Genomic DNA, 72,089 nt, shown 5'->3' on the forward strand with positions numbered 1-72,089 from the left:
CAATAGTGGTAGACTCTTTAGCCCAAGTGCTACATATGTCTTCAGTTTTATATTTCCCATAACTTTTCGGCAGTGCTATCTATCCTGGGATGCCTCAGCATGAAATCGTTAAATAATTATTTATCACAAATTCATCAGTATAAAACCTTGAAGAGTTAAACTGATATACGAGCTGTACACGAGCTGTGACTTACACAAGTAGGGATGTACATTACATCCAGCCTAAATATATATGAAGACCATATATAGGGACACAGAAAGTCCAACACTACAAGACACACCTCAACTAGGACTATATATATGACAGACAGACAGTGTCATGGCGGCTGATACCGAGAGGCTGTTACAACGGGGCTGATACATCGAGGCTACGACAACTGGACGACGCTCACAATTGAAACTCTTGTGCTCTCGCATCTCGGACGACAAATGGAGAAGATACAACAGGTGTGCCTCTACATATGAAGAGGCACGGGAAAGGATGGAAACCTCCCGGCCATTACAGAACATATCCTCACTGATACACTGACTGACATGGACACGTGACTGATAACCTGCGCAAGTATCTTGTATCCTGGATTCTGCAACCTGGAAGACGCCAATAAAGGAGACTTTTTATAAGTATCATCGAGTCCTTCTGGTGTCCACCGAGTGACGTATTGTGGGAATAATCACTTTGACACCAAGTATAGTTATTTGTATCAAATTACATTTAACAATACACAGAACAATAGACAATATCTATTATTAGACTTTACAAATGTAAAAAACAGACCTTGTTTTAAGCACGTCCTTATGTATGCCCATTATAAAGATCTGATGCTTGTGTTAGCTGAGACACAAAGGTGACACATACAGGCATCCCCTACTTAAGGACACCCGACTTACAGACGACCCCTAGTTAAAGACGGATCCATCTTTCCACGGTGACCTCAGGTGAAGTTTCAAAGAAATTTTAAACTCCAATTGTCACTGGGGCAAAAAAAAAAAAATTTGTCTGCATCTACAGTTGTAAAATATACAGTTTCGACTTACATACAAATTCAATTTAAGTACAAACCCAAGGAACCTATTTTGTATGTAACCCGGGGAATGCCTGTATATCATATATTAAATATCACAATAGCAACAACAAGGTAAACAGCAATTCAGAGACACATGAAAAATTATATAAACACACTGAATAATATCATGCTTTAAATGACAAAATTAATGCTGGAGTGTTAAAGGGCATCTACCACCAGGATGAAGGATTGTAAACCGAGCACACTGAAATACTGGTGTGTGCCCCCTCTGGCAGATTCTACTCTTGATTTAGCTTCTTATGCCCTTGTTCTTACAAAAATAGGCTTTCAAAATTATGCAAATGAGCCCAAGGGCTCAGGACTCCGTGGCTGTTAATTGAGTCTGGAGCCCCTCAGGCTCATTTGCATAATTTGTAAAGCCTTTTTTTTGTAAAAACCAGGGCATAAGAAGCTAAATGAAAAGATGATCCTCCCAACAGGGGACATACCAGTATGTCAGTGTGCTTGGTTTACAGTCATTCATCCTGGTGTAGAGTTCCTTTAAAAATGGCAAATTTGATAGCAAATATATTTTAGTAGCAAATGTCTGCTGGTAGCTGGTAAAAAGTCACAACTGTTACATATATGACGTAGTAAAATAAATGTCTCTGTTCTATCTGTATGAAATACTTGTCCTTGGTTGGTTTTTTGATATTTTTTTTTTTTTTAAATGACGTGATGTTTGGCTAAAACATATTCCAGATTTGTAACAAATTCGGCTTTAACACTGTGTGAGGACTTCTGATGGTTAACAAGATCTGGTTTATGAGCATAGCATTTCCCGCAATCTGAACACGAAAATGGCCTCTCCCCTGTGTGACTTCTCTGATGTCGTCCAAGATGTGTTTTCTGGGTAAAACTTTTCCCACATATCGAACATGAAAATGGCTTCTCCCCTGTGTGAATTCTGCGATGTCTGGCAAGATCTGCAATGGCTACAAAACTTTTCCCACATTCAGAACAGGAAAATGGCTTCTCCCCCGTGTGAGTTCTCTGATGTCTAACCAGATTTGAGATAAGTGTAAAACATTTTCCACAATCGGGACATGAAAACGGCTTCTCCCCTGTGTGAACTGTTTGATGACTAAGAAGATGATTTTTTCGAGTAAAACATTTGCCACATTCTGAGCATGTAAATATCTTCTCCCCTGTGTGGCTTCTCTGATGCATGGGGAGATCTGCTTGAACACAAAATTTTTTCCCGCATTCTGAATCTGACATAATGTTCTCAGCCGTTCCTGATGATTCTTTAGATAAGACCCATTTAATAGGATGAGGCGATGGATTGTTCCTGTGAAGGGCTGAGGATTCATCTGGGATGTTGTCATGTTCTTCTAATGTATCTTGTGAGTTATAAGGATCCTCTGCTTTGAAATCTGATACCAGGTGTCCCTCTGACCATTCGGTACAATAACCTGGAAAAAAAATGAAAAGAACATTGGTTGTGATTAGGAATCTTTCCTGCTTACCATAAGGTTCTGTATTATTACTGATGTAACATCTCAGTCTCCAGGGCCGGTTCTAGACAAATTGGGGCCCTGGGTAAAACTAAAAGTGGGGCCCCAAAATAAAACAATTTTATGACAAGTCAGTAAGTGGCTCCCTTTAGTATGGCAAAACAAACTGTGATATGGAAGGCGATGATAGGGAGATGATAGGCAGCACAGTGCTTCCGTGGTTAGCACTACAGCCTTGCAGCGCTGGTCATCATCGGCAAAGAGTTTATATGTTTGTGTGGTTTTCCTCTGGGTCCTCCGGTTTCCTCCCACACTCCAAAAAATTACTGGTTGCTTGAATAGATTGTGAGCCCCATGGGGACAGGGACTGATTTAACAAGCGCTGTGTAATCTGTGTGCGCTATATAAAGAATTATTAATTATTTTGATGGAAGATAAATATGAAAGATGATAGAGATTTCTAGATGCAGAACTATAAAGTAGATGATATGTACAGGAGATGGATATGAGAGATAAATACACTAGAACAGAAATAGAAGATTGATTGATAAATGGAGAAAAAGTGAGATATATAAATGTTCAGATTATGGGAGATATAGACAGGAGAGAGATGATAAGCATCTTCACCCGGGAACAGTCAGGTATTTCTGGATATTATGTCGCGTTATTGACCAAAGCAATTTTTACAATTTTGGCATTTAAAAATAAAATCGAAATAACAGCAAAAAAAAATTAAATTAACCCAACAAACCACATATTTTCTGCCCCATTTTCAAAATTGCATTAAAGCGTTTAGACATAGACGCCTTCATGCAATTTTGATTCAAACATTTTATAAAAAAAAAATAGTTAAAATTGGACTTTGATGGCAAAAAATGTTCTCCAAACATAAAATATTTACCTTCACATCTCCTAAATGTAATAGAGTTCACAATATCACTAAAACTGTAATAACTAGATATCTGCTTTTCAACTAGAAATTCCATTATCAGTGAGGTGCAGCGGCTCCTGTGTGCAGCAAATTCTCCCTGCAGCCTGATGCCTAAGAATCTGGAGGGAGGGGGGGGGGACTTCAGAGGGCTGTATCTTTGGCTTTGTGAAACATAGAACCTCACTTCTTTTTTCCTATGTAAGAAGAGAGTCTCCTCTTTTATATGAATCCAAATTTGTGTTTCTAAGAGTCAGGAAAACGGAGCTATTAACTGTTAATCTGTCGGGAGTGATTTTTATATATAAAAATGGCACCTGATGTTCTCCCTTTAAACCTGAATATCTCTGGATCCCTGGCACCTAGGAACACAATTCAAGATTCATTTGAAAGAAGAGATTCTCCCCTTTCATGGGGCCCTGGGTAATTGCCCACTTTGCCTACCCATAGCGCTGGACCTGTCAGTCTCCTCCTCCGAGGCCCTGGTGAGCAGTATTCCTGACCCTCATAGCTCTCACCTTCCAGCTTTTCTTAGTCTATGTCTCCATGTTCTGTATTGTGTTATCACTCGTCTCTGCTTTATCTAGTGGTTACTACTTACCTGGGCAGTTACCTGTAGGAATCTCCTCCTTACATCGCTCATCGCCCCTCACATATGTCTCTGGGGCAGGAATATTCTTCACATCTTCATCCTGATACACAAACTGAGGAACAAATATTGTAAGAAGTCACCAGACGATGGAGAAGTCACAGAGGAGGATTCAGACAATAAGAAAAGATCAGTAATTTATAACTACAGGAGAAGTTATCTGAGACACATAGCTACAGGTCTCCACCATAAATCCAACATATTGAGAACATAAAGGATGACATAAAAATCTCATTGACATCAATATAAATTTTAAGTGATACGTTAAAACTCTGTTAAACCTCAGTTCTTTACTTTTTCGAAGGAGGGAAGGAAAGGAAAGAAGGAACAGTAGTGTGAAATGAGACGAACAAAGAATTAGTGTTTCAGAAAAAGCAAATGGTAAAGCTGGAGTCCAGCACATAGAGACTATATATGGCCAGGGGATTTTACAAGAAGACAATTTAAAAAATATAATAAACCTCCACAGATCAGAGAAGTCTTCTCTCCATCTACCTGATGATCCTGTGGGACATATTTCTCCTCTGAACAATCCTGTGGTAGGAGAAGAGGACTGGGACATCTCTCCGGTGATGTTCTCTTACTGGATCTACCTGTAGGAAACATCCAGAGACTGAATTCCTTCTTTCCATACAGATAATGAAAGGACGTGTGGATTTAGTCCTGTCTATTACCTGCTGATGTGAGGGGCTGGTGGTCCTCCATCATGACGTCCTTGTACACATCTTTGTGTCCTTCTAAATACTCCCACTCCTCCATGGAGAAATAGACAGCCACATCCTGACACCTTATAGGAACCTGACACACACAATGATCCCGTCATCACCCAGATCCCTTCATAGCGTTACTGTATAATGTCCCAGCATTCCCAGCAGTGTCACCTCTCCAGTCAGCAGCTCCATCATCTTGTGGGTGACTTCTAGGATCTTCTGCTCATTGATGTCATCATGTATCAGGGGGTGAGGTGGAGGAGCCGGGATTGGGCTCAGGGTTCTCCCCCGTCCTTCATACACAGGGGCCTGACAGCGCCCACTAGAGGTCTTCCTCACTACTGTGTAATCCTGGTTATGGAGAGACACATTGATAAATCTCCCTCCATACATTTCCAGAATCTCTCACCTCTCCAGTCCTATCATCTGTTATTCCCATAGATAATGATGTCATGTGACCTCATCACAATCTCTCACCTCTCCAGTAATATAGAAGAGAATCTCTAGGGTGAGCTGGAAGATTCTCTCCATCCTCGTGTCTCTCTCCATCGTCTGATCCTGAAGAGAACAAAGATAAAGTAAAAACATATAAATTATCATGTAAAAATACAATTGCTGAAATCAATAAGAAAACACTGAGGAGATCCTGATGATCAGTGATGGATTTTGGATCTTCTATGGATTACATTGTGAGTTTCTTTATGACGGAGATGAAATCAGTGTAACATCCTGACATCTAGTAGAGATCTTCATGAATTAGTGTTAGGGTCCAATTCAGACAACTGGAAACCATGACCCATACATGACATTTCCCGGCACTACTGCGGCTCCTCTGAGATGAAGTTACAGTATGATAGTGATTATGAAACTGGGAGTCCCCTCTCCTCACATGACGCTGTGTATGGACCTGCAGTGGTTCTGGTACTGACAGCGTTATATATTATTATCCTGGTGCCAGGTTATTACAGATGTGGATGCGCTGGGATTGTAGGTTCCTGAGATAAATATGAATTTCCACATTTGTGATAACCCAGCGGTTCCTATGTCCTGTCACCTGGAGATTTCTCCTCTCCCACCAATAATAGAGGCGCTGGTGATGCCCGGATGATGGAGTCACACTGTAGGAGAGAACTTCATCCATCTAGGGCTCAGCCAAAGGATTCCCAAATCCATCACTAAGGATCAGACTTCTGTAGGGATTTGCTATTGCCGCTAAGAAATAGTGTGATCAGCCTGTGGCCCCTGCTGCATTACCTCAGAAACCCCAGAGATACAGGTAGGGGATGTTTAGTAAATAGAGTCTGCAGGAGACCATGAGGCTGGAGAAGGAGACAGAGATAGATGTCTGCAGGAGGACATGAGGCTGGAGAAGGAGACAGAGAGAGATGTCTGCAAGAGAACATGAGGCTGGAGAAGGAGACAGAGAGAGATGTCTGCAGGAGGACATGAGGCTGGAGAAGGAGACAGAGAGAGATGTCTACAGGAGGCCATGAGGCTGGAGAAGGAGACAGAGAGAGATGTCTACAGGAGACCATGAGGCTGGAGAAGAAGACAGAGAGAGATGTCTGCAGGAGGCCATGAGGCTGGAGAAGGACACAGAGAGAGATGTCTACAGGAGGACATGAGGCTGGAGAAGGAGACAGAGAGAGATGTCAGCAGGAGACCATGAGGCTGGAGAAGGAGACAGAGAGAGATGTCTGCAGGAGGACATGAGGCTGGAGAAGGGGACAGAGAGAGATGTCTGCAGGAGGCCATGAGGCTGGAGAAGGAGACAGAGAGAGATGTCTGCAGGAGGCCATGAGGCTGGAGAAGGACACAGAGAGAGATGTCTACAGGGGGACATGAGGCTGGAGAAGGAGACAGAGAGAGATGTCAGCAGGAGACCATGAGGCTGGAGAAGAAGACAGTGAGAGATGTCTGCAGGAGGACATGAGGCTGGAGAAGGATACAGAGAGAGATGTCTACAGGAGGACATGAGGCTGGAGAAGGAGACAGAGAGAGATGTCAGCAGGAGACCATGAGGCTGGAGAAGAAGACAGTGAGAGATGTCTGCAGGAGGACATGCGGCTGGAGAAGGAGACAGAGAGAGATGTCTGCAGGAGGCCATGAGGCTGGAGAAGGAGACAGAGAGAGATGTCTGCAGGAGGACATGAGGCTGGAGAAGAAGACAGAGAGAGAGATGTCTGCAGGAGGACATGAGGCTGGAGAAGGAGACGCAGAGAGAGATGTCTGCAGGAGGACATGAGGCTGGAGAAGAAGACAGAGAGAGAGAGATGTCTGCAGGAGGCCATGAGGCTGGAGAAGGAGACACAGAGAGAGATGTCTGCAGGAGGACTCCTGTAATACAGAGGCTATATCCTGGGGGGAGGTGCTGACTCCTGTAATACAGAGGCTCTATCCTGGGGGAAGGCGCTGACTCCTGTAATACAGAGGCTCTATCCGAGGGGAGGTGCTGACTCCTGTAATACAGAGGCTCTATCCCGGGGGGAGGCGCTGACTCCTGTAATACAGAGGCTCTATCCCGGGGGAAGGCGCTGACTCCTGTAATACAGAGGCTCTATCCCGGGGGAAGGCGTTGACTCCTGTAATACAGAGGCTCTATCCCGGGGGAAGGCGCTGACTCTTGTAATACAGAGGCTCTATCCCGGGGGGAGGTACTGACTCCTGTAATACAGAGGCTCTATCCCGGGGGGAGGCACTGACTCCTGTAATACAGAGGCTCTATCCCGGGGGAAGGCGCTGACTCCTGTAATACAGAGGCTCTATCCCGGGGGGAGGCACTGACTCCTGTAATACAGAGGCTCTATCCCGGGGGGAGGTGCTGACTCCTGTAATACAGAGGCTCTATCCCGGGGGGAGGCGCTGACTCCTGTAATACAGAGGCTCTATCCCGGGGGAAGGCGCTGACTCCTGTAATACAGAGGCTCTATCCCGGGGGAAGGCGCTGACTCCTGTAATACAGAGGCTCTATCCCGGGGGAAGGCGCTGACTCCTGTAATACAGAGGCTCTTTCCCGGGGGAAGGCGCTGACTCCTGTAATACAGAGGCTCTATCCCGGGGGGAGGCGTGAAACCCCAAGCTAGAGACATGGAAATGATAAATGTCCCCGGTGACTTCACACCTACCTCCACCTGCAGAGCTCCAGATATATATGTGCAAGGAAGAGGACCTGTGATGATGTCATGACCATGTGATTAGTCACATGAGTGGGAGGAGTCAGTCTCCAGGAAGTGTTGCTAGCGTCAGACCATCCCTGCTTCTCATGTGAGGAGAAGTTGTGACCAGCGCTGAGACTACTGTGGAAGGAAGCCTTGTGTGGTGCAATTACGGACCCAGTGCCCCCACGCGACCTCCTGTGTGACACAACACTCGCTCACTGGGACTCGTAAATCAGAGCCCTGTCGGCCTATAGAATTCCCACCAACTTCTTGTTAGATATAAGTCTGGTCCGGAGCAGGATAATAGACCAGACCAGAAAGCAGCCCAGGTAGCATCTAACATTAGACCAAGAACATGTCGTGTGGATTTGTTGATCGAGATAAAATGGCATCAGAGGTTAATGTCACTGTAAAGAGAACCCGTCAGGCAAATTAATCCCCGAAACTACTATATATTTCCATAAACTGCCATTAGAAAGCATTGCCTCTATCCCTTCATTGTCCCTCTACATGCCTGTAAACCTAAATTTTCGGCACTAGGAGCTGCTTTCTAGAGTAAGCAGCTCCTAGTGCTTGATCAAACGCCGCAGTGTTAGAAGGATAGCGTTACCGGAAACCTCCCATAACACTATCTAACACTGCGGTGGGGTACAGTGTAATCATCGGACAGCTCGCAAAGCTGTCCGATGTATTCATGAGGGGGTAGTCCGAGGCGCTGCCTCTTCCCCGGAGCGCCCCGCTCGCTCCATAGGCCGGCAGTTCCCCGGACCGGCCCTAGCAACGCCCTAACCCCGCCCCTCATTAATACGTCGGACAGCTTTGCTAGCTGTCTGACTATTACACTGTACCCCACCACATTGTTAGATAGCGTTTCTGGAAACCTCCGGTAACGCTATCACTCTAACACTGCGGCGTTTGTTCAAGCACTAGGAGCTGCTTACTTTAGTAAGCAGCTCCTATTGCCGATAAATTGGGTGACAGGTCCTCTTTAAAGGACACCTGTCATCAGGTCTCTGCCACTAGTCCTGTCACTACTACCTGTTGGAGCAGCTCACATGGATCCATCACAACCTTTATCTAATCAATTCATACATTAATCATTGCAAAATCATCTTTTCTTTATTATGTAAATGAGGATGGTCACATGGTCAGAGGCAGTGATGTCACCCCTGTTCCCCCTTCCCTCTCCTCCCCCTGCTCATGTCTGTGTGTAATGTATAGTAAAGCATTGCTAGTGTGTGTTCTGCATCTGCTGACATGCTGCATCCTCCTAATACACAGAGACACAGACATCAGCTACACAAGTACCTGACATGTTCTGCTATAACATGGCTGCATCCTGGAGCTGTTGTATCTCTTCTATACAAACACACAGACTGGAGGGGTGTGGCCACCAGCACCAGGAAGCACATCATTATACAGCCTCACATCATTATACAGGCTGTCAGTCAAGCACTGGGGGTGTGGCTGTGCCTCCCACTCATGAATAAGCTGGACTGCTTGACTATGCGAATGACTCATTGGACATTTCACAGGTCATTTGCATACAGCTTTAGGACCTCATTGCTTGGGTTTACAGGCATGTAGAGGGACAATGAAGGGATAGAGGCAATGCTCTCTAATGGCAGTTAATGAAAATATATTTAGTTTAGGAGGGTTATTTTGCCTGACGGGTTCTCTTTAAGCAGTAAGGTCCTAAAGCTTTATGCAAATGACCTGTGAGATGACCAAGAGTCATTATCATATTTAAAGAGGACCTGTCACCCAAATTTTTGGCAGGTCCTCTTTAAGCTGTCCAGTGGAAGGCACAGCCACACCCCCGGGTGCTTGACTGGCAGCCTGTATAATGGTGTAATGGCTCCTCCATGTGCTTCCTGCTGCGGGCGCCCCCTGCAGCCTGTGGCTGTATGAGATACTCCTATACACATGACTGACAGCCTGTATAATGATGTGAGATATAATGGTATAATGTCTCCTCCATGTGCTTCGTGGTGCTGGCGCCCCCTGCAGCCTGTGTGTGTATGAGATACTCCTATACACAAGACTGGCAGCCTGTATAATGATGTGAAGTATAATAGTGAAATGGCTCCTCCATGTGCTTCCTGGTGCTGGCGGCCCCTGCTGCCTGTGTGTGTATGAGAAACTCCTATACACATGAGTGGCAGCCTGTATAATGATGTGAGGTATAATGGTGTAATGGCTCCTCCATGTGCTTCCTGGTGCTGGCACCCCCTGCTGCCTGTGTGTGTATAGGAGAGATACAACAGATCCAGGCAGCCATGTTATAGCAGAACATGTCAGGTACTTATGTAGGTGATGTTGGTGTCTCTCACATGTGTAAATAGCAGTGTCACGGCCGCAATCCTTGGTACGCCTCCGTGTTCCCTGTGTTCCTCCAGCGTTTCCAGACGCCTCCGTGTTTCCTGTCTCCAACATTCCCAGATGCTCCTGGTGGCTGCCGTGTTCCCAGCGTTTCCTGACGCCTCCAAACCACCAGCTCTTCTCCAAGGACCTCTCCGTTCCTGCCTGGGTCCTGTGCCATCTTCTGCCTGCTTGCCTGCCAGAGGGTCCACTGGTCCACAGACTCCTCCCTCCAGACTCTTCCCATAGAGACTTCTATTTCTGTTGCCTGTGGACCATTACATCAAGATCCAGCCATGGATCCGGGACTCCGCCAAGGATTCTTATCAGTTGCTGGCTGTTTTTTCTGGATCGCCCAGCAGTCCCGCCTGCTTACTTTCCGGGACGAACAACTAGGCAGAGTTGCCTCCATGCTTCAATATCAGCTAAAACCCCAGCAACTTCGAGGTCGGCTTTCACGTCTGCTTTGCTTGGCTCCGGCTTTTCCAGAAGCCACTCCAGAGTCTCCGGCTTTCGCAGAAGCCACTCCAGAGTCTCCGGCTTTCGCAGAAGCCACTCCAGAGTCTCCGGCTTTCGCAGAAGCCACTCCAGAGTCTCCGGCTTTCGCAGAAGCCACTCCAGAGTCTCCGGCTTTCGCAGAAGCCACTCCAGAGTCTCCGGCTTTCGCAGAAGCCACTCCAGAGTCTCCGGCTTTCGCAGAAGCCACTCCAGAGTCTCCGGCTTTCGCAGAAGCCACTCCAGAGTCTCCGGCTTTCGCAGAAGCCACTCCAGAGTCTCCGGCTTTCGCAGAAGCCACTCCAGAGTCTCCGGCTTTCGCAGAAGCCACTCCAGAGTCTCCGGCTTTTCCAAAAGCCACTCCAGAGTCTCCGGCTTGTCCAAAAGCCACACCAGAGTCTTCGGCTTTTCCAAAAGCCACTCCAGAGTCTCCGGCTTTCCCAAAAGCCACTCCAGAGTCTCCGGCTTTTCCAAAAGCCACTCCAGAGTCTCCGGCTTGTCCAAAAGCCACACCAGAGTCTCCGGCTTTTCCAAAAGCCACTCCAGAGTCTCCGGCTTTCCCAAAAGCCACTCCAGAGTCTCCGGCTTTCCAGAGCCGCTCCAGCCTCCAGCGTACCCAGAAGCCTCTCCAGAGAGTCTCCAGCTTTTCCAAAAGCCTCTCCAGTCTCCAGCTTCCCAGAGCCATTCCAGTCTCCCTGCCTGCCAAGTGCCTGCCATTCCAGGTTCCATGGCTGTCGGTCCCTGTCTTCCTTCAGTGGTATCCTGTCACCTTGAAGAATTGGAGGAGACGGAAGACGAAGAGGGGCCCTAGAGGGGGGTACTCTCACGGCCCCACCTGCGATCCTCAGTACGGATCGCGGGTACACCTGTGCCCTTCCATGTGGCGCGGCACCCCGTCCCGAACTTACCTCTCCAGCGCTCCTGCTTCCCGATTAGGCCGCATCCTCGCTTCTGCTGCCTGCACATGCCGCGCGCTCCCGCGACCTCTCTCCCAGCGTCCTCCTGATTGGCGCTGGATAATCCGGCTCAGCCCTTATAATCCGGCACCTCCTTTCACTCTCCGCCGGATCTTCAGCATTCTTCATGGAACTACCAAGGTTTCCACACCTCGCTTCCCACGGCGGTTCCTGTTGAAGTGATTGCCCATCAGCGTTTCCGGACGCTCCTGTCCTCATGCGTTTCTGTGTTTCCCGTACGTCTTCCAGCGTTTGCAGACGCCTCCGTGTTCACAAGAACATTTGTTGGAGAATGAGGGTGTGGATGTTGGACCATCAGAAAAGACCTATGATGACGATGAAACACAACTGCTAGTGGTTGTGGCTTTCTGTGATGTGCCGCTGGAAAATGAGAATGGAAAAGGCTCGGTTGTAGAAGAAGAGAAGGATAATGATGAGGTCCTAGACCTGACATGGGTAGAAAGCAGTTGTATTTCAGGCGAAGAAGTGGTGGCCAGGTAGCCATGGGCAGAACCGGCGAAATGGTACCAAGGTGCAGCGTTCAGCCCATAGCCACATGGTCTACTGCACAGGGACGCAGGAAACAAAGGCCATCCGACAGGGTGTCTGCATAGCATTTTTTGGTTGGACATGCAAAAGATAGGACATAAATGTGTCTGTTTTATTTGTATGACATCATACATGTCCTTGGTTTGTTTTTTGATTTTTTTTTTTTAAATGACGAGATGTTTGGCTAAAACATATTCCAGATTTGTAACATAAATTCGGCTTTAACACTGTGTAAGGACTTCTGATGGTTAACAAGATCTGGTTTATGAGCAAAACGTTCCCCACAATCTGAACACGAAAGTGGCTTCGCCCTAGTGTGAATTCTCCGATGTCGTCCAAGATGTGATTTCTGGGTAAAACATTTCCCACATTCTGTACATGAAAATGGCTTCTCCCCCGTGTGAATTCTCTGATGTCTGGCAAGATCTGCAATGGCTAGAAAACTTTTCCCACATTCAGAACAGGAAAATGGCTTCTCCCCCGTGTGGCTTCTCTGATGTCTAACCAGATTTGAGATAACTGTAAAACCTTTTCCACAAACAGAACATGAAAATGGCTTCTCCCCTGTGTGAATTCTTTGATGACCAAGAAGATGATTTTTTCGAGTAAAACATTTGCCACATTCTGAGCATGTAAATATCTTCTCCCCTGTGTGGCTTCTCTGATGCATAGGGAGATCTGCTTGAACACAAAATTGTTTCCCACATTCTAAATCTAACATAATGTTCTCAGCCGTTCCTGATGATTCTTTAGATAAGACCCATTTAATAGGATGAGGCGATGGATTGTTCCTGTGAAGGGCTGAGGATTCATCTGGGATGTTGTCATGTTCTTCTAATGTATCTTGTGAGATATAAGGATCCTCTGCTTTGAAATCTGATACCAGGTGTCCCCCTGACCATTCGGTACAATAACCTGGAAAAAATGAAAAGAACATTGGTTGTGATTAGGAATCTTTCCCTGCTTACCATAAGGTTCTGTATTATTACTGATGTAACATCTCAGTCTCCTCCTCCGAGGTCCTGGTGAGCAGTATTCCTGACCCTCATAGCTCCCACCTTCCAGCTTTTCTTAGTCTATGTCTCCATGTTCTGTATTGTGTTATCACTCCTCTCTGCTTTATCTAGTGGTTACTACTCACCTGGGCAGTTACCTGTAGGAATCTCCTCCTTACATCGCTCATCGCCCCTCACATATGTCTCTGGGGCAGGAATATTCTTCACATCTTCTTCCCGATACACAAACTGAGAAACAAATATTGTAAGAAGTCACCAGACGATGGAGAAGTCACAGAGGAGGATTGATACAATAAGAAAAGATCAGTAATTTATAACTACAGGAGAAGTTATCTGAGACACATAGCTACAGGTCTCCACCATAAATCCAACATATTGAGAACATAAAGGATGACATAAAAATCTCATTGACATCAATATAAATTTTAAGTGATACGTTAAAACTCTGTTAAACCTCAGTTCTTTACTTTTTCGAAGGAGGGAAGGAAAGGAAAGAAGGAACAGTAGTGTGAAATGAGACGAACAAAGAATTAGTGTTTCAGAAAAAGCAAATGGTAAAACTGGAGTCCAGCACATAGAGACTATATATGGCCAGGGGATTTTACAAGAAGACAATTTAAAAAATATAATAAACCTCCACAGATCAGAGAAGTCTTCTCTCCATCTACCTGATGATCCTGTGGGACATATTTCTCCTCTGAACAATCCTGTGGTAGGAGAAGAGGACTGGGACATCTCTCCGGTGATGTTCTCTTACTGGATCTACCTGTAGGAAACATCCAGAGACTGAATTCCTTCTTTCCATACAGATAATGAAAGGACGTGTGGATTTAGTCCTGTCTATTACCTGCTGATGTGAGGGTCTGGTGGTCCTCCATCATGACGTCCTTGTACACATCTTTGTGTCCTTCTAAATACTCCCACTCCTCCATGGAGAAATAGACAGCCACATCCTGACACCTTATAGGAACCTGACACACACAATGATCCCGTCATCACCCAGATCCCTTCATAGCGTTACTGTATAATGTCCCAGCATTCCCAGCAGTGTCACCTCTCCAGTCAGCAGCTCCATCATCTTGTGGGTGACTTCTAGGATCTTCTGCTCATTGATGTCATCATGTATCAGGGGGTGAGGTGGAGGAGCCGGGATTGGGCTCAGGGTTCTCCCCCGTCCTTCATACACAGGGGCCTGACAGCGCCCACTAGAGGTCTTCCTCACTACTGTGTAATCCTGGTTATGGAGAGACACAGTGATAAATCTCCCTCCATATATTTCCAGAATCTCTCACCTCTCCAGTCCTATCATCTGTTATTCCCATAGATAATGATGTCATGTGACCTCATCACAATCTCTCACCTCTCCAGTAATATAGAAGAGAATCTCTAGGGTGAGCTGGAACATTCTCTCCACCCTCCTGTCTCTGTCCATTGTCTGATCCTGAAGAGAAAGAAGATAAAGTAAAAACATATAAAGTATCATGTAAAAAAACCACAATTATTTAAATCAATAAGAAAACACTGAGGAGATCCTGATGGTTAGTGATGGATTTTGGATCTTCTATGGATTACATTGTGAGTTTCTCTATGACGGAGATGAAATCGGTGTAACATCCTGACATCTAGTAGAGAACTTTATGAATTAGTGTAAGGACCCAATTCAGACAACTGGAAACCATGACCCATACGTGACATTTCCCGGCACTACTGCGGCTCCTCTGAGATGAAGTTACAGTATGATGGTGATTATGATGCTGGGAGTCCCCTCTCCTCTCCTCACATGACGCTGTGTATGGACCCGCAGTGGTTCTGGTACTGACAGCATTATATATCACTACCCTGGTGCCAGGTTATTATGTGGATGCGCTGGGATTGTAGTTTTCTGAGATAAATATGAATTTCCACATTTGTGATAACCCAGCGGTTCCTATGTCCTGTCACCTGGAGATTTCTCCTCTCCCACCAATAATAGAGGCGCTGGTGATGCCCGGATGATGGAGTCACACTGTAGGAGAGAACTTCATCCATCTAGGGCTCAGCCAAAGGATTCCCAAATCCATCACTAAGGATCAGACTTCTGTAGATATTTGCTATTGCTGCTAAGAAATAGTGTGATCAGCCTGTGGCCCCTGCTGCATTACCTCAGAAACCCCAGAGATACAGGTAGGGGATGTTTAGTAAATAGAGTCTGCAGGAGGACATGAGGCTGGAGAAGGAGACAGAGAGAGATGTCTCTAGGAGACCAATAGGCTGGAGAAGGAGACAGAGAGAGATGTCTACAGGAGGCCATGAGGCTGGAGAAGGAGCCAGAGAGAGATGTCTGCAGGAGGCCATGAGGCTGGAGAAGGAGCCAGAGAGAGAGATGTCTGCAGGAGGCCATGAGGCTGGAGAAGGAGACAGATAGAGAGATGTCTGCAGGAGGCCATGAGGCTGGAGAAGGAGCCAGAGAGAGAGATGTCTGCAGGAGGCCATGAGGCTGGAGAAGGAGACAGAGAGAGATGTCTGCAGGAGGACATGAGGCTGGAGAAGGAGCCAGAGAGAGAGATGTCTGCAGGAGGACATGAGGCTGGAGAAGGAGCCAGAGAGAGAGATGTCTGCAGGAGGCCATGAGGCTGGAGAAGGAGCCAGAGAGAGAGATGTCTGCAGGAGGCCATGAGGCTGGAGAAGGAGCCAGAGAGAGAGATGTCTGCAGGAGGCCATGAGGCTGGAGAAGGAGCCAGAGAGAGAGATGTCTGCAGGAGGCCATGAGGCTGGAGAAGGAGCCAGAGAGAGAGATGTCTGCAGGAGGCCATGAGGCTGGAGAAGGAGCCAGAGAGAGAGATGTCTGCAGGAGGCCATGAGGCTGGAGAAGGAGCCAGAGAGAGAGATGTCTGCAGGAGGCCATGAGGCTGGAGAAGGAGCCAGAGAGAGAGATGTCTGCAGGAGGCCATGAGGCTGGAGAAGGAGCCAGAGAGAGAGATGTCTGCAGGAGGCCATGAGGCTGGAGAAGGAGCCAGAGAGAGAGATGTCTGCAGGAGGCCATGAGGCTGGAGAAGGAGCCAGAGAGAGAGATGTCTGCAGGAGGCCATGAGGCTGGAGAAGGAGCCAGAGAGAGAGATGTCTGCAGGAGGCCATGAGGCTGGAGAAGGAGCCAGAGAGAGAGATGTCTGCAGGAGGCCATGAGGCTGGAGAAGGAGCCAGAGAGAGAGATGTCTGCAGGAGGCCATGAGGCTGGAGAAGGAGCCAGAGAGAGAGATGTCTGCAGGAGGCCATGAGGCTGGAGAAGGAGCCAGAGAGAGAGATGTCTGCAGGAGGCCATGAGGCTGGAGAAGGAGCCAGAGAGAGAGATGTCTGCAGGAGGCCATGAGGCTGGAGAAGGAGCCAGAGAGAGAGATGTCTGCAGGAGGCCATGAGGCTGAAGAAGGAGCCAGAGAGAGAGATGTCTGCAGGAGGACGTGAGGCTAGAGAAGGAGACGGAGAGAGATGTCTACAGGAGGACATGAGGCTGGAGGAGGGGACAGAGAGAGATGTCTGCAGGAGGCCATGAGGCTGGAGAAGGAGCCAGGGAGAGAGATGTCTGCAGGAGGCCATGAGGGTGGAGAAGGAGACAGAGAGAGATGTCTGCAGGAGGACATGAGGCTGGAGAAGGAGCCAGAGAGAGAGATGTCTGCAGGAGGCCATGAGGTTGGAGAAGGAGCCAGGGAGAGAGATGTCTGCAGGAGGACATGAGGCTAGAGAAGGAGACGGAGAGAGATGTCTACAGGAGGACATGAGGCTAGAGAAGGAGACGGAGAGAGATGTCTACAGGAGGACATGAGGCTGGAGAAGCAGCCAGAGAGAGAGATGTCTGCAGGAGGCCATGAGGCTGGAGAAGGAGCCAGAGAGAGATGTCTGCAGGAGGACATGAGGCTAGAGAAGGAGACGGAGAGAGATGTCTACAGGAGGACATGAGGCTGGAGAAGGGGACAGAGAGAGATGTCTGCAGGAGGACATGAGGCTGGAGAAGGGGACAGAGAGAGATGTCTGCAGGAGGCCATGAGGCTGGAGAAGGAGACAGAGAGAGATGTCTGCAGGAGGCAATGAGGCTGGAGAAGGAGACAGATAGAGATGTCAGCAGGAGACCATGAGGCTGGAGAAGGAGACAGAGAGAGATGTCTACAGGAGACCATGAGGCTGGAGAAGGAGACAGAGAGAGATGTCTGCAGGAGGACATGAGGCTGGAGAAGGAGACAGAGAGAGATGTCTGCAGGAGGCCATGAGGCTGGAGAAGGAGACAGATAGAGATGTCAGCAGGAGACCATGAGGCTGGAGAAGGAGACAGAGAGAGATGTCTGCAGGAGGCCATGAGGCTGGAGAAGGAGCCAGGGAGAGAGATGTCTGCAGGAGGCCATGAGGCAGGAGAAGGAGCCAGGGAGAGAGATGTCTGCAGGAGGCCATGAGGCTGGAGAAGGAGCCAGAGAGAGATGTCTGCAGGAGGACATGAGGCTAGAGAAGGAGACGGAGAGAGATGTCTGCAGGAGGCCATGAGGCGGGAGAAGGAGCCAGGGAGAGAGATGTCTGCAGGAGGCCATGAGGCTGGAGAAGGAGACAGAGAGAGATGTCTGCAGGAGGACATGAGGCTAGAGAAGGAGACGGAGAGAGATGTCTACAGGAGGACATGAGGCTAGAGAAGGAGACGGAGAGAGATGTCTGCAGGAGGACATGAGGCTGGAGAAGCAGCCAGAGAGAGAGAGATGTCTGCAGGAGGCCATGAGGCTGGAGAAGGAGACTGAGAGAGATGTCTACAGGAGGACATGAGGCTGGAGAAGCAGCCAGAGAGAGAGATGTCTGCAAGAGGCCATGAGGCTGGAGAAGGAGACTGAGAGATGTCTGCAGGAGGCCATGAGGCTGGAGAAGGAGACAGAGAGAGATGTCTACAGGAGGCCATGAGGCTGGAGAAGTAGACAGAGAGTGATGTCTGCAGGAGGCCATGAGGCTGGAGAAGGAGACAGAGAGTGATGTCTGCAGGAGACCATGAGGCTGGAGAAGGGGACAGAGAGATGTCTGCAGGAGGCCATGAGGCTGGAGAAGGAGCCAGGGAGAGAGATGTCTGCAGGAGGCCATGAGGCTGGAGAAGGAGCCAGAGAGAGATGTCTGCAGGATGACATGAGGCTAGAGAAGGAGACGGAGAGAGATGTCTCCAGGAGGACATGAGGCTGGAGAAGAGGACAGAGAGAGATGTCTGCAGGAGGACATGAGGCTGGAGAAGGGGACAGAGAGAGATGTCTGCAGGAGGACATGAGGCTGGAGAAGTGGACAGAGAGAGATGTCAGCAGGTGACCATGAGGCTGGAGAAGGAGACAGAGAGAGATGTCTGCAGGAGGCCATGAGGCTGGAGAAGGAGACAGAGAGAGATGTCTACAGGAGGACATGAGGCTGGAGAAGGAGCCAGAGAGAGAGAGATGTCTGCAGGAGGCCATGAGGCTGGAGAAGGAGACTGAGAGATGTCTGCAGGAGGCCATGAGGCTGGAGAAGGAGACAGAGAGATGTCTGCAGGAGGCCATGAGGCTGGAGAAGGAGACAGAGAGAGATGTCTGCAGGAGGACATGAGGTTGGAGAAGGAGCCAGAGAGAGATGTCTGCAGGAGGACATGAGGCTGGAGAAGTGGACAGAGAGATGTCTGCAGGAGGTCATGAGGCTGGAGAATGAGACAGAGAGAGATGGCTACAGGAGGACATGAGGCTGGAGAAGGAGACAGAGAGAGATGTCTACAGGAGGACATGAGGCTGGAGAAGGAGACAGAGAGAGATGTCTACAGGAGGACATGAGGCTGGAGAAGGAGACAGTGAGAGATGTCTGCAGGGTGTAAGGTAAGTGGCATAGAAGAAATAGATAATTGCACCTGAACATCTACCTACCTCAGGTCAGTTAGTGAATGTAGAGGGCATATGAATATAGAGGGCCACTTTCTCCTCTATCTCCCTCACACAGAGCCCACAGTCTGCTCTGTGTCATGCATATACTTACAGAACCTCGTCAGAGGTTGTAGTGAAGGAATATACATATATGGTAGTTGGAGGTTTGTGGCATCAGGACAGTAAGCCTTACACGACTGTTGCCCATATCACATAGGTAAGTCCCAGGAAGAGATGTAATACAGAGGCTATATCCCGGGGGGAGGCAGTGACTCCTGTAATACAGAGGCTCTATCCCGGGTGAGGCACTGACTCCTGTAATACGGAGGCTATATCCCGGGGGAGGCACTGACTCCTGTAATACAGAGGCTATATCCCGGGGGAGGCACTGACTCCTGTAATACAGAGGCTATATCCCGGGGGAGGCACTGACTCCTGTAATACAGAGGCTATATCCCGGGGGAGGCACTGACTCCTGTAATACAGAGGCTCTATCCCGGGGGGGAGGCACTGACTCCTGTAATACAGAGGCTCTATCCCGGGGGGGAGGCACTGACTCCTGTAATACAGAGGCTCTATCCCGGGGGGGAGGCACTGACTCCTGTAATACAGAGACTCTATCCCGGGGGGGAGGCACTGACTCCTGTAATACAGAGGCTCTATCTCAGGGGGAGGCGCTGACTCCTGTAATACAGAGGCTCTATCCCGGGGGGAGGCGCTGACTCCTGTAATATAGAGGCTCTATCCCGGGGTGAGGCACTGACTCCTGTAATACAGAGACTCTATCCCGGGGGGAGGCGCTGACTCCTATAATACAGAGGCTCTATCCCGGGGAGAGGCGCTGACTTCTATAATACAGAGGCTCTATCCCGGGGAGAGGCGCTGACTCCTGTAATACAGAGGCTCTATCCCGGGGGGAGGTGCTGATTCCTGTAATACAGAGGCTCTATCCCGGGGGGAGGCACTGACTCCTGTAATACAGAGGCTCTATCCCGGGGGGAGGCGCTGACTTCTATAATACAGAGGCTCTATCCCGGGGGGAGGCACTGACTCCTGTAATACAGAGGCTCTATCCTGGGGGGAGGCGCTGACTCCTGTAATACAGAGGCTCTATCTCGGGGGACTTACTCTCTTACATTCCCATCTTCCGTCTTCAGAGACTCCAGGAGCCATTGTACCCACCGGTCAGAGCCGGAGTCTTCACTTCACAGATTGTCTTGAAACTAGTCCACAGTTTAGAGAATTACAGTCACACAAATGTAAAAATATGAAGCATCTCATCTTCTGGTACAGAAGCTCTTTCAGCCCCCGTGCATCTAATACACGAGGAAGTGAAAACATCATTCAGAACTTGTTGTGAACAGCGGCCAAGAGGAACCCCCCAAGTTAGAGAGATGGAAGTGATAAATGTCCCTGGTGACTCCACACCTACCTCCACCTGCAGAGCTCCAGATATATGTGCGAGGAAGAGGACCTGTGATGATGTCATGACCATGTGATTAGTCACATGAGTGGAAGTCAGTCTCCAGGAAGTGTTGCTAGGGGCAGGACCATCCCTGGTCCTCATGTGAGGAGAAGTTGTGACCAGCGCTGAGACTACTCTGGAACACTGACTGTTGAGACGTACCGCGTTAGCCAGGAAAAATTCAAAAATCTGATGTAAATACTTTTGTGTAAAAACTACAAAAGTGCTTAAGGAATGATACCTTTATGGGCTAACCAGAAAAATAATTTTTGGTGCAAGCTTTCAGGGCACACAGGCCCCTTCTTCAGGCATGGATACAAATGAAGCACTGAGAGAAAAACACAACATTTGAGGGATGTTACAACAAGATAATTAGTAGATATGGTGAGACTCAATGAAGATAAACCGGGACAATAAATCTAGAGCTTATGTTACACAGAGAAGGGTGATGCGTGGGGGGGGGGGGGGGGGATTGGCCTAGGATGGCAGGGGTCTGGAGTCAGGGGGTGGCCTAGGATGGCACGGTCTGGAGTCAGGGGGTGGCCTAGGATGGCAGGGGTCTGGAGTCAGGAGGTGGTCTAGGATGGCAGGGGTCTGGGGTGGCCTAGGATGGCACGGTCTGGAGTCAGGAGGTGGCCTAGGATGGCAGGGTCTGGAGTCAGGAGGTGGCCTAGGATGGCACGGTCTGGAGTCAGGGGGTGGCCTAGGATGGCAGGGTCTGGAGTCAGGGGGTGGTCTAGGATGGCAGGGGTCTGGAGTCAGTGGGGGGTTTAGGATGGCAGGGTCTGGAGTCAGGGGGTGGCCTAGGATGGCAGGGTCTGGAGTCAGGGGGTGGCCTAGGATGGCAGGGTCTGGAGTCAGGAGGTGGTCTAGGATGGCAGGGTCTGGAGTCAGGGGGGGCCTAGGGTGGCAGGGGTCTGGAGTCAGGGGGGGCCTAGGGTGGCGGGGTCTGGAGTTAGTCTCTTGTGGGGATTGAAGCAAGTCCATGTAATTAGCCATAAACCCAGGTGCAATATTGAGGCCTTGTGTCAGTGACTGGAAGGTCATCATCAGTTTGAACTCCCAGGTTTTCCTTTCTCTGTTATCCTTAAAGTCACCTTTCAATATTAGGACCTTTAAATCCTTCTCGCTGTGGCCTGGAATAGGTAAGTGTTTCTCACAGGTGTGTCCTTGCTTATGGCGTCTGTGAGAATTCATCCTGCTCTGAAGTTTTTGTTGAGTCTCCCCAATGTATTTATTATTTGTGTGACACCTCATGCACAGTTTCATGTACACATCGGAGGATCTACAGGAGAATGTGCCCGGGATGTTATACTCCTGTTCTGTGTTGGGGATGTGGACTGTGCTTGATGATAGAACATGGGCACAAGTCTTGCATCTTTTGTTATGGCAGGGAAAAGTGCCCGTCTGTGTTGGTGGTGAGAGGGCACTTCTTACCAGGAGATTCCTCATGTTTGGTGGCTGTTTGTAGGCAAGGAGGGGTAGGTCCGGGAATATGTCCTTTAGCCTGTTGTCCTTATGAAGAATGGCTTGGAGATCTGCTGCAATTTTCTTTAAAATCTTTATTTGGGTGTTGTACATGACCACCAGGGGTACTCCAGGCCTTCCAGCAGGCAGCAGGTGGCTCCTTGTAGCCCTGTGGATCTGTGTATCTATAGCCCCCTGTTGTACGAATGTTCTTCTTAGTGATAGAAGGTGATGTTCTCTATCCTCACTCTCTGAGCAGATCCAAATGTATCTCAGAGCTTGGCTGTAGACAATAGATTTCTTGATGTTTTGGATGAAAACTTTTCCACTTTAAGTATGCTGGATGGCTTGTAGGTTTTTGATAAATTGTAGTTTGTATGCTGTTGTCCTTAATGTATATGGTTGTGTCAAGGAAATGTATCTTAGATTTTGAGTAGTCCAGGGAGAGTTTTATGGTAGGATGAAATTTGTTAAAACTTCTGTGGAAAGACAACAGTTCATCCTCAGATCCTGGCCAGCATTCCCAGGTGGCTCCCGTGTTCCCAGCGTTTCCAGATGCCTCCAAGCCACCAGCTCTCCTCCAAGGACCTCTCCGTTCCTGTCTGCCTGGGTCCTGTGCTAGCTTCTGCCTGCCGTGAATTCCAGCTCATCCTATCTGTCACAGTCTATGGGGAATAGTCCCTTAGGACTAAGTCAGTGGACTCCCTGGGCCACCGCGGGAGATAACAACCTTACCCGCACCCGGGAGTGGAGTCTAAGTGAACTCCTGGTCTCCGCCTGAGCCCGCCGCAAAGCGGGATGGTCTTGCTGCGGCAGGAGTCACCAGGTCGCTCCGCGGGTGCGACTAGGCCCACGGTGGCAGCCAAGGTAGGGACACGGGGACCACAGGAAGGCAGGTAGGGACACGGGGACCACAGGAAGGCAGGTAGGACCACGGGAAGGCAGGCAGGACCACGGGAAGGCAGGCAGGACCACAGGAAGGCAGGCAGGACCACGGGAAGGCAGGCAGGACCACGGGAAGGTGGCAGGCAGGACCACGGGAAGGCAGGACCTTGGGAAGGCAGGCAGGACCACGGGCAGGCAGGCAGGACCACGGGAAGGCAGGCAGGACTGCCACAGGATAACAGGACCGCCACAGGATAACACAGAACAAGGGAACACAGGAAACCAGGAACACGGGAATCACAGAATCCACAGAGGCACCTGGAAACGCTCGGGAACGCAGAGGGCTTTCTCTTCGGTAACAGGACAAGAAAATCCGGCAGGGGATGCTGGGAGTCGCCAGGCTATATAGCCGAGCCAGGAATGCCAGAGCCAATAAGGAGGACACTGGCCCTTTAAGGCTGGGAGAAGTCCGCGTGCACCCCCTCTAGTGGCAGGAGCACGCGACTGCATGGAAGAAGCATGCGGCCTACAAGCTGGGAGCAAGAGTGCAGGCCGGAGCCAGGAGAGGTAAGTGAGAGCTGGGGGAGCAGGGACCGCGGCAGCAGGCACGGGTACACCCTCAATCCGTACCGAGGATCGCGGGTGTAACCGTGACAGTACCCACCCCTTAGGGCCCCTCTTCTCTTCTTCTTCAGACCGCTGTTCTTATTTCTTCGCCTCCTCCAATTCTTCTTGGTGATGAGACACATTAGGTGGAGAGAAGGCACAGGGAAGACTTGGGAAGCCGCAGGCTGGGTTGGCTCTAGGCACACCTGAACGGCCTCAGTGTAGGCCGGAGCAGCCGTGGGAAGCTGCGGAGTCTGGGGCGCCACTGGGGCAGCCGTGGCAAGCTGCGGAGTCTGGGGCGTCACTGGGGCAGCCGTGGCAAGCTGCGGAGTCTGGGGCGCCACTGGGGCAGCCGTGGCAAGCTGCGGAGTCTGGGGCGTCACTGGGGCAGCCGTGGCAAGCTGCGGAGTCTGGGGCGCCACTGGGGCAGCCGTGGCAAGCTGCGGAGTCTGGGGCGCCACTGGGGCAGCCGTGGAAAGCTGCGGAGCCACTGGAGCAGCCGTGGCAAGCTGCGGAGCCACTGGAGCAGCACTGGCAAGCTGCAGAGCCACTGGAGCAGCACTGGCAAGCTGCGGAGCCACTGGAGCAGATGCAGGGAGCTGCGGAGCCAATGGGGAGCTGCGGGGCCACTGGAGCAGCTGCGGGGAGCTGCGGAGCCACTGGAGCAGCTGCGGGGAGCTGCGGAGCAACTGGAGCAGCTGCGAGAAGCTGCAGAGACACTGGAGTAGCTGCGGGAAGCTGCGAAGGCTTGGTACCGCTAGAGCAGCTCTAGGAAGCTGCGGAGACTCTGGAGCAGCTGCGGGAAGCTGCGGAGACACTGGAGCAGCTGTGGAAAGCTGCGGAGGCTTGGGTACCACTGGAGCAGCTCTAGGAAGCTGCGGAGACTCTGGAGCAGCTGCGGTAAGCTGCGGAGACACTGGAGCAGCTGCGGGAAGCTGCGGAGATACTGGAGCAGCTGTGGAAAGCTGCGGAGGCTTGGGTACCACTGGAGCAGCTGCGGGGAGCTGCGGAGACACTGGAGTAGCTGCGTGGAGCTGCGGAGACACTGGAGCAGCTGCGGGGAGCTGCGGAGACACTGGAGCAGCTGCGTGGAGCTGCGGAGACACTGGAGCAGCTGCGGGGAGCTGCGGAGACACTGGAGCAGCTGTGGAAAGCTGCGGAGGCTTGGGTACCACTGGAGCAGCTGTGGAAAGCTGCGGAGGCTTGGGTACCACTGGAGCAGCTGCGGGGAGCTGCGGAGACACTGGAGCAGCTGCGGGGAGCTGCGGAGACACTGGAGCAGCTGCGGAGACACTGGAGCAGCTGCGGGGAGCTGCAGAGTCACGGGAGCAGCTCTGGGGAGCTGCGAAGGCTCTGTTACGAGCCGAAACGCGTGTCGGGGATATCGCCATCCCGGACAGTGGAGGTCCACTTCATCTCACATTTTGTTCATTGGTAAGGTATTATCTCTACCTGTTTGTGCGCATTACCTATGTTTATGCATGTTAAGCAACTGTGTGCCACTTTACACCTGTTGCCTTCATTACATGTACCATCTGTCCTTACCTATTACATGTGCATGCTTTGTCCATGTGTAATTCCTCCTATGTCTGCCCGGGGTGACGAATTTCTCATTTGTTGTCGCCGCCTTGCACTGTCATTCCCCCTCAGCATTGTCTGAGGATTTTCATCCTGCTTTTATCATTATGTCTTAAATAGTCATTAATAAAGTATTTTTTACTACAATTATTCAGACTCAATTTGGTCCTTCATAGTGCTTCCTTTTACCCCTTTTTCCCTGTCCCTCCTTAAAGGGGTACCTTTTGTTTTTTAGCTCTGGGGAGCTGTGGAGTCACGGGAGCAGCTCTGGGAAGCTGCGGAGGCTTGGGCGCCGCTGGTGCAGCTCTGGGAAGCTGCGGAGACACTGAAGACACCGGAACCATGCAGGACAAATGAGGTGGTCGAACTTGAGGTGGTTCAAATCTGGACTGGATTTTTGCCAGGAACTTGGTATGGGTAACCATGTCTGGGTCACCACTTTCCCATAGAGCAGTAGCCCAGTTCAGCGCCTCTCCAGTCAGCAAAGAAAAAACACATGCCAACTTAGTGCGTTTGGGACCACGGAAAGGCAGGCAGGCAGGACCGCCACAGGATACCAGGACCGCCACAGGATAACACAGAACAAGGGAACACAGGAAACCAGGAACACCACGGGAATCACAGAATCCACAGAGGTGTCTGGAAACGCTCGGGAACACGGAGGGCTTTCTCTTCAGTAACAGGACAAGAAGATCTGGCAGAGGATGCTGGGAGTCGCCAGGCTATATAGCCGAGCCAGGAATGCCAGAGCCAATAAGGAGGACACTGGCCCTTTAAGGCTGAGAGAAGTCCGCGCGCGCCCCCTCTAGTGGCAGGAGCACGCGACTGCATGGAAGAAGCATGCGGCCTACAAGCTGGGAGCAAGAGTGCAGGCCGGAGCCAGGAGAGGTAAGTGAGAGCTGGGGGAGCGGGGACCGCGGCAGCAGGCACGGGTACACCCTCAATCCGTACCGAGGATCGCGGGTGTAACCGTGACACTATCAAGCCGCTTTCCTGCTGTTATCCCAGGCTCGGACTGTGTCCTACATCCCTGTCAACCATGGCTGCCACCGCGGTCTTAGTCGCACCCGTGGAACGACCTGGTGGCACCCCGCCGCAGCAAGGTCATCCTGCTTTGCGGTGGGCTCTGGTGAAGACCAGGTGCCACTTAGACTCCAGTCCCGGGTTGCAGCTAGTACTCTCTCCGTCTCCTCCCTCCGGACTCTTCCCATAGAGACTTTTAGTTCTGTTGTCTGTGGACCGTTACAGCAAGATCGGCCATGGACTCTGCCAGGATCCAGGACTCCGCCAAGGATTCTAATCAGTTGCAGGCTGTTTTTTCTGGATTGGTCACCCAGCAGTCCCACCTGCTCCAGCGTTTCCAGACGCCTCAGTGTTTCCTGTCTCTAGCATTCCCAGATGCTCCTGGTGGCTGCCGTGTTCCCAGCGTTTCCAGACACCTCCAAGCCACCAGCTCTCCTCCAAGGACCTCTCCATTCCTGTCTGCCTGGGTCCTGTGCCAGCTTCTGCCTGCCGTGAATTCCTGCTCATCCTGTCAAGCCGCTTTCCTGCTGTCATTCCAGGCTCGGACTGTAAGTGGATCCACTCTTGATTTAGCTTCTTATGCCCTTGTTCTTACAAAAATAGGCTTTCAAAATTATGCAAATAAGCCCGAGGGGCTCAGGAATCCATAGCTGTTAATTGAGTCTGGAGCCCCTCAGGCTCATTTGCTTAATTTTTAAAGCCTTTTCTTTGTAAAAACCAGAACATAAGAAGCTAAATGAAGAGCAGATCCTACCAGCTGGGGGCACACACCAGTATGTCAGTGTGCTTGGTTTACAGACCTTCATCCAGGTGTAGATTTCCTTTAAAAATGGCAAATTTGATTGCAAATATATTTTAGAAGCAAATGTTTGCTGGTAACTGGTAAAAAGTCACAACTGTTACATATATGACGTAGTGCAATACATTTGTCTGTTTTATTTGTATGACGTCATACTTGTCCTTGGTTTGTTTTTTGATTTTTTAAAATGACGAGATGTTTGGCTAAAACATATTCCAGATTTGTAACATAAATTTGGCTTTGACACTGTGTGAGGACTTCTGATGGCTAACAAGATCTGGTTTATGAGCAAAGCATTTCCCGCAATCTGAACACGAAAATGGCTTTTCCCCTGTGTGAATTCTCTGATGTCGTTCAAGATTTGTTTTCTGGGTAAAACATTTGCCACATTCTGTACATGAAAACGGCTTCTCTCCTGTGTGAATTCTGTGATGTCTGGCAAGATCAGCAATGGCTAGAAAACTTTTCCCACATTCAGAACAGGAAAATGGCTTCTCCCCCGTGTGGCTTCTCTGATGTCTGACAAGATTTGCGATAGATGGAAAACTTTTGCCACATTCTGAACATGAAAATGGCTTTGCCCCTGTGTGAGTTCTCTGATGTCTAACAAGATTTGAGATAACTGTAAAACCTTTTCCACAATCGGGACATGAAAATGGCTTCTCCCCTATGTGAATTGTTTGATGACTAAGAAGATGATTTTTTCGAGTAAAACATTTGCCACATTCTGAACATGTAAATGGCTTCTCCCCTGTGTGAATCATGTGATGTCTAACAAGATCTGACTTCTGGTTAAAATATTTTCCACATTCTGAGCATGTAAATGACTTCTCCCCTGTGTGGCTTCTCTGATGCATAGGGAGATCTGCTTGACCACATTTTAAATCTGACAGAATGTTCTCAGCCGTTCCTGATGAATCTTTAGATAAGACCCATTTAATAGGATGAGGCGATGGATTGTTCCTGTGAAGGGCTGAGGATTCATCTGGGATGTTGTCCTGCTCTTCTAATGTATCTTGTGAGATATAAGGATCCTCTGCTTTGAACTCTCGGTACAATAACCTGGAAAAAATGAAAAGAACATTGGTTGTGATTAGGAATCTTTCCCTGCTTACCATAAGGTTCTGTATTATTACTGATGTAACATCTCAGTCTCCTCCTCCGAGGTCCTGGTGAGCAGTATTCCTGACCCTCATAGCTCCCACCTTCCAGCTTTTCTTAGTCTATGTCTCCATGTTCTGTATTGTGTTATCACTCGTCTCTGCTTTATCTAGTGGTTACTACTCACCTGGGCAGTTACCTGTAGGAATCTCCTCCTTACATCGCTCATCGCCCCTCACATATGTCTCTGGGGCAGGAATATTCTTCACATCTTCATCCCGATACACAAACTGAGAGACAAATATTGTAAGAAGTCACCAGACGATGGAGAAGTCACAGAGGAGGATTTAGACAATAAGAAAAGATCAGTAATTTATAACTACAGGAGGACAGGAGAAGTTATCTGAGACACATAGCTACAGGTCTCCACCATAAAGCCAACATATTGGGGCAGATTTCATTACCCGGTCCAGTCGTGATCCCACGGTGCGTTGTCTGACGAGGATTCGGGTCCGTCGCGATTCATGAAGCTCGTGCGCCCAAGTTCCTGCATCCGTTGCTTTTGCGCCGAGGTCCGCCGGAGTTCACCTGCTTCTTTCCGGTGCATGAGAGTGCTTGATCTTGCAACACAATCACGTTTTTAAATTCCACGGTTTGTCCGAATCGTTCGGGTTGATGGCCCACCCCCCAATTTCTGTCACGTGTAAGCTAGCGCCTGTGTCCCAAAATCCGATCGCGTGCACCGAAATCCTGGGGCAATTCGGCACAAAAGGGAAATAATCGCGAAACCTGACAAAATTGCGGCGTTCGGACCCTTATCAATGAGGCTCATTTACTAACAATCTCCAGCTTTCCCACTAAGACTAAATTCACACGACTCTGTTAAAAATGGAGATTTAATGGAGGTTGAACGTATCAGCTAAAAATCCCATTGTCATCAATATAAATTTTATGTAATTTGTTATGGTCAGTTTTGTCTTGGATCCGTTATTCATGTATTTTTTTCAAGTGGAGGAAAAGTACTGCAGCCTCCGTCAATTTCTCTGTCAAAAACCGCATTGAAGCCGGAAAATAAAGGAGGACATAAAATTTACATTGATGTCAATGAGATTTTAAGTGATACATCAAAACTCTGTTAAACCTCAGTTCTTTACTTTTTCGAAGGAGGGAAGGAACGGAAAGAAGGAACAGTAGTGGGAAATGAGCCGAACAAAGAATTACATTGTTTTACTGTTTCAGAAAAAGCAAATGGTAGAGCTGGAGTCCAGCACATAGAGACTATATATGGCCAGGGGATTCTACAAGAAGACAATTTAATGACTGTAATAAATCTCCACAGATCAGAGAAGATGTCATGAAGTCTTATCTCCATCTACCTGATGATCCTGTGGGACATATTTCTCCTCTGAACAATCCTGTGGTAGAAGAAGAGGACTGGGACATCTCTCCGGTGATGTTCTCTTACTGGATCTACCTGTAGGAAACATCCAGAGACTGAATTCCTTCTTTCCATACAGATAATGAAAGGACGTGTGGATTTAGTCCTGTCTATTACCTGCTGATGTGAGGGGCTGGTGGTCCTCCATCATGACGTCCTTGTACACATCTTTGTGTCCTTCTAAATACTCCCACTCCTCCATGGAGAAATAGACAGCCACATCCTGACACCTTATAGGAACCTGACACACACAATGATCCCGTCATCACCCAGATCCCTTCATAGCGTTACTGTATAATGTCCCAGCATTCCCAGCAGTGTCACCTCTCCAGTCAGCAGCTCCATCATCTTGTGGGTGACTTCTAGGATCTTCTGGTCATTGATGTCATCATGTATCAGGGGGTGAGGTGGAGGAGCCGGGATTGGGCTCAGGGTTCTCCCCCGTCCTTCATACACAGGGGCCTGACAGCGCCCACTAGAGGTCTTCTTCACTACTGTGTAATCCTGGTTATGGAGAGACACAGTGATAAATCTCCCTCCATACATTTCCAGAATCTCTCACCTCTCCAGTCCTATCATCTGTTATTCCCATAGATAATGATGTCATGTGACCTCATCACAATCTCTCACCTCTCCAGTAATATAGAAGAGAATCTCTAGGGCGAGCTGGAAGATTCTCTCCACCCTCGTGTCTCTGTCCATTGTCTGACCCTGAATAGCAAGAATATAAAATAAAAACATATAAATTATCATGTAAAAATACAATTGCTGAAATCAATAAGAAAACACTGAGAAGATCCTGATGGTTAGTGATGGATTTTGGATCTTCTATGGATTAGAATATGAGTTTCTCTATGACGGAGATGAAATCAGTGTAACATCCTGACATCTAGTAGAGATCTTCATGAATTAGTGTTAGGCCCCTTCTACACTGGCGTTTTTCACGCGCGAGTTCTGCGCGTGCATTTGACGCGCAGAACTCGCATTGCACTCTGTCCCATTGTATTCAATGGGTCTTTCTCCATTTGCGTGGTTTTCAACGCGCGTGCTTGCGTTCGTTTGCACGCGCGTCAAAATCGCAGCATGCTCTATTTTTGCGATTCACGCGCATTTTTCACGCCCCATTCAAGTCTATGGGGACGTATCAAAAACGCATTGCACTCGCAAACATTGCAAGTGCAATGCGAGTGCAATGCGTTTTAAACGTAAGGGTTGCTAGGTGACCAGTATAACAGTATTTCCCCTGCTCGCGAACGATCATTTAATTAAAAAAACACAATGAAGAACAGTGAAGAATAGAATAAAACCAGTGAACACAGTGACCACAGGATCATTTAAGATAAAAACACAGTGCAGAACACAGTGCAGAATAGATTACAGATGTTCGGCACATCTGCTTACTTGTCGGGAGATACGCGCGGAGCGGTGCGAACAAAATAGCATGTGAAGAACAATATATATGTGTGAAGAAGACATTGCAGATGTATGGAAACATCTGCAATGTGTTCTTTACACACATATATATTGTTCTTCACATGCTATTTTGTTCGCACCGCTCCGCGCGTATCTCCCGACAAGTAAGCAGATGTGCCGAACATCTGTAATCTATTCTGCACTGTGTTCTGCACTGTGTTTTTATCTTAAATGATCCTGTGGTCACTGTGTTCACTGGTTTTATTCTATTCTTCACTGTTCTTCACATCTGCTAACTTGTCGGGAGATAATATATGCGCGCGGAACAGTGAAGAATAGATCGCAGATGTTTGCAACTTATCAGAAGACATTATTTTTCAATTAAATAAAACATTTTATTCCCGAACCTTGGTCCCTTTGAAAAAGTCCCATTGACTTAAAAAAACGCGCGTGAAAAACGCAACGAAAACGCAAAAAAACGCGAACAAAAATGAAACAAAAACGCAGCAAAAACGTCAGTTTTTCACGCATTGCCCCCGCACGTGAAACGCAACGCTAGTGTGCAAGAGGCCTTAGGGTCCAATTCAGACAACTGGAAACCATGACCCATACGTGACATTTCCCGGCACTACTGCGGCTCCTCTGAGATGATGTTACATTATGATAGTGATTATGATGCTATACAGTTTTGACTTACATACAAATTCAATTTAAGAACAAAACTGTGCACCCTATCTTGTGTGTAACCCGGGGACTGCCTGTATTTTTAGATTACTATTAATAATTATATGTGATATTTCAATCTATCGCAGTACAGTTTACATTTTTATATTATCAGATATTCTTTTTGTTAGTGATACCCCAACTTTTTAAAGCTGTGCACGCTGTATGTGGTCGTAGAGTCAGTGCATTCCCAAAGTTATAGTTTATCATTTTGAAAGTTGTTTTTTTTAAGGACGTGAATAACAACACATCCAGGGGATTTTGAGATTGTTTTCTCATGACACTTTGCTCTACAAATAAGTTGGAAAATTTTGATATCTTTTGTGTTTAGTTATGGAAAAATTCTTCATTTTTAAAGTTCTAAATTTTCTACTTTTCTAGCAGATAAGTTATAGCACTCAAATTATTCCATAATTTACATTTCCCAAATGTCTGCTTTACTTTGGATGTTTTTTAAATTTTCCACGTATTTTACCTGCACCGGGTGCATCCACGGCCTGCGGCGCATTGCACCGGGTGCATCCACGGCCTGCGGCGCATTGCACCGGGTGCATCCACGGCCTGCGGCGCATTGCACCGGGTGCATCCACGGCCTGCGGCGCATTGCACCGGGTGCATCCACGGCCTGCGGCGCATTGCACCGGGTGCATCCACGGCCTGCGGCGCATTGCACCGGGTGCATCCACGGCCTGCGGCGCATTGCACCGGGTGCATCCACGGCCTGCGGCGCATTGCACCGGGTGCATCCACGGCCTGCTGCGCATTGCACCGGGTGCATCCACGGCCTGCGGCGCATTGCACCGGGTGTATCCATCCCCTACGGCGCATTGCACCGTGTGTATTAATCACCTGCAGCGTATTGCGCCTGGTGCATCCACGGCCTGCAGCACATTGCACCGGGTGTATCCACGGCCTGCAGCACATTGCACCGGGTGTATCCATCGCCTGCAGCACATTGCACCGGGTGTATCCATCGCCTGCAGCACATTGCACAGTTGTGGCTTCTTATAACAATGAGTTATAACTAACGATTAGAGATGTCACCTCTCCCTCCACACCGGTCACTGCTATATACATACATTTTCCGTCAGGAATAAAAAATCCCTCTTGGAAGTGAGGGGTTAATGATACACGTGACCACATACATACATACATACACACACACACATATATATACTCACACACACACTTACATACCACCACCTGAAGAGCTGTGCTCCACATATACCGGAATTCTGAAGTGTAAAGGACCTGTGATGATGTCATAGTCATGTGATCAGCCCCATGTTTAGGAAGATTCAGGCTCCAAGTTCTGCTGCTGGAGAAACTATAGGACCTTTATGATGTCATAGTCATGTGATCAGCCCCATATGTGGGAGGTGTAAGACTCCAAGTTTTGCTGCTGGAGAAACTATAGGACCTTTGATGATGTCATAGTCATGTGATTAGTCCTATGAGTGGGAGGAGTCATACACACATGTCATGGGAGAGAGTTATCCGTGGTGTTATGCTAGTTGCCAATGGAAACCAATCAGAGCTCAGCTTTCATAAAGCTTTTATAACATGCATACTGAGCTGTGATTGGTTGCCATGGGCAGGTGGACCAGTTTTACCTCAGACGCTTCTGATAAATGTCTGTCACACTTTGTATTATTATTACTTGGGGATGAAGCTCAGGGAGAGGCGGAGCTGCCTGGCTCTGGGGCCCCCAGACTCTGAGGGGCCCCTGTGTCCCCTGGAGATGTATCTGGGGAGTAGTAGCTCTGCTCTCTGTAGTAATACATGAGCAGCTCCCGCACCTTCCAGGACCTGAGAGACTGAGCGCATGTGTGAGGTAAGTGCTCTGTGTATTCTGTGTGTCTACACTACTACTACTCCCATCCTATACTACAATAAAGGGCACAGCACAGCACTACTACTCCTATCCTGTACTGTACTACTACTCTCATCCAGAGAGCACAGCACTACTACTCCTGTACTGTACTACTACTCTCATCCAGAGAGCACAGCACAGCACTACTACTCCTATCCTATCCTGTACTGTACTACTACTCTCATCCAGAGAGCACAGCACAGTACTACTACTCCTATCCTGTACTGTACTACTACTCTCATCCAGAGAGCAGAGCACAGTACTACTACTCCTATCCTGTATATATGGGCACAGCACAGTACTACTACTCCTATCCTGTATATATATATATATATATGGGCTTTACATTGTACTACTACTCACATCCTGTGTGTGATATATATCAGCACAGTACTACTACTCCTATTTTGTATTTATGTAAACAGGATACTACTACTCCTATCTGGTAAAATACTCACTACAGACAATGCCATCCGGCTGTAAGAGCTCCGGGTGGCAGAGATTTACACTTTTCAACAGCCGAGCTTAAAACATGGTTTTCCCTGGACAATCAGTCCTGAGCCGCAGCCATCCCCTTCTGACAGAAGACAAATTCTCATAAAGGATGATGGAGTTGTGGTACGTCCTGGCTTAGTAATGGTTTTGTTACCAAGAATTGGGGATTTCTAAACATGATGGGAGTCTGGCCGGACAGGGCCCTATCTAACAAGGGACAGGTGAGTCCTATCTGCTGACAGGTTCTCTTTCACTAGGGCTCGTGAAATGGGGCCCCTCATCCTGTCAGGGTTGTAAGCGGATGATGTGCCTCACCGGATGTCACACAGGGCACTCTGACTGAGGCATGGAAGGGGTGTCTGTGAAATACAGTATTAACCTCTTAAAGACGTGATGCTCAAGGGTGGATGTAGAGGGTTGAGGGGAAGGGTCTCTTCATGTACTTTCTACAGGACACCGGTGATGGGAGGCGCATGCACACCTCCATTATGGGCTGGATTATTCCGCCTCCAGGCCAATCCATTACCATAACAGCCAGGATTCTCTCTGAGACTACAAGGCCTGTCATGCTATGCTCCAGTACCAGAGCTGTCTGCATCATACAGTATCACGTTCCAGTACCAGAGCTATCTGCGTCATACAGTACTACGTTCCAGTACCAGAGCTATCTGCATCATACAGTACCACATTCCAGTACCAGAGCTATCTGCGTCATACAGTACCACATTCCAGTACCAGAGCTATCTGCATCATACAGTATCACGTTCCAGTACCAGAGCTATCTGCGTCATACAGTACCACGTTCCAGTACCAGAGCTATCTGCGTCATACAGTACCACGTTCCAGTACCAGAGCTATACTGCTACGTTCCAGTACCAGAGCTATCTGCGTCATACAGTACTACGTTCCAGTACCAGAGCTGTCTGCGTCATACAGTATCACGTTCCAGTACCAGAGCTGTCTGCGTCATACAGTACTACGTTCCAGTACCAGAGCTGTCTGCGTCATACAGTACTACGTTCCAGTACCAGAGCTGTCTGCGTCATACAGTACTACGTTCCAGTACCAGAGCTGTCTGCGTCATACAGTACTACGTTCCAGTACCAGAGCTGTCTGCGTCATACAGTACTACGTTACAGTACCAGAGCTGTCTGCGTCATACAGTACTACGTTACAGTACCAGAGCTGTCTGCGTCATACAGTACTACGTTCCAGTACCAGAGCTGTCTGCGTCATACAGTACTACGTTCCAGTACCAGAGCTGTCTGCGTCATACAGTACTACGTTCCAGTACCAGAGCTGTCTGCGTCATACAGTACTACGTTCCAGTACCAGAGCTGTCTGCGTCATACAGTACTACGTTTCAGTACCAGAGCTGTCTGCGTCATACAGTACTACGTTCCAGTACCAGAGCTGTCTGCGTCATACAGTACTACGTTCCAGTACCAGAGCTGTCTGCGTCATACAGTACTACGTTCCAGTACCAGAGCTGTCTGCGTCATACAGTACTACGTTCCAGTACCAGAGCTGTCTGCGTCATACAGTACTACGTTCCAGTACCAGAGCTGTCTGCGTCATACAGTACTACGTTCCAGTACCAGAGCTGTCTGCGTCATACAGTACTACGTTCCAGTACCAGAGCTGTCTGCGTCATACAGTACTACGTTCCAATATCAATCTTAGTACTAACTTCATTTATATCCTCATGCGGTTACATTGTAGTGCCAATGTTAATTTCACCTACACCCCAGATTAAAATTAGAGATAGTAATAGTGTATTATTTCCATTGATCAACATGTTATGGATCAGAGGTATCAGCAGGCATAGGAAGGGGGTACCACATGAGCGGCCCTCGGGCAGACCCTTATCTAATACCAAGACACTCTAAGAGAGAGAGAGAGAGAGATCTGTAGTCAGGAGACTTCTGGAAGTCCAACCACGAGTAACAGCTGTCACACTATTAAGTAGATCTGCTGTCACCTCCTCCATATGGGCAACCATTGCAAACCAGTCTGACAGTGATGGAGAGCAAAACAATAGCAGGGTCCCAAAAACTCCCAACAGCTTATAGATCAGGTCAAGATCCTTGTTATAAAAACTCTAATCAGAGGACATTCCCACCAAATATGACTCATGGTTCCCTCAGCTTGTGTACAGTGCCAGCAACTGTACCGATGGGAATATTGAATGCTTTGCCGAACCCCACAGTGGAATCTATTTTTTTTTATTTTTATTTAGAATCTATATTGTGTAACCCAGGAACAACTACATGGTCATAGTAGTTTTCTGTCCTCTTTGAGGGCTGGTGTAATGTGACACACCGCCTCTCACACATCGGGGGCTGGTGTAATGTGAGGTTCCCGCCTCTCACACATCGGGGGCTGGTGTAATGTGAGGTTCCCGCCTCTCACACATCGGGGGCTGGTGTAATGTGAGGTTCCCGCCTCTCACACATCGGGGGCTGGTGTAATGTGAGGTTCCCGCCTCTCACACATCGGGGGCTGGTGTAATGTGAGGTTCCCGCCTCTCACACATCGGGGGCTGGTGTAATGTGAGGTTCCCGCCTCTCACACATCGGGGGCTGGTGTAATGTGAGGTTCCCGCCTCTCACACATCGGGGGCTGGTGTAATGTGAGGTTCCCGCCTCTCACACATCGGGGGCTGGTGTAATGTGAGGTTCCCGCCTCTCACACATCGGGGGCTGGTGTAATGTGAGGTTCCCGCCTCTCACACATCGGGGGCTGGTGTAATGTGAGGTTCCTGCCTCTCACACATCGGGGGCTGGTGTAATGCGACACACCGCCTCTCACACATCAAGGGCTGGTGCAATGTGAGATACCCACGTCTCGCACTTAATGGGCTGGTGTAATGTGACTCCCCACCTCTCACACATCAGGGGCTGGTGTAATGCGACTCCCCGCATCTCACACTTCATGGGCTGGTGTAATGTGAGGTTCCCGCCTCTCACACACTTTGGGGGCTGGTGTAATGTGAGGTTCCCGCCTCTCACACATCGGGGGCTGGTGTAATGTGAGGTTCCCGCCTCTCACACATCGGGGGCTGGTGTAATGTGAGGTTCCTGCCTCTCACACATCAGGGGCTGGTTTAATGCGACACACCGCCTCTCACACATCAAGGGCTGGTGCAATGTGAGATACCCACGTCTCGCACTTAATGGGCTGGTGTAATGTGACTCCCCACCTCTCACACATCAGGGGCTGGTGTAATGCGACTCCCCGCCTCTCCCACATGTGGGGCTGGTGTAATGTGAGTCCCCGCATCTCACACTTCATGGGCTGGTGTAATGTGAGGTTCCCGCCTCTCACACACTTTGGGGGCTGGTGTAATGTGAGCCCCCGCTTCTCACACATCGGGGGCTGGTGTAATGCAACACACCACCTCTCACACATCGGGGGCTGGTGTAATGTGAGGTTCCCGCCTCTCACACATCGGGGGCTGGTGTAATGTGAGGTTACCGCATCTCACACATCGGGGGCTGGTGTAATGTGAGGTTCCCGCCTCTCACACATCGGGGGCTGGTGTAATGTGAAGTTCCCGCCTCTCACACATCGGGGGCTGGTGTAATGTGAAGTTCCCGCCTCTCACACATCGGGGGCTGGTGTAATGTGAGGTTCCCGCCTCTCACACACTTTGGGGGCTGGTGTAATGTGAGGTTCCCGCCTCTCACACATCAGACAGTAACTTCTCGCCCCTGAAGATGGGGATTTTTTTTTTTGTTGCCTACAAATTTTGAATGCTCTCCATGTTATGTATTGTGTTATCACTCGTCTCTGCTTTATCTAGTGGTTACTACTCACCTGGGGAGTTACCTGTAGGAATCTCCTCCTTGCATCGCTCATCACCCCTCACATATGTCTGGAAATTAAGAAATCAATATTGTACAGGTCACCAGACGATGGAGAAGTCACCATTATGAGCAAATATAACCTGAAAGCAGCTGAGCTACATAGATGCAGACATCCATCACAAATCCTTATCATGAAAAGCAGCCTCTAGAGCCAGAAACTGTGGGAAGAACCAGACATTGGGGCAGATTTACTAGTCCATTCACGATCCAGTGCCATGTTCTCCGACGCTGATACGGGTTCTACCGGGATTCACTAAGGTCATGCGCCCGATGTCCACTAGGTGTCGCTGTTGCGCTGAAGTCCGCCGGAATTCACCTCCTCTGTCTCGGTGTATATGTGAGTGCTATTTTCGTGACACAAATTTTCTTTTAAATTCAGCAGTTTTTCCGAATCCATCGGTTTTTCCGACGGCCATGCCCCCCGATTTCTTCACGTGAAAGTCGGCGCTGATGTGCCACAATCTGATTGCGTGCGGCAAAATCCCATGGCAATTCGGCGCAAATCGGAAAATTCTAGAAACCCGGCGGAAAACCGTGATTCGGACCCTTAGTAAATGTGCCCCATTATCTATATTTCAAATAAAATTGTTCGTCTTATTGCCCTCAAAGAAGCAGTGAAACTTCAGTCAGGTACATAAAGACTGTATTTACAAGGGATTCCACATTTTATCTATTTGTATGCATTTTCTATTAAGAGAATCTCCTCTCCATCTACCTGATGATCCTGTGTGACATATTTCTCCTCTGAACAATCCTGTGGTAGAAGAAGAGGACTGGGACATCTCTCCGGTGATGTTCTCTTACTGGATCTACCTGTAGGAAACATCCAGAGGCTGAATTCCTTCTTTCCATACAGATAATGAAAGGACGTGTGGATTTAGTCCTGTCTATTACCTGCTGATGTGAGGGGCTGGTGGTCCTCCATCATGATGTACTTGTACACATCTTTGTGTCCTTCTAAATACTCCCACTCCTCCATGGAGAAATAGACAGCCACATCCTGACACCTTATAGGAACCTGACACACACAATGATCCCGTCATCACCCAGATCCCTTCATAGCGTTACTGTATAATGTCCCAGCATTCCCAGCAGTGTCACCTCTCCAGTCAGCAGCTCCATCATCTTGTGGGTGACTTCTAGGATCTTCTGCTCATTGATGTCATCATGTATCAGGGGGTGAGGTGGAGGAGCCGGGATTGGGCTCAGGGTTCTCCCCCGTCCTTCATACACAGGGGCCTGACAGCGCCCACTAGAGGTCTTCTTCACTACTGTGTAATCCTGGTTATGGAGAGACACAGTGATAAATCTCCCTCCATACATTTCCAGAATCTCTCACCTCTCCAGTCCTATCATCTGTTATCCCCATACATAATGATGTCATGTGACCTCATCACAATCTCTCACCTCTCCAGTAATATAGAAGAGAATCTCTAGGGTGAGCTGGAAGATTCTCTCCACCCTCGTGTCTCTGTCTATTTTCTGATCCTGAATAGAAAAAAAAAGATAAGCCACAGTAAAATATATAAAGTATCATAAAAAAATACTATTATAGAAGTCAACATAAGATGTTATGTTCTTGGATTTAGTCAGTGCTAGAAGCTGCAGCTTTCTGAAAACACTATAGTATCCAAGAACATCATGGAGTAGGCAGACAATGTTACAGGATACCTGAACTTCTGCCTAGAACTAGTGATACCAAAGGAAGAAATCAGGTGATCTATTAAAGCCTTATGTTACCAAAAAATTTAAATGTCAGCTAAATAAGAAAAAGTCAGCCTTCATAAGGGCAGCCATTAAAACTATCCAATCTCTACTAAGAACAAAAATCACAAAGATTGTGAAAAGGCATATGGGAATTGCCTAGAGGCAAAGTTGGGTATGAACAAGTAATGGAAAACCAAGATGGAGTCGGAACAGACAATATGGCTGCACTTGAAATAATAAAAGACAGTTGATGTGACCTTATTTTTAACTGTGAATGAAGCCAAATCACCATAGCTCATTTTCATGTAACACTTTGTTAAGTTTGACATATTTCCAATGGAAATTGGCCACTTCCATGGGAAAGTAAACCATAACACAAATGATGGGAAACACATGTGCATACACATATGTTTACACGTAGTTTGCTCATGCGTACATAGGGTATATAAGACCCCGGACTATCACCAAGCGGGAGTACATGATATTGATGGTAGTTCATCTTGGACGCGCATGATACAACTGATGACACCTGTCGATACCTGTCATTCCATGGCTTGGTGAAAAATACGTGAAGAATCCGATGCCGGAGCTCATCAATGAAACTTGACAGTATTGTAAGTAATACCTTTTGATATCTAACTCTTTATATACTTTTGCATTGCAATAAGTCTTTGAAAAATTGTCACTTGGCAAGACTGAACAACATAAAAGTGTCTTTCATACAGCTCCAAATGAGAACAAGAAGTAGTGTATAAATGAGTTCTTTAATAGATTCTCAGATAAGCACTCAAACAAGCACCAGTAGGTTCCTATAGAGCAGTGGCCAAAAGAACTTGTAAAAAAAAAACTGTATGCTCCTCTTCTCCCTGCGGCAGACGGCCAGAGGCATTTCTATGTGAGCTGCTAGTGCACACACTATGGGGGTCATTTACTAAGGGCCCGATTCGCGTTTTCCCGACGTGTTACCCGAATATTTCCGATTTGCGCCGCTTGTACATGAATTGCCCCGGGTTTTTGGCGCACGCGATCGGATTGTGGCGCACCGGGGCCGGCATGCGCGCGACAGAAATGGGGGGGGCGTGGCCGAACGAAAACCCGACGTATTCGGAAAAACCGCCGCATTTAAAAACCGAAATGTGTCGCTTGGGGAGCGCTCACCTTCACCTTCTATGGGATGGTGCATTCCGGGGCGTTAAGATTATTTTCGGCGCTGCAGCGCCACCTGGTGGACGGCGGAGGAATTACCATCTTAAATCCCAGCCGGACCCGAATCCTGTGCAGAGAACGCGCCGCTGGATCGCGAATGGGCCGGGTAAGTAAATGTGCCCCTATGACTTAATTGGTTGCACATATAAGTGCTTCTGGCTGTTTGCCAGGAAGCATCGGAGGTGACTATACAGTTTCTTATTAGTACGGGGGCTGGGCTGGGCCCGGCACATCACTATGAAGGCATCACTATGGTTGCTGGGAGTTTTTGAGGAAGCTCTGCTGTTGACATTTTATTAATGAGAGGAAGCTGCAGGACATTTTGTGCATTTTCCACCCTGGGCTTATACTCAAGTCAATAAGATTCTCAGATTATTAAAATTATTAAAATCAGATTTATTTTGTACTAAAATTAGGTGCTTCGGCTTATACTTAAGTCGACTCATACTTGGGTATATGTTGGATAAAAAGGGGGCTACAGAAAAAGAAGCCCTATCAGGAGGGGGCTACTTAAAAGCGGTTACTGAAAAGGGGGTTACATTAATGGCAGGGGGTTACATTAAAGAGAGCACTATAAAGAGGGGCTACAGAAAAGGGGGCATTTTAGACAAAGAGCTGCAGGAAATTAGACTTTATACGGGTTGGGGTTGGATATGGGGTATTTGCTGGGCACTACATTTTTTCTCCCAGGGACCATGGCTCCAGTCCCTGGAAAAAATTTTTGGGTGCAGTCGGTCCCCAAATACAAAAAGGTTGGGGACCACTTCTCTAGAGCAAGCAGCAAACTACAACATCACCATCAATCGGATCATGATTAAGATGCGACAGCGTCGAAACGCGTAGATCTGCTTTGTATCCATCCGTGTTATGCGTGTAACTAATAAAGAAGAATTTTAACGGATTCAGCCGTGTGGAGGAGTTTTGAGGGCTGCCAAACCGTGTTTTGAATACAGCATCACAATCAATCCAACATAAGAGGGTGAAAATGTCAGCTGACAAAATGGAATCAGTATTAGCAGCCATGAACCCAAACAAAGCTACTGGATCCAACAGCACCTGCCCTCGGAGTTATACAATGCACTTGCTGAACTGTTTCACTTCAGCCTGAATGGTCAAACTGTAGGAAACATCTGAAATGTCTTAAGCATAAGCCCTCTACAGAAAACCAAAAGAGCAAACGACTATGGCGAATTTAGACCCATCGCCTTGACATCACACATAATGAAGTCTTTCGAAAGGGTCCTTCTACGTCACCTGTAGGTTGCGGTGAGTGGGAGTGTCGATTCTCCACTCTGAACACAGACCTCTACATCACTAACTGGACATACAACTACCGAACTGAAAAACCTCAATATGTCCTAATGGATAATGAAGAATCAAAATCTCTAGTCAGTAACCTGGAAGCACCACAGGGCAATGTACTCTTTCCATTCCTGTTTACTTTATACATTTCCGCTATCACTCTGTCGCCTTCAGAAATTTTCAGATGATTCAGTCATTGTTGGTTGCATTAAAAAATAAATGGTCATAGACCTATAGGAGATTAAAAGCAGTACACGTTTCTATCTTAAAAAAAGGTAGGGCCATTGACAAGGTCCACATCTTTAAGTATCTTGGTGCTGTAATCGATGATTAGATAGAGAGGACAGAGAAAAGCGACGTGCCACTCAGACAGCAGCAGCAGACTAAGAAGTGACCGGCATTTGCTGTCGGACGATGAGGTGTCAGAACCGAAAGACATCGATTTCTACAATAAATGGACTCAAGGAGCAGCCAAATAACTTAATTACCCACCTCTTACCCCCTCCCCTGTGTAAGTCACCCACCCCCAAGTCATATTGTGCTGTTATTTCTTGTGTTACGTCTTTGTTACTGTCTATTCTTTGATTTTCCTTTTTGTGCGCTACATGCGGGAGCTACGTACACCACAAATGCTGTATTGTATTGTATTGTAGAAATGTAAGGGAAAGGCAAATATTTTTACAATACAACCGGTGTATCTGTAACCTACAGCACATTGCACATTTATAGCTTTTATTACCAATAATTAGAGATGTCACCTCTCCCTTTGCACTGCTATTGCTATATACATACAGAGCTCAGATCTCTGTCACAGCCCATATCATGGCATTGACCTCCTATTGGGAACATGGGTCAGATAGATGGAAGTGAGGGGTTAATGATGCACATGACCACACACACACACATACATACCACTGGCTGAAGATCTGTGCACCATATATACCGCAGATGTTGAATTCTGAAGGCCAAAAGTGTAATGATGTCATAGTCATGTGATCAACCCCATGTGTGGGGGGAGTAAGACTTCAGGTTCTGCTGCTGGAGAAGCTATAGGACCTTTAATGTCATGGTCATGTGATTAGCCACATGACTGGGAGGAGTCAGGCTGTGCAGAGGAGGAGTCATACACACAGTTTGCGTTATTCCATTACATTACTCTTTCTGTACGTTGGAAATTACATCTTCGGTCAGACCCTCTAAGGATGGATATCAGAGTTATGTACTGTATATATGTGGAGGGGACAGGTTGTGGATGGCTTTGTAGGTCATGGTTAGTATTTTAGATTGAATCGCTGTTCAGTAGGTGACTAGTGGAGAGACTGGCGGAGAGGAGAGGCAGAAGAGAATTGAAGAGACCGATGGATTAACCAAGCAGCAGAGTTTAGGATGGATTGGAGGGGTGTTGGAGAGTTAGTTTAGCTGGGAGACCACAGTGAAGAGTATTGCAGTAGTACAAGCGAGAGATAAGGATATGGACTAGTAATTTTGTAGACTCTGGATTGAGGTAAGGTCGAATATGAGGCTTTTAGGATAAGGCAGAGTCAAAGGTGGCACCAAGGCAACAGACTGGGAAGAGTGTGGAGCCATGAATTGGGAAGGTTAGGTCAGGTGGGAGGGATGTGTTTGGAAGAAAGATTATGAGTTCTGTTTTGTCCATGTTCAGTTTTAGAATACGCAAAGAGAAAAAGTAGAATATGGCTGATAGACACGCTGGAATTCTGGCTAGAAGAGAGGAGATATCTCGACCAGAAATATAGATCTGTGTGTCATCTGAATAAGAATGGTATTGGAAACACGGGACTTAATTAAGAATCCAAGGCCAGAGCTGTAGAATGTGTAGAGCAGGGATTCCAGGACAGGGCCCTGGGGGACTCCTACAGACAGGGGGCAAGGTGAAGAAGTGGTGTGAGTGGGAGATACTGAACATCTGGTTGGAAAGGTATGAGGAGATCTGTGAGAGGGCACAGTCGGTGACACCAAAGGAACAAAGTGTCTGCAGCAGGAGAGAATGGTCGAAGTGTCAAAGGTAGAGGACAGATCAAGGAGCCGGAGAACAGAGTAGTGATGTTTTGCTTTGGCTGACGTGAGGTCATCAGAAACTTTGGTCAGGGCAGTCTCAGTGGAGTGAAGTGGAAATTGTGGGTAGTTTGCAGGGGATGAAGTTTGAAACTTTCCCTGATGTCGTCTGTTTTGTTTTTAAAGTGTGAGGCAAATTGGTCAGCTGAAATGAGAGAGGTTGGGGAGGGTGCAGGAGGACGTAGCATGGAATTATAAGAAAGAAATAGTTGTCTGGGGTTGTGAGATAATGAAGATATAAGATAAATAAAGTAATCCTTTTTGGCAGATGCAAGTGCGGATTTGCATGTATGACAGAAGGTATTCCTTCTAAAGGGATTTCTTCCAACGCCATTCAGCACTCCTAGCATTTTGCCTCAGATGTTGTGAGGTAGGCGTGCCAGGGTTGCCAGTTGAGTGGTCTAGATGTATTGAGAGGGAGGGGGGCTACAGAGACCAGGGCTGAAGAAACTGTGGTGTTGTAGAAGGTGGCAGCAGTTTCTATCTCCCTACATGAGGATATGGAAGAGAGAGGTAGGAGTGTCTCAGAGTTTGCAGGTATCCAGATGTTTGAGATTGCAACATGGGTGTATAGGCCTGTGGACTGCAGGAGAGGTTTAAACCAGATTGGAAGAGAAAGTGAGTAAGTTGTGGTCGGATAGGAGGAGAGTAGAGTCAGACAGATTGAAACGGGAACAGAGGCGGGTGAAGATGAGGTCAAGTGTGTGTCCCTCTTTGTGAGTGGCTGTGGAGGACTACTGTGAGAGGCCAAATGAGGTGGTAAGCGAGAGGAGTTTAGAGGTAACAGAATGAGCTATATCAATGGGAATGTTAAAGTCCCCCATGATGATAGAATGGATGTCAGAGGAGAGAAAGTGAGCCAGGTATGTAAAGCCACTTGGAAATTATATGAAGTAGAGATGCGGGTGGAGTGGAAGAGAGAAAGGTGATAGAGGGTAGAGGTGAAATTGGACTTAAGGAGCAGTTGTCAGACAGGAGGATGCCAACTCCTCCAGCAGGTTTATTGCAGGGTGGGGGAGTGTGGGTAAAGTGGAGGCAACTATAACAGAGCGCAGCAGTGGAAACCGTGTCCTAAGGATTTAGCTATGTTTCCATGAGGCCCAGGAAAGACAGTTTCCGAGAAATAAAAAGATCATGAATATCAGTGACTTTGTTGCATATGGAATGTGTGTTCCATAATGCTCCAGAAAGAGAGGGTGGAGGAGGTGGTTACAAGATCTGCATGAGAGACGTCTGTGGCAGAAGGCTGGAGGAATGGTGATATGTTTGAATAGAAGCAATAAAGAAATTACAGAATAACAGCGCAATTATTATTAGACAGGCAGACAAAGGCGGGAGTATCGTAATTATGGACCAAGAATATTACAAGTTAGAAGCACAAAAATTGTTAGGGGACAACAAGACATACAAACTGTTGTCACAGGACCCCACCAAGGAATACCAAAAGGCACTGAATACACTAATTAAAACCGGTTCAACAAAGGGCATCCTAACAAAACAAGAATCACTTTATTTAAATAATCTAACTCCCCGCATAGCTGCCTTCTACCATATACCGAAGATTCATAAATCCACAACTTCCCCGCCAGGACGCCCTATCATATCTGGCATTGATTGCCTAATGGCTAACATGTCAGAATATGTGGATAATATGCTACAATCAGCCACTCCAGCTTATTTAAAAGATACTAAGCATATCTTACAGATATTAGAGAAAACCATTTGGGAGGATGATTACATAATCGGAACTCTAGATGTCACCTCATTATATACAGTCATCGAAAACGAAAAAGGAAGAGAAGCTGCTACATATTTTTTAAATAAGGAACAAAGAATACCAAAGGAGCAAATTGATTTTATAGGAGAGTGCATCTCTTTTATTTTATCCCATAATTACTTTTTATACGAAGATAAATTTTACTTACAAACATGGGGTACGGCCATGGGGACCAAGTTTGCTCCGTGCTATGCTAACTTGTATGTAGGCCGATGGGAGGAGACTGCCATCTATGCCGATCCGATAGCACGGGCAAACTTGGCCCTGTGGCATCGTTTTATAGACGATATCGTTTTTATATGGAAAGGGGGTGAACAATCCCTATTACAGTTTTTTAATGAAATTAATAAAAATGAGTTTTATTTACATTTCACCCCGATATACAGTAAAGAATCAGTAAATTTTCTGGACCTCACAATATTCATTAAGGATAAAAAAAATCCTCACAAAATCATATAGAAAAATATACAGCAATAGTTATATACCACTTGACAGCTGCCATTACCCTGTTTGGCTACAAAATATCCCTCAAGGCCAATTAACCAGAATACGCCGGAATTGTACAGAGATGGAGGACTACTGGAAGGAGGCTAATGTGCTATCTAAAAAATTTGAGGAAAAAGGATACAACGATAAAGAACTGGAAAAAACAAAGTATAAAATAGCAGATTTAGCAAGAGAACATCTATTGAAAGAAAGAACACCAAAAATACAAACTGAATCCATGGAAATTAAGGTCCCCTTCTTAATCAACCATACAGTCCATGGCGGTTTGTTTAAGAAGATCATCAAAAGACACTGGGACATCCTGAAGGAGGATAAAGTGATAGGTGAACTAATACCGGAAAAACCCTCTTTCATTTTCAAGAAAGCTAAAAATCTAGGAAACTTGATAGCACCCACCATTAAGAACAAAAAAGTACCGAAAAACACAAATAAAATCACCTTGGAGACACAAATGCCAAACGGATTTTTCCCATGCAGAAGATGCTTCATGTGTAAGACCCTGAAACTAAAAAATCCAGTCCAGGAGGTACAAATGTGTGGGTCCCACGCTTCATTCACCATCAAAAATAGAATCAATTGTCACACTAAAGGGGTGATATATGGATTAAAATGCAGTTGTGAAAAATTATACGTAGGGAGAACAATACGGCCCCTGTACAAGAGAATAAACGAACATATACGGAACATAAAGAAAAAGAATAAAGGACACCCACTGTACCGACATTTCATGGAAAAACATTCAGGACTACTATCCGGAACTGCTATCTTTGGTATTGAAATTATCCACCCCGATCAAAGGGGAGGAAATTTTATCAACAAAATGTCAAGAGCTGAAAGTAAGTGGATCTTTAACCTCAATACCCTTGTCCCGGGGGGACTAAATAGCGAAATAGAAACATTTGCCTTTTAAAAACCAATTGTCGATAGGTGCACTGAGTACTTACTGTAAGAAGTTCAAAGGTGAGGCCAAGCAGCTACTTAAGGATACTTCCAAATGAGTGTAACGATCCCTGACGAAGGAGACCGTCCCTGTCTCTGAAACGCGTAGGAAATTTGTTCCTCCTTTGTTTCCGTAGCTCCAGTGGTGACGTCACCGAAGCAGACACCGGAGAACTCCGAACAGCATCCACGCACATCCGAACGCGGTCACCGGCCGGGGCTGCGCCCGATCCGTGGCAGAAGTAAAACAGTGCACTGATTCCTTACCCTCTACCCAAGCACCGTAACAACAAAAGGTAAATACCAACTTTTTTCATATTGGAGGAGCGCGATATACATAAACCATATTTACTTGAATAATAATAATCATAATAATCTTTGGTTATATAGCGCCATCAAATTCCGTAGGGCTTTACAAATCATGGGGGACATATACAAATATAATATTACATTACAGAGTACAAACATTCATATGGAACAATAGGACCCTGCTCACATACAGTCTGATGCTGTAAACTTAAGATCTGCACTTAAGAGACTGCAATGAAGACCTAGGTCAGAAGACCACTTTTAATTTACACTGTGAACCCTGTAATAAATATAGATGGATACTGTGCTTCCTGTATTAGTTATATGCCTAGCAGGGATTCCAGCTTAGAAAACACCACCATCAGGGAAGTGGAGCCAAACTGGACCCTAAACTCAGCTGAGAATAGTGGAAGGACGCTATTGCTGGCAGGGTGAATTTTTCACCCAACTGCTTAATGGAGAGTAGTTTGGAATTGGAGGATAGGACCTGGCCAAGAAATTTAGCTCCTGCAGCACCCCAGAGTGTCCATCGTGGTAAGGAGAGGGTCCGGGGGAACAAGAGTGGGGAGCTGGGGCTAGAAACCATCAAATGGGCCCTGCGCACATTGCAGCCGTTTGTAAAAGGATGATTTGAACCGATACAAGAGATTAGTAAGGCTTCATACGATCCCAAGACTATGGGTGAGCTGAGAATCAGTGAGGTATAATTCTTCAAAAGTAGTGAGAGTAGATGTAAGAGTTGGTATGGGTGCCAGAAAGGAGATAAAATGCTGCAACTGTAGGTAATTGAGCCATGAACCTGGTGTGTTTCCCGTACCTATGTCAACTAAAGGGCGAATACCGTCTCCAAGCACTACATTTCTAATTCTAGGAAGAGCACCATCTATCCCTAGGAGAGAGCGGGCTCAAGTCCCTGGAGTAAATTGTGGATTGCCAACAATGGAGTTAAAGGGCCCGGTGCAGAGACTATTCGCAATTTAAACGCAAATTTCCATCACGTCCCCCATGACGGCCACCTGGAGGATGCCCTTTGACCTCTGTGGGAACATGAAGGAGGGAGGTTAAAAGTCTCCTCCCAGCATCCTCCCAGTGTTCTTCCTGTTCCCACAGGGTCAGGATGGAGAGAAGGTCTTACCTTGCATCATCCAGGTGTAAGGGGGCGACGAGAGCACTAACCGTCGCGCGGTCCTCGACCAAGCCACGCAGGTCGGGTCCACGGGCGGCTCCGGCCCTCCTGGACATCCCCGTCCGGCCTTGAAAAACAGTGCTCGTCCCGCTGGCAGCGGCGCCTAAGGGAGAGCACGTGCGCCTTAAATCAATCCCGGGGTGTCGCGTGGAGGCAGATGACGACTTCCGTCGCGAACCGGAAGTGACGCTCCGATGCCGGTCTCGGAGCATGAATGCCGGCTGCAGCCTTCAACAGGGGGGTGGGCTCCCCTAGAAGGTATTTAAGTTCCTTTTTGCGGGTACACGTTGATCTGAGGTCTAGTTCAAAGTTTGTTCTGGACACTCGTGCAGCTGTGTGTTTTTTGTCTCCCTTCCGTCGCAGCCATGTCTGAAGAGGCAGATGCAGGCTCTCTCCACCCGCTGGTACCTGTAAGTGTGCTGGAGGAGTCCTCCACATGGTATATATGTACATATATACGTGTTTTTGATGGTCTCCTGCAACAAATTTCTCCTCCTTCCCTTCCAGGAGGAATCTGGTGGAAAGGGGAAAGGCAAGGAGGAGAAGCAGGAGAAAGGGGGCAAATTGGCAAGATCCAAATCAAATTCATCTAATGTTCAGAGCAGAAGATGTAATATGTGCATTAGCAAGTTACCCAATACGCAAAAAAGCCGATATGTAGATCTTGCATAGATAAATTATTGAGAGACGAAAAAACCTCCTTTATGGATGAATTAAGGAGTTTATTGAAGAAAAGTTTGTATCCCTTGCTACAACCTCTCAGGCTCTTCAGGGTCCCTCCCCTAAAATAGCCTTGTGGATCTAGATTTAGCCACTCCTGCGTCAGATTCGGATGTCTCTGAATCTCTGTCTTGTTCCTATAAAGATTCAGATGTAATGCATTCTGATTTACAGGACTCAGAAGCTAGGTATTTGTTCCCTATTGAGGAAATGGAAAGACTGCTCAAAGCAGTTAGGGATATGTTAAATATCGAGGACATAATCCCTCCTAGATCAGTTGAAGAGGATCTCTTTGGAGGACTGAGAAACAAAGAGCAAAGAGTCTTTCCTGTCAATGATGCCTTGAAAGATCTGATTACGGCAGAATGGCAGGAACCTGAAAAGAAGATAACGGTCTCCAAAAATTTCAGGAAGCGTCTCCTGTTCGAGCTCAATGATTCGAAAATTTGGTGGCAGCATTTTTAGCTGATGCCTCAGCAGAGTCCATCAGATTTTCAGCTAAAGAAGGGGCCCTATCCAACGCATCCAGGAGAGTGCTTTGGCTAAAGCAATGGGGAGGAGACATCCGTTCCAAAACAAAATTGTTTGGAGTCCCCTTTTCCGGCGAGTTCGTCTTCGGCCCAGACCTCGATGCCATTCTCGAGAAAGCCGCCGACAAGAAGATGGGATTTCCGGAAAATCGACCTGACACCAAAAGGAAATTTTTTCGTGGCCCCAAGGACCAAAGGGAGAGCTACAGAGGAAAGGGCAAACAAGGCCGCTGGAGCTATCCCAAGGGAGGCAGAGGTCGTGGCTTCTTGTGAGTCTTCCCCCAACCCTGGCGTCACTGCTTCTTACTTTTTTGATGGGTCACTATTTGATGAGAACATTTTATGCTTCTCAGTGGGAGAAGATAACATCAAATCTCTGGGCAAGAGACATTGTAAAAAATGGTTACAGAATAGAATTCTCCCATCTTCCCCCCCAAAGATACTTCTGTCCATCTTCGTTATCTCCTTCTACACAGGTCACCATCTGGCAGGAGCTCCAGAACCTGCTACAACTGGGGGCCATCCTGAGAGTTCCGCTCAATCAAGAGGAGCAAGGGTTCTACTCCCCTCTGTTCACAGTGAAAAAACCCAACGGATCGAACCGCCTCATAATAAATTTGAGAGGATTAAATCTCTTCATAATATACAGATGCTTCAAGATGGAGTCGGTAAGATCTGCTATACCCCTCATCCACCGAAACTCCTTTATGTGCACCATAGACCTAAAGGACCTAAAGATCCTGTGTTCTTTCCTTGGAAGGGGTAACTCACCACTTTCAATTTTGTGCACTACCCTTCGGAATCTCTTCCGCTCCCAGGATATTTTCCAAACTGATGATAGAGGTGGTGGCTTTCTTAAGAAATCAGAACGTGTCTGTAGTTCCCTACTTAGACAACTTCCTGATTATAGCCAATACCAGCTGAGACCTAATCAGGTCTCGGGATTTCTCCATTTCTACACTCACAAGTCTGGGGTGGATCGTTAACTTTCAAAAGTCAAATCTTTCCCCCTTACCCAGATAAAATTCTTGGGGGTAATCTTAGATTCATGTCGTCAAATCTCTTCTCTTCCGCAGGACAAGAAGGACAACATCAGACACCTCATACTATCATTCAGGAAAAAGCCAAGTGTTTCAATCCGGAGAGCTATGAAGCTCTTAGGACAGATGACAGCCAGTATCCCAGCGGTATCATGGTGCCAAAACCATTCCAGGTCACTCCAAAGCTGGATCCTTTCATCCTGGGACAGGTCACCAAGAGGCTAAGGCCCGTTCCCCACTTGCGAGTGTGATGCGATGAACTCGCATCACACTCGCAACGCAAGCTGCCGGGAACGCACGGCCCGAACGCTGCACCGCGGGAGTGAACTCAGCATGTCAGTTCACTCCCGCGGTGCAGCGTTCAGGCCGTGCGTTCCCGGCAGCTTGCGTTGCGAGTGTGATGCGAGTTCATCGCATCACACTCGCAAGTGGGGAACGGGCCTTAGAGAAGAAGGTCCAGATCCCGCTGAGTGTGAAACGAAATCTTTTGTGGTGGCTAAGTGCAAAGAATCTAGGAAGGGGCATCCCATGGATCCAACAGCCCTTGATTACCATCCAGACGGATGCAAGCAAGTCAGGTTGGGGCGCTTGTTTCCAGGATCAGCTGGTACAGGGTCAATGGACTCAGGAAATCAGTGCCAGAACCTCCAACTTCAGAGAGTTACGTGCGGTTTGGGAGACATTGAGATCCAGCAGGTCTCACCTAAGGAATTCTCACCTCCTAGTATTATCCGACAACATCACCACTGTGGAAGAACAAACGAAGGTAAGCTCCAGCGAGGATCCAAAAATGTGGGAAGTCAAGAAAAAATATGAAAAAATCAAAAAAATGGAAGCATAAAAACTAACTTTTAATTCATAAGGTTAAAAAACCATGTGCACATGGGAAAGAAAAAAGCCATGACGCGTTTCGGAAGTCAATCCTTAGTCATACTGGCGTGTGTGCATGTGGGAACTTGGGGCATTTAAAGTCTAAATGGAAACACCCGGTATGCATGAGAAGAAGGAAGTGACGTAATGAAGACACAGTATAAGGGAAAGAGGGAAAACCCGATGTGGACAGAAAATGTTTACAGATGTAAACAAATTGTAAACAATGAAAAGATCTAAAAAGATCAGGCAAATCTTGAAAATGCGGTAGGTATGAACGTAATAGAAATGACATAATAGAGACACAGTATAAGGCAAAAAAAAAGGGAAAACCCGATATGGAAAGAAAAATGTTTACAAGTGTAAACAAATTGTAAACAATGAAAAAATCTAAAAATATCAGGCAAATCTTGGAAATGCGGTAGGTATAGACTTAATAGAAGTACATGAGGTCGGATCGCAAGTTTAAACCATGTGGATGGCTAGTATTTAAAGTAAGTATCCAAAAAGCCTCTCTAGTGAGTAGGGTTTTGCGCCAATCGCCTCCTCTTTTAGGTGGGGGAACTTTTTCAATAACCAATGCCGACATATGTGTGAAAGAGTCAGAATGAACAGTTTTGAAATGTTTTGCTACATTGGACATGTTTCGTGAGCACATTTTGTGTGCATCATTTACATGTTCTTGTAGCCGAATTTTAAATTTTCTCACTGTGCATCCGACATATTGCAGATGACACAATGTGCAACTGATAAGGTATACCACATGGTGACTGTCACAGTTTACATATTTATTAATATTGTGCAATGTCTGGTGAGAGGTGGTATAGCTTTGAAAGGTGGCAGACTTTTTCATGAATTTGCATACCGTGCATCTATTCTGACCGCACTTAAAATTGCCTTTAAGGTGTAACCAGGTATTAGTATGTGTGCTGGAACTATCCGCACTAGAGAACATATTAGGTGAAACAATGTTGCCTATGGTGGAAGCACGTTTGGCAACATATTGTACACCATTAGACAGAATTTGTTTTACTATGGGATCCTGGTATAAAATAGGTAAATTGTTTTGTATGATAGTTTTGACCATGGAAAATTCTTCACTGTAAGTTGTGCTGAAAGTTACACTATTAAAATGCTGTAGTTTTTTACGGTTTTGCTGTGAAAATAAATATTCCAAGCGGGGTTTAGTGTCTACTATTCTTTTAGCTCGTTCGAGGGTATGTGTGTTGTAACCCCTATGTTTGAAACGGTTGTCCATGGTATGGGTTTCATCACCACTGTATCATATCTGAGGAGACAAGAAGGAACCAGGTCTCAAGATTTACTGGCCGTATCACAGAAGATCTTCAAATGGGCAGAAGACAATTGCCTCTCTCTGCGACTCATCTTCGTGGAAGAGAAAATCTAACAGCAGACTTCCTGAGCAGAAAAACACTCTCACCGAACAAATGGTGCCTAAAGCAGGATATTTACGACCAACTGATCACCCTATGGGGGCAGCCACTCATAGATTTGTATTTGAGAGAATACAAAGTGCAACCATTTTTATTCTCTAGACGCAAGAGAACCATTCTCGATTCTGGACGCATTCAGCCATACTTGGGATCAGCCACTAGCATACGCCTTTCCCACAATTCCCCTGATTTCAAAGGTACTACGCAAGATCTACCTGGACAGGGCCAGGGTAATACTAATCTGCCCGAATTGGAGGAAGAAGAGTTGGTACCCTCTTCTGAGATCCATGGCTCTTCAGGAACCCATCCTACTTCCTCCGGAGAACGATCTTCTATTCCAGGGCCCAGTCCTTCATCCAAGACCGAGCTATTTCGACCTATCACCATGGATCCTGAAAGGGAACTCCTGTTAAGGAAGGGTCTTTCTTTCAGGTGTTGGAGTTCCTGCAAGCTGGATTAGAAAAGGGTCTATCCACAAGCACTTTAAAAGTGCAGGTGTCTGCCCTGGGTGCCTTTTCATGACGCCTTATGGACAATAGGTGGGTAAAAAGATTCATAACCACCTCTTCTAGGATCCGTCCTCTGGTCCTTACTAAAATCCCTACCTGGGATCTTACTTTGGTTCTCAATGCCTTAACTAAAGGTCCATTCGAACCAATAGAAAGTTCTGACATCAGAAACTTGACCTTAAAAACTGTTTTTCTGATAGCTATAACCTCAGCCCGAAGACTAGGAGAACTCCAAGCCATCTCTATACAAGAGCATTACTTAAAAATTTTAGATGACAGAATTATAATAACTCTTGACTCTGCTTTTCTTCCCAAGGTGTTCTCGGATTTCCACAGAAATCAGGAAATTATCCTGCAGTCATTTTGCAATAATCCGACATCCTCTAAGGAGGCCGAATGGCATACGCTTGATTGACCCAACAAGGGAAAAAAGGCATCTAAGGTCACTATAGCTAGATGGGTCAAGATGGCAATTTCAAAGTGTTACAGCCTACAGAACAAGCCAGTACCATCGAACATAAGGGCTCACTCCACAAGAGCCATGTCTACATCGTGGGCAGAAAGAAGGGGAGCTACGTTAGACCAGATCTGCAGGGCAGCAACTTGGGCTTCCCAAAATACATTCCTTAAACATTAAAGATTGGATAAAGATCTGGCCTTCGGAAGGAAGGTATTCCAATCGATTATCCCACCCTAACTTATCTCATTTGATAAGTCTCCAGGTGGCCGTCATGGGGGACGTGATGGAAATTCTGATTTAGAACCTACCGGTAAATCAGTTTCCATTAGTCCACCATGACGGCCTATTTATTCCCTCCCTAATTTTGATTGTTTTGTTGTATTCTTGTGTGACTTAACATACTAAATAAATACATTTGTATCCATTCCAGGTGTGGTTATTTGGCAGACACTGGTGGGAGGATGCTGGGAGGGGACTTTTAACCTCTTTCCTTCCTGTTCCCACAGAGGTCAAAGGGCATCCTCCAGGTGGCCGTCATGGTGGACTAATGGAAACTGACTTTTCTAAATCTGAATTTTCTCCAAGCCTGTAAAATCCTCCTCAGGATGCATGATGTCTGGAGAGATTGTAGTGCTACGGATTGTGGTAACCAAAAGAAACCCAGCACGTGCAGTGACGATAAGTTCTGATGTGACACTGAGTTTTTTTTATTTGATTTCTGATTTGATTTCTGATGTGAAATTGTGATGTGACCCAGAGTTTTTTTTGATTTGTGATGGAAGAGTTCTAACACACAAATGCATATGGCTGCTCTGTGGTAGGATATGAAGTCCGGCATCCCCACTCCCCCCGTTATCTTGGGTCATATTAAGAGACTTCATTTAATGTGAGGAAGGGAACCTCGCCAAATGAAACGACAAGCCAATTTTTGGAGGGACATAAAAAAAGGTCGAGGAATATCCATGGGTACCTTCTGGAACAAATAGAGGAGTCAGGGCAAAATATCTACTTTAAGCACATTAATTCTACCAAACCAAGATAGGGCCAGCGGTCGCTATAGTTTTAGTAATGGCTCATGGTTGAGAGAATACAGGCGTGAAAGATCTGAGGGAATGTGGACACCCAAATATTTAATGGACATGTCTGCCCAGCGAAAAGGAAGGACTGAAGCCAAATGTAAATCTGAGTTTTAGGTCATCTGCAAATTAGAACATTTTATGGTGGGTGTGCCTTATCCTTAAGCCCCAAATGTCAGGGCTGCCCCGGAGAGCAACGGCCAGGGACTCCATTACTAAGAAATATAGAAAGGGTGACATAGGAAGCATTTCCCTATAGTGGAATCAATTTTTTTATTTAGAATCTACATTTAGTGTAACCCAGGAACAACTACATAGACGTAGTCGTATTCCGTTCTCTTCGGGGGCTGTTGTAATGAGAGTCCCCAATCACACATCAGTGCTGGGTGTAATGTAAGTCCCCGGCTCGCACACGTCAGGGCTTGGTGTAACTTGAGTCCCTGCCTCTCACATATGGGGGGCTGCTGTAACATTAGTCCCCACCTCTCACACATCAGAGAGAGTTATCCAAGAGAAACTTGTCCCCTCTGAAGATGGCGATTTTTCTTGTTGCCTACAAAGTTTTCAAATTTTGAATGCAGGTCATTAAGTGAACAAATTTTGTAACATTGGATGGCTTTTAGAAAAACATTGCATGCATCAAATTTCATATATTGGATCTGTATCTTTTTATGTGTATTTATCGAAATATCCCCCTTTTTTGCTCATTATAGATCCATCACCAAAATTGAAAAAGACCAAGTTCAAATCAATGTATTTATTCCTGATGGTGGGGGCAGAGGCCAAGTTTGGTGTCATTGGATAGAGTTTGGAAAAATATTTGACACATATTTTTAGTTTTGTGACCCTTATGCATTTTGTGTCCTGACCATTTTGAGTCATCCTATATCGAGAAAGAAACAGCAGATGAAAGAGTCATAGTATATTATAGATAAATAGCATAATATAAGGTAAGGATAGAGTATTCCTTTAAGGATGTACTTAAACACAAACATACTTTTTAGAAGTAAATGCTTATGAATAGGTTCTCAGATTTCACAACTTTTATATACAGTATATATGACTTTGTTCTATCAATTTCTGTGCATTTATTTTGTATGACATCATACTTCATACCTCATTGAGTTTTCTGAATTGTATGAGATGTGGCTTCAACATTCCCCAGATTCAGTTTTGCTTTATCGCTGTGTGAGGACTTTTGATGTTTAACGAGAGTCGTTTTTCTAGTAAAACATTTCCCACAATGTGAACATGAAAATGGCTTCACCCCTGTGTGACTTAGCAGATGTTTTACAAGATACCATTTCTGGTTGAAATGTTTCCCACATTCTGAACATGGAAACTGTTTTTCTCCTGTGTGATTTCTCTGATGCCTAACAAGACTTTCTCTCCGAAAAAAACATTTCCCGCATTCTGAACATGAAAATGGCTTCTCCCCTGTGTGAATTTTTAGATGGTTAATAAGATGTTCTTTCCGCGCAAAACATTTCCCACATTCTGAACATGAAAATGGCTTCTCCCCTGTGTGAATTGACAGATGGCTAACAAGATTTTCTTTCCGAGCAAAACATCGCCCACATTCAGAACATGAAAATGGCTTCTTCCCTGTGTGAGTTCTCTGATGTTTTATAAGATCCGATTTTTGGCTGAACCGTTTCCCAGATTCTGAACACTGAAATGGTTTCTCGCGTGTGTGTATTCTCTGATGCCTAACAAGACTTTCTCTACGAGAAAAACATTTCCCACATTCTGAACATGAAAATGGTCTCTCCCCTGTGTGACTTCTCTGATGTTTTATAAGATCTGATTTTTGGCTGCAATGTTTCCCGCATTCTGAACATTGAAATGGTTTCTCGCCCGTGTGTATTCTCTGATGCCTTACAAGACTTTCTCTCCGAGAAAAACATTTCCCGCATTCTGTACATGAAAATGGCCTCCTCCCTGTGTGAGTTATCAAATGGCTAACAAGATTTTCTTTCCGAGCAAAACATTTCCCACAATCTGAACATGGAAATGGCTTCTCCCCTGTGTGAATTGTCAGATGGCTAACAAGCTCTTTTTTCCGAGCAAAACATCTCCCGCATTCTGAACATGAAAATCGCTTCTCTCGTGGGTTGCAAATTTTGTAATTTAAAAGAGCTTGTATCTCGTTAAAATGTGTACCACATTCTGAATATGGAAATGGCTTCTCGCCCGTGTAACTTTGCTGAAGATCCCTTCGAAGAGAATCAGATGGTAAACCTTGTGTGTGAAGGACATTGTCATGATCTTCAGATGTATCTGGTGTGATACAACCATCACCTGCTGTAACATGTGATGATATCAGATGTTCCTCTGAGCTCCTGGTGTTGTCATCTGTGAAGGATAAATATATAAAATAAAATATAACCATAACATTTGTTGTGGTAAGAAAACTCTGAAGATGTATCACAGGACATTTGTGTGATATCAGCAATCCGGGTACATGCAGCATTTCTTGTCTGCCCATGGTGGCTATGACTTTCCTGCTTACCATACGGTTCTGTATTATTACTGATGTAACATCTCAGCCTCCTCCTCCGAGGTCCTGGTGAGCAGTATTCCAGACCCTCAAAGCACCCACCTTCCAGCTTAGTCTATGTCTCCATGTTCTGTATTGCGTTATCACCCGTTTCTGCTGGTGGTATCTAGTGGTTACTACTCACCTGGGCAGTTACCTGTAGGAATCTCCTCCTTACATCGCTTATCGCCCCTCACATATGTCTCTGGGGCAGGAATATTCTTCACATCTTCACCCTGATACACAAACTGAGAGACAAATATTGTGAGAAGTCCCCAGATGATTGAGAAGTCACCATAATGAGCAAATATGACCTCACAGGAGAAGTTATCTAAGCCTGCAGGTCTACACCATCTTAAATCGGCACACACCAAAATCTCCAGCTTTCATATTGAACAATTAATTTTTTTTTTCTTTTAGAGAAAAAGTCAGGTACATAGAGACGACAATAAGACAATTGTAAGAAGTTTTCTATGATTAGCACAAAGCTCCACATGTCTAAAGGAATATATCCATCTACCTGATGATCCTGTTGAACATATTTCTCCTCTGAACAATCCTGTGGTAGAAGAAGAGGACTGGGACATCTCTCCGGTGATGTTCTCTTACTGGATCTACCTGTAGGAAACATCCAGAGACTGAATTCCTTCTTTCCATACAGATAATGAAAGGACATGTGGATTTAGTCCTGTCTATTACCTGCTGATGTGAGGGGCTGGTGGTCCTCCATCATGACGTCCTTGTACACATCTTTGTGTCCTTCTAAATACTCCCACTCCTCCATGGAGAAATAGACAGCCACATCCTGACACCTTATAGGAACCTGACACACACAATGATCCCGTCATCACCCAGATCCCTTCATAGCGTTACTGTATAATGTCCCAGCATTCCCAGCAGTGTCACCTCTCCAGTCAGCAGCTCCATCATCTTGTGGGTGACTTCTAGGATCTTCTGCTCAGTGATGTCATCATGTATCAGGGGGTGAGGTGGAGGAGCCGGGATTGGGCTCAGGGTTCTCCCCCGTCCTTCATACACAGGGGCCTGACAGCACCCACTAGAGGTCTTTAGAATTATGTAATCCTGTTTATGGAGAGACACATTGATAAATATCCCTCCATACATTTCCAGAATCTCTCACCTCTCCAGTCCTATCATCTGTTATTCCCATAGATAATGATGTAACGTGACATCATCACAATCTCTCACCTCTCCAGTAATATAGAAGAGAATCTCTAGGGTGAGCTGGAATATTCTCTCCACTCTCGTGTCTCTGTCCATTGTCTGAGCCTGAGTAGAAAAAATAAGATAAGCCAAAGTAAAATATATAAAGGATCATAAAAAAATTATTATTATTATTTAAGTCAACATATTAAGTTGTGTCCTTGAATTTAGTAAGAGTTAGATGCTGCAGCTTTCTGAAAACACTTAAGAATCTGAGAACATCAAGGTGCTGGCCGACAATGTTACCTCAAATGTTGCCTAGACATTGTGATACCAGAGGAAGAAATTAGGTGATATCCTAAAAATAAGTCTTAGGTTACCAAAAGTTCTTATAGTCTGCTAAAAAAATAAAGAGTCAGCCTTCTTGGATAGGATAGGGCAGTCATTAAAATTATCCTATCTCTACTAAGAACAAAAATCAAGACTGTGAAAAGGCATATGGGAATAGCCTAGAGGCAAATCTGGGTATGAACAACACAATGGATGTCTAACATACAGCTTCGAATGAGAATAAGAAGTAGATGCAGGAATGAGTTCTTTAATAGATTCTCCGATAAGCTCTCAACCAACCACCAGCTGGTCCCTTTAGAGCAAGCAACAAACCACAACCATCAATTGGAAAAAAAGTGCTGTGAAAGTGTTAGCTGACAAAATGGAATCTGTATTAGGCACCCATTCTAGCAACTCACGCATATCAGCTTCAGAACAAAACAGCTACCTGACAGAACAGCTTGATGACACTGAAAATAGGGGACTGCGGAATAATATTATAGTATGTGGCCTCCCTGAATCTGTGGAATTCTCTGAACTCCATGAAGTGTTGAGATCTGCCTTTAGCTCAGTTTTGGAAGTAACGGAAGATTGCCCCGTTGAGTTGGACAAAGCATCATCTGTCGAGTCCATCGCTACCATTTAAAGGACGCTATTATGAACAGAGCTTGGGAATTAGAACAGAATGTCTCAACTACAAATTGTTGCCGGACCTTACTCGGTCGACTCTTCTGAAACACAAGTCATTGAGACCACTGTTGGGTTCTCTATGCCAACAAAACCTCCCTTACATCTGGGAATTTCCTTTTCGCCTTCAAATTTGCCATTCCATCTTCATGCATAACATCCGACACCCTGGCGAAACTCCTGTGGTGGCGGCAGCGCTCAACATCCCAGACCCAGATCTTCCTGCATTGCCTTAATTACCGACCCCTGCTGACATGGGGAACCCACCATGACCTCAGGGCCCCCTTCCAAGACAAAGAGCCGGTAACAACTCCAGTGGCCCCAGGAGAAGCAGACATCATCCGGATGCTCCTCAGGGTTAATCCTCCCTGAAACAGCTCAACCTGGGGCATTAATTCCTGGAGGGTCGTATCCTTTCTCATAGTTTAGTTAATATTGTGTCTGTTGATGACTCATTATCTGTTATGCTGGGTTGCATTCATATTGTTTTCATGCTTTGAAATGTGCAGGGGGGCCCTTGGGACGGTTATCCTCGATAGTTGGGTTACATTTCACTTGGGTCGCACACAGAGCTGGTCTGTGTCTGCATTATAAATCCGCCCCCGTAGATACCCTTGGGCTTAGTTCTAAGCCCCTTGTTATTGTTTTTTTTCCTGCCTGTATCCTATTACTTCTTCACTTAACTGTACTTTCCCTTCCCTTTTACCCTTCTCTTACACTCTCTCCCCAGCTTCTTCTCCTCTCTGTCCCTCCTCTCACTAGCCTTTTCCTCCCTACCATACCTCTCTTCCAGCCTCACTGACCATGGCATCACTACGGCTGGGAACTTTGAGCTCCAGGGAACTCAATACTCCCCAAAAAACATTTGCAATTACTGTATAGGATGCAGAAACAGAAGTTAGATATCCTGTTGCTACAGGAGACCCATTTTAAAAAAAAAACTGAACTCCTCTGCTTCGAGAATGCTACTTTACTAAGTGGGCTCACAGCGCAAACCTGGAATAATGCTCCAAAGGGGTATTAATTGCCTTACACAAATCCCTTCCAAACGAAATCTTAGATGAAAAAATAGATTTAATGGGGAGATATGTTTTCCTTAAAATAAAGATCTGGGGGCAGGTTTTTACTTTAGCCTTCTGGTCCCTACCTAATCATTACTACCCGATCCCAGCAGCAGGGCTAATGACAGCAGAGCTGATCCTGGGGGGAGACTTTAACTTTACAAAAGATCCTGCACTTGACACCTCAGCCGGATGGAGTTCAGTCCCTAACAGGCAGCTTCGCTCATTCAAAAGAGACCTTCATGAGCTTCAACTGCTAGACATCTGTTGGATTCTTCACCCCCAGGACGGAGACTATACTTGCTTTTCCCCCGCCCACAACTCATACAGTAATATGAATTACTTCCACATTAGTCGCGGCACCATGGGACCCTACTCCACTGTAGGAAACATAGTATATTCAGAACACGCACCAGTATATCTTACCCTGACTGTTCCTCAAAAGTTTAACCGCCCTTGGTCTTAGTTAACTGATCATTTGCTTAATGATGCAGTGTGCATGGTAGGTCTAAAACAAACAGATTCCTGCTTCATTACTTCCCACAAGGCAACAGAGTGCCCATTGCCTCAGTAATGGGAAACACTTAATGGAATGATGTGAGGGACTGTATGAGACATGGGATCAGGCTTAAGAAGGTCAATTACAGGACCTTGAAACTAAGCACAAATCCACATAAACCCCAGATGTCCAAGCAGACCTGTCGCTAGTTAGGGATTTTTTTGCACTCACTCATGAAAAGTAAACATGCAAGCGCACACACTTTCAAAGCTACCTGTATGCCAACAAATGTGGCAGACCCCTGGTGCATTTACCCCACCGTTGCTCTGGTGTGGCCTATATTCCTAAGGTTATAGATGGGCAGGACAACGACGTGTACCACCCTGGGAAGATAGGAACGCAGTTTCATTCCTTTTACTCTAGTTTTTACAACATTAGCGGCCCACTAGCTGAGCAGCAACCCACAATACTGCAGGGTAAGATAGAGTCGTACCTGGCTGAAACCAGTTTGCCGGCCTTAGGGAAAGACGTAGTCGCTGAACTAAAGAGTGAAATCAGTGGTCAAGAGATCGCTGAGACCATTAAAAAATCCCCATATGGTAAAAGCCTTGGCCTGGATGGCTTCAACCCCACATTCTACAAGTTAAAGGGATACACACTATCCCTGATATTATCCAGAGTATTACATTCTGTATCATCCTCCATTCTATTTCTCCTCCCCCCAGACCTTAACAGCGAACATCACCGTAACCCCCAAACCTGGTAAAGACCCACTATCCCCTGCTAGCTATCGTCCCATTTAACTTCTTAATGTTGACATCAAATTGTTTTCAAAGATACTTGCGGATCGCCTGGCTCCTCATCTCCCCCTCATCTTCAACAAGGACCAACAGTATCCACAACATTCCGAGTATCAAAAGGGGCTACAAAGCTAAATTATACGCAAATGACCTCCTCCTCTATATCATCCAGCCACTCTCCTTTCTATCTCTTATTAAAGAGTTTGAAAGATATGGTCAGCTTAGTAATTTCAAGATCAATTACAGTGAGTCAGAAGCCCTCGATATTTCCTTTCCCTCTTCTGAAGTAGGTCACATCAAAGACAACTTCCTGTTTCAATGGAAGACCTCGGCGCTTAAAAACCTAGGGGTCAAGGTTCCCACAGACCTTTCCAAATTGTACTTTCTGATTTATCAACCCCTGCTAGAGCGTACGTTGAAGGACCTCCCCTCCTATCAGGAAAATCAGTTGTCATGGTTTGGTTGTATTAATGTACCGAAGATGACTGTGTTGCCTCGCTTCATTTACTTGTTTCAGGGGGTCCCCATCCAGCCTCCCCCTTCTTTCTTTCGATCCTTGCGCACTGCTATACTCCCCTTTGTCTGGGGAGCGTCCAAACCCCATATAAGATGGCGGTATCTAATCCGCTCTAAGATTGATGTGGGGCTGGATTGCCAGACCTGAAGTTATACCACAAAGCGCCAATTCTCCTCTGATTCCTAGAGTGGCAATACAATGATAATAATAAGCAATGGGTCTCAGTGGAGCTGGTTACCTTATACGACCATACTACCCATATCCTCACACACAACCCTTCTGCGTACTGCGCTCACTCTGTGGCGTGGACCGCACAGCCTTCTTACCCCGCTTTTCCACAACTCTGAGTTCCCTCCGGCACAGTCCAGAGACTCGATCTTGGGCTTTAAGTATTACAATGACACTAGATCGATTGAGGTCCTGAAAGGATCCCCTCTGCCATCTTCTGGCGATCTCAGCTCCTGCTCAGATGTTTGAGTTTTGTAATAGCTGGAATGCTCGCAATTGTCCTCGTTCATTAAAGGACCCAACAGTGTGCTCACATCCTCGCTCACAGCCTTTCAGGTCTTTTTTCGTCCTGTTACATATATATGGTGGGGTTTCAATCCCCTTTTGGGATCAGGTATTATCGGCACACCATTCTATCTCTGGCTTCATCTGTCGCCAACACCCGGAAGTGACCTTACTGTGATCACATCAGGGAGGGCAAAAAGCCAGTCAGTACCCCAAGTATATAACCAGCCAGCCAGTCCCCTGCAGAGCACATAAAAATAATAAATATACTGCGGGTCCAAAAATAATAAATTCTATAATCTATTCTTTACCTTTCTGCTGCTCCCCAGCAGGTCCAGGGCAGTGTCGGAGAAGGGTCTAACATTTTTAGACCTGCCCCACACCACTCCCAGACTGGTCGGCCCACCGGGATTTCCCCGGAGGGGTTACATGGCCAGTCTGCCCCTGATTCACTCATTGTTGGCTGCATCCAGAAAACTAAAGAAATGGTCATAGACCTACAGAGGTAAAAAGCAGCCCAAGTTCCTATCTTAATGAAAGGTAGGGCCATTGACAAGGTCCACACCTATAAGTATCACAGTGCCTGAATCAATGATGAGATAGATAGGATGGAGAACAGCGACTTGGAACTCAAAAAAGCTTCATCTAGAATGACATTCACCATTTGGAACAAAGATGTCCTGTTCTAAGGAATTTACCATTGCCAGCATTATGTGCATTATATTATCTGTTCAGGCAGTTCAATCATAAAAAGAAACATAAAAGACTGGCCAAAATCAGCAGAAAGACACAAAGCCTTGTCAGAGAGAGTCTGAGCCAGTCCACAGCATTTGACCGGTTAGGAGTCGGCCATTGTACCAAATACTACTCCAACAGCCAGAAGTGACCGGTATCTGCTGCCAGAAAATGAGGTGTCAGAACTACTTTATACCGAAAGCCATCGATTTCTACATTAATGGAGCAGCCAAATAACTCAATTACCCCTCCATTGTGCTGTTATATCTTGTGTTACGACTTTGTTCCTGTCTATTCTTTGATTTTTCCTTTTGTACACTACATGTGGGAGCTACGTACACCATAAGGCAGTGATGGCGAACCTTTTAGAGGCCGAGTGCCCAAACTGCAACCCAAAACCCTGTTTATTCATCGCGAGGTGCCAAGCAAAAATTAAATTATAAGTAATTATAAGTTGCTCCCTGTTCAACAACTTTCAATCATATTGGCCTCCTGAGGACAGCACCACACTAGAAAGATCGAAATTTTTAATCATTTTAGCTTCTTTCCAGTTTCCCTCTGTTCACAGAGAATCATGGAGCCAGCAGGAGGTCCTCCAAAAATAATTCAACCCTGTCTAATTCTCCCTCTTCCTACAGTCCCAAGTAGCAAAGTAAGTATCAAAATATGAATGAAAACAGCATCTTTTAAGTAGCTTGGAACTCCAGGAACATTCTTGGAGTCCTGTCTGGTGTTCTGGGGTAATGGCCCAGGTGCCCACAGAAAGGGCTCTGAGTGCCACCTCTGGCACCCGTGCCATAGGTTCGCCACCACTGCCATAAGGGGTCGATAAAGCTTTATTGTATTGTATTGTAGAAGATGAGGGCAAAGGCAATTGTTTTAACATTACACCCGATGTATCTATAACCTGCAGCACATTGTTAGGTAAATAGAGACAACAATAGTCTGAAGTTTTCTATGATTAGCATAAAACTCCACATATCGAAGAATATCTCCATCTACCTGATGATCCTGTGGGACGTAGTTCTCCTCTGAACAATCCTGTGGTAGAAGAAGAGGACTGGGACATCTCTCCGGTGATGTTCTCTTACTGAATCTACCTGTAGGAAACATCCAGAGACTGAATTCCTTCTTTCCATACAGATAATGAAAGGACGTGTGGATTTAGTCCTGTCTATTACCTGCTGATGTGAGGGGCTGGTGGTCCTCCATCATGACGTCCTTGTACACATCTTTGTGTCCTTCTAAATACTCCCACTCCTCCATGGAGAAATAGACAGCCACATCCTGACACCTTATAGGAACCTGACACACACAATGATCCCGTCATCACCCAGATCCCTTCATAGCGTTACTGTATAATGTCCCAGCATTCCCAGCAGTGTCACCTCTCCAGTCAGCAGCTCCATCATCTTGTGGGTGACTTCTAGGATCTTCTGCTCATTGATGTCATCATGTATCAGGGGGTGAGGTGGAGGAGCCGGGATTGGGCTCAGGGTTCTCCCCCGTCCTTCATACACAGGGGCCTGACAGCGCCCACTAGAGGTCTTCAGAATTATGTAATCCTGGTTATGGAGAGACACATTGATAAATATCCCTCTTTATTTATTTATTTATTTAGCGCACACAGATTACGCAGCTCTGCATAAAGCATTTTTTTTCAAATTGGTCCCTGTCCCCGTGGGGCTCACAATCTAAACAACCTAACAGTATGTTTTGGAGTGTGGCAGGAAACTGGAGTACCCGGAGGAAACCCACGCAAACACGGAGAGAACATACAAACTCTTTGCAGATGTTGACCTGGGTGGGATTCGAACCCAGGACTCCAGTGCTGCAAGGCAGAAGTGCTACTCACTCAGCCACCGTGCTGCCCACCCCTACATTTCCAGAATCTCTCACCTCTCCAGTCTTATCATCTGTTATTCCCATAGATAATGATGTCATGTGACCTCATCACAATCTCTCACCTCTCCAGTAATATAGAAGAGAATCTCTAGGGTGAGCTGGAATATTCTCTCCACCCTCGTGTCTCTGTCCATTGTCTGATCCTGAATAGAAAAAAAAAAGGATAAGCCACAGTAAAATATATAAAGTATCATAAAAAATACAATTATTGAAGTCAACATATAATGTTATGTCTTTGGATTTAGTAAGAGTTAGATGATGCAGCTTTCTGAAAACACTCAAAAATCCAAGAAGATGAAGTAGCGGGCAGACAATGTTAGAGGATACTTCTTCCTAGATCTAGTGATAACACAGGAAAAAAAACAGGTTATATCCTAATAATAAGTCTTAGGTTACCAAAAACTGTAAATGTCTGCTAAATAAGTCAGCTTTCATGAAGAAATATAGGGCAGCCATTAAAACTATCCAATGTCTACTAAGAACAGAAATCCAAAACTGTAAAAAGGCATATGGGAATAGCCTAGAGGCAAAGCTGGGTATGAACAACACAAACGTCTAACATACAGCTCCGAATGGGAATAAGAAGTAGATATATGAATGAGTTCTTTAATAAATTCTCGGATAAGCACTCAAACAACCACCAGTGGGTCCTTCTAGAGCAAGCAACAAACCACAACATCACCATCAATCCAACAAAGTGGGGCAGAAGTGTCAGCTGACAAAATGGAATCTGTATTAGTATCTATGAACCCAAACAAAGCTACTGGATCCGACAGCACCTGCCCCCGGATACTTAAAACCTTCTCTAAAGAGTTATTCAATGCACGTGCTGAGCTGTTTCATTTCAGCCTGTAGCAAATATCTGAAATGTCTCAAGCAAACGCCCTCTACACAAAACCCAAAGAGCAAACGACTATGGCGAATTTAGACCCATCGCCTTAACATCACACGTAATGAAGTCTTTCAAAAGGGTTCGTTAAACTTCTACAGTTTGCATGTAACAAAAAGATGAGTGTGGACGATGGCGCTCTTTTCCTTCTCCTCAAAACGTTCTCAAATGTAGAGCACAACAGTACTTCTGTGTGGATCGCCTATTTTGGTTTCTCGGCCGTGATCAATACCATTGACCCAGCTCTCAAATGGGATAAATTCTCCAATCTGAACACTGACCTGTACATCACTAACTGGATATACAACTACCCAACTGAAAAACCTCAATATGTCCTAATGGATAACAAACAATCAAAATTTCTAGTCAGTAACCTGGAAGCACCACAGGGCAATGTACTCTTTCCATTCCTGTTTATTTTATACATTTCCGCTATCACTCTGTCGCCTTCAGAAATTTTCAGATGATTCAGTCATTGTTGGCTTCTTTCAAAAAATAGGAAAGAAATGGTCTTGGACCTACAGAGATAAAAGCAGTGCACGTTTCTATCTTAATGAAAGGTAGGGCCATTGACAAGGTCCACACCTATAAGTATCTCGGTGCTCGATGATGAGATAGGACGGAGAACTGCAACGTGGAACTCAAAAAAGCTTCATCTAGAATGTACTTCCTCTGCAAGTCATTCACCATCTGCAACGAAGAGGTTCTAGGAATCTACCATTGCCAGCATTATATGCTACAACATTATCTGTTGGGGCGGTTCAATCAAAAAAGAGACATAACAGACTGGCCAAAATCACCAGAAGAACACAAAGCCTTGTCAAAACTAGACCAAGCCGTTTGATCGGTTAGGAGTCGCGGCAAGTTATTTCCTAACAGCGGAGCATGAGAAGTGACCGGTATCTGTTGCTGTCGGAACGATGAGGTGTCAGAACTCCTTTATACCGAAAGCCATCAATTTCTACAATAAATGGACTCAGGAGCAGCCAAATAACTTAATTACCCACCTCTTGCCCCCTCCCCTGTGAAAGTCACCCACCCCTAAGTCAAAACGTGCTGTTATTTCTTGTGTTACGTTTTTGTTCCCGTCTATTGTTTGATTTTCCTTTTTGTACGCTACATGCGGGAGCTACGTACACCATAAGGGATCGATAAAGCTTTATTGTATTGTATTGCAAATGTTTCAACATTGCACCGGGTGTATCCATCGCCTGCAGCACATTGCACAGTTCTGGCTTCTTATTACATCCTGCTATAGCCAATAATTAGAGATGTCACCTCTCCCTCCACACCGGTCACTGCTACATACATACACAGCTCAGATCTCACATCCCTCTGGTCACTCCAGTTGTCGGCTACTCAGACTAGGTGAGTTGCCAATGGCACTGACCTCGTCAGATAGATGGAGGGCTGAGGGGTTAAGGATGCACGTGACCACACACTATATATATATTATATACATACACACACTTACATACCCCCGCCTGAAGAGCTGTGCACCACATATACCGGAATTCTGAAGGCTAAAGGACCTGTGATGATGTCATAGTCATGTGATCAGCCCCATATGTGGGAGGAGTCAGGCTCCAGGTTCTGCTGCTGGAGAAGCTATAGGAACTTTGATGATGTCATGGTCATGTGATTAGTCACATGAGTGGGAGGGGTCATACACACATGGAAGAGAGTTATCAGAAGTAATATTCTAGTTGCCCATGGAAACCAATCAGCTCAGCTTTCATAAAGCTTTTATAACATGTAAGCTGAGCTGTGATTGGTTGCCATGGGCAGGTGGAACATTTTACCTCAGACGCTTCTGATAAATCTCTGTCACGCTTTGTATTATTATTACTTGAGGATGAAGCTCAGGGAGAGGCAGAGCTGCCGGCTTTGGGGCCCCCGGACTCCGAGGGACCTCTGTGTCCGCAGGAGAAGCATATGTATCCGGGGAGTGTCCCAAATCCACCTAATGGGTTCTATTTAACAATTCCAAGATCCTGCTGTTAGAAGTCAGAGCGGCACTGATCATACTGAAGAGAAGGGGCTCCTATAAGTCACTACGTTGTTATATACTATGATTATTAACCCCACTTTTACCTTCCTGACACGGCCCATTTTTTTCAAATCTGCCCTGTGTCACTATAAATGGTTATAACTTTGAAACGCTTTTAACATATCCAAGTGATGTTAATACTGTTTTCTCGTGACACATTGTACTTCATATTAGTTGAAAAATTTTGGTGGTATGTTATTTATGAGAAAATCAGATATTTGGTGAAAATTTGGAAAAATTCTCGATTTTCGAACTTCAAAATTTTCTACTTTTTCCACACATAGTCATAACCGCAAAAAAACGTAAAAACTAACATTCTGTAAATGTCTACTTTATGCCTCCATGGTTTTTTATGCATACTCTTATTTTTGTAGGATGTTATGGGGCTTTGAACGTTGGGTGCGATTTTTCACATTTTCATAAAAAACGCAAAATCCTGCTATTGAGGGACCTGCTCAGATTGCAAGTACCTTTGAGAGGCCTAAATAAAAGTAAAACCCCATAAATTACTATAGAAACTATACCCCTTAACGTATGTAAAACAACTTTTATGAAGTTTGTTAACCCTTTAATTGTTTTACAGGGGTCAAAACAAAATCGGATACAATTTTGAAAGTAAAATTTATTTGGCTAAATGAATGTGTTTTTCAAAAAATGTACAAATTCTCAGTGGATAAAATACCAAAACGGTCCACAAAATTTGATACCCAATCCCTCCTGCATATAACAATACCCCATATGTGGTGGTAACCTGCTGTATGGGCCTTCGCCAGGGCATCGAAGGGAAGCTGCTCCATTCAGAGAAGATTATGCATTGTCACTTTTTATTGGCTATACAATCTATATTTTTTTGGCCATTTGGACAAGTAAGGGCTTATTTTTTGCGACATGAGATACACTTTACAAATATTTCATGATGAGATTTTATTAACTCTTGAATGTATGGGTGAAAAGAAAATTGTCAATTTTGGTTTCCTTCCTTTCTGTATTTTTTTGGGGTTGTAAACCGTACACTAAAAATACTATATTATCTTTATTCTATAGGTCACTATGATTACGGTGATACCTCCTTTATATAGTTTTTCATTTATTTTTACAAATAAATTTTACTGGAAAAAAACTAATATAGAGGAAATCTCATTTGTTTTTTCATCGCCATCTTTTTGTAGATGTAAATTTTTTGGCGAGTTTTTCGTGTTTTGTTTTTACAGTGTTTACCGAGCGGGCCAAATAATGTTTCTGAGTTATTGTACGGACGTGGCGATACCAAATATGTGGGGGGTTTTGTCGATTTTGTGGGGTTTTTTACTTTATTACATGTGTATAGGGAATGTTTATGTTTAGGGGACTTCAATATTTTATTTAATTAATTCTTTTTATTAAAAAATGTTTTTATTTAATGTTTTTACTTTAATTACTTTTACAGGTTAGCTTGAACAAGTGCTCCACTGATCGCTTGTTCAAGCTATTCTTCACCTTACACAGTGTAATACAGATGTATTACACTGTGTAATGTAAAACATGCTGCGCATGCTCAGTGTGTTACAGCCGGGTTCTGCCAGAAGGCAGGGACCCGGAAGAGGATCACGCAGTCCCGGGGCTGCGATCAGAGCAGCCGACACCCGCAGCTTTTGGCACCGGCTCCGTTCAGAAGTTTGACGAAATAGTACTGTGAAATTGCGGGAATGCACCTCCCGCAATGCAATACTATTATGTCAAATGTCGGTAAGGGGTTAATAAGGAGGCATGAGGATAACCAATATCTACCACTTTATGGTCACTGTATGGTGGAATACTGGTACATCTGGGTTAAGGCCCCATTTGGGAGAGGTTTGCAATCCGCCCCATGCTGACCCCCTAGCTACACCACTGAGCTTGGCAAAGTCTTTCTGTAAATTGGAATATTGCGCTGTTTAAAGGGATTCTTATGGGCTTGAAAAAAACTTTGTTCCAAGAAAAAAAAACTAAACAGGAAAGAACAGGACGTAGGTAGTCAGCTATTTCAATTAAAGAAAAAACCCTTGAACTGTTTATCCCATGCTCCTTATAGCCCTGTGTGGAGAATATGGGGATATTCTGCCGTGTGAGGTCTCATTTAAAATACTTGCTTCAGACAATGCCATCCGGCTGTAAGAGCTCCGGGTGGCAGAGATTCACACTTTTTAACAGCCGAGTTTAAAACATGGTTTTTCCAGGACAATCAGTCCTGAGCCGCAGCCATCCCCTTCTGACAGAAGCCAAATTGTCATAAAGGATGATGGAGTTGTGGTACGTTCTGGCTTAGTAATGGTTTTATTACCAAAAACTTGGGATCTCCAAATATGATGGGAGTCTGGCCGGACAGGGGCAGGTGAGTCCTATCTGCTGACTGCATTTAACTTCATCGCCGGCCACAGGACATCACTAGTCTCTCGCATGGTTCTGCTGGGATTCTGCTCCGCTCTTCTTCCAGTCTCGTCCTCACTTCTGTGACTGTTTTGGGTTTCTTGTCCACAACTTTTCCAGACAATTTAACATCAGGATTCTGGTGTTTCATTGTTATAATTTTTTCTGTTTCAAGGAACGTTTTTACCCATTTTGCAGTGTAACAATACAGGGAATGAACCACAGACTGTTGAAGAAGAATCTAATAAAAATTTGCATTGACTCTGCCATGTAGCTGTATGAGAGGTCCAACACCTGCTGCTGGAAACATTCCCCAGACCATGATACTTCTTCTACCACCTTTCACAGACTTCTGCACACGCTTTGGGTTCAGTCTTTTCCCAGTTGGTCGACGAA

General features: G+C 46.1%; 1 protein-coding gene across 1 annotated transcript; it reads right to left on the reverse strand.

Annotated features, from left to right (window-relative positions):
* Positions 1 to 560: 560 nt before the first annotated feature.
* LOC140066027 (uncharacterized) lies at positions 561 to 28,452 on the reverse strand. The gene is made up of 10 exons (XM_072113590.1): positions 28,328 to 28,452; positions 27,244 to 28,101; positions 20,353 to 20,419; positions 14,191 to 14,308; positions 14,012 to 14,109; positions 13,469 to 13,571; positions 12,513 to 13,242; positions 11,731 to 11,834; positions 11,439 to 11,591; positions 561 to 2,479 (listed from the first exon to the last, which is right to left on the reverse strand). The coding sequence occupies exons 2-10, from the start codon at positions 27,894 to 27,896 to the stop codon at positions 1,731 to 1,733; spliced, it is 2,775 nt and encodes a 924-aa protein (XP_071969691.1). The 5' UTR covers positions 27,897 to 28,101; positions 28,328 to 28,452; the 3' UTR covers positions 561 to 1,730.
* Positions 28,453 to 72,089: the final 43,637 nt, after the last annotated feature.

Source organism: Engystomops pustulosus, chromosome 6 (genome assembly GCF_040894005.1).
Source record: "Engystomops pustulosus chromosome 6, aEngPut4.maternal, whole genome shotgun sequence".
NCBI classification, from domain to species: Eukaryota; Metazoa; Chordata; class Amphibia; order Anura; family Leptodactylidae; genus Engystomops; species Engystomops pustulosus.

What these genes read in the sequence shown, in the direction of transcription:
- LOC140066027 (XM_072113590.1), bottom strand. Translation starts at nt 27,896, where the DNA reads ATGCATCAGAGAAGCCACACAGGGGAGAAGTCATTTACATGCTCAGAA. An exon ending in CAAATCTGGAATATGTTTTA is followed by an intron (nt 11,835 to 12,512) that starts GCCAAACATCTC and finishes CGGATTATCCAG; the next exon opens with CGCCAATCAGGAGGACGCTG. An exon ending in GAAGCAGGAGCGCTGGAGAG is followed by an intron (nt 11,592 to 11,730) that starts GTAAGTTCGGGA and finishes CAATTCTTCAAG; the next exon opens with GTGACAGGATACCACTGAAG.